This window comes from Salmo salar, chromosome 18 (assembly GCF_965601325.2).
Source record: "Salmo salar chromosome 18, fSalSal1, whole genome shotgun sequence".
Taxonomy (NCBI): Eukaryota; Metazoa; Chordata; class Actinopteri; order Salmoniformes; family Salmonidae; genus Salmo; species Salmo salar.
The window spans coordinates 80,005,563-80,076,759 of NC_138308.1; positions in this window are offsets into that span (position 1 = coordinate 80,005,563).

Consider the following 71,197-nt stretch of genomic DNA (forward strand, 5'->3'; position numbering starts at 1 on the left):
AGAAAACGATCACAACACACTGGCTACACATACACCACTCATTGTCAGGGTCTACAACAAAAAGACAGAGTGAAAGAGAGCGAGAGAGTGACAGAGAGAGTGACAGGGAAATAGTATGGAGAGAAGGTAAGGAGAGCGTGTCATTGTTGACAGAGAAAGAGCAGGTAGAGAAAGAAAATAGTGTGGCTTGGGGAGGAGAGTGAGAGAGAGAGAGAGAGAGAAGGTTGAAACTGCTTATTTCCGTTGACATTTCCCCCTACAGAAAATGGCTGCCTTCATTAAAACATCAACGATCCCTGAACTGTGATGTTACTGAGGGTGAGAGGAGAGGGGAAGGATGGAGCAGGACAAAGAGGGAGTGACAGAGAGAGGGGGGGACTAGAATGCTATTTGGCCCTAAACAGAGAGTACACAGTGGCAGAATACCTGACCACTGTGACTGACCCAAACGTAAGGAAAGCTTTGACTATGTACAGACTCAGTGAGCATAGCCTTGCTATTGAGAAAGGCCACCGAAGGCAGACATGACTCTCAGGAGAAGACAGGCTATGTGCACACTGCCCACAAAATGAGGTGGACACTGAGCTGCACTTCCTAACCTCCTGCCAAATGTATGACCATATCAGAGACACATATTTCCTTCAGATTACACAGATCCACAAAGAATTTGAAAACAAACTCAATTTTGATAAATTCACATATCTATTGGGTGAAATACCACAGTGTGCCATCACGGCAGCATGGTTTGTGACCTGTTGCCACAAGAAAAGGGCAACCAGTGAAGAACAAACACCATTGTAAATACAACCCATATTTATGTTTATTTATTTTCCCTTTTGTACTTTAACTATTTGCACATCGTTACAACACTGTATATAATCATAATGACATTTGAAATGTATTTATTATTTTGGAACTTCTGTGAGCATAATCTTTACTGTTAATTTGTATTGTTTATTTCACTTTTGTTTATTATCTACTTCACTTGCATTGGCAATGTTAACAGATGTTTCCCATGCCAATAAAGCCCTTAAATTGAATCGAGAGAGAAAGAGAGAGAGAGAGAGAGAGAGAGAGAGAGAGAGAGAGAGAGAGAGAGAGAAAGAGAAAGAGAGAGAGAGAGAGAGAGAGAGAGAGAGAGAGAGAGAGAGGGTGAGAAGTTGAATGTCGCATGTGTATTACATATGGCATGTATATGTCTCCTCGATTCTCCTTATGCACTCCTTGTACTGTACAGAGACTTAAACATAATGCCGACATATCACACAGATAACATCCATGGTGCATCCTGTAAATGGCCATGCTGAACACAGATAGTTCTCTACAGACTGTATTGGATTCTATGTGACCAGAAAGGAGAGCTTGTAGCTTGAATGAGTCTTTGAATGGGCCATTACACTTATTTATTAGCTGTTACCAAGGCAGCAGCTACTCTTCCTGGGGTCCAAACACATTAAGGCACTTACACTACATATTAAACAAAAGATAAAACAGTAAATCATGTAACATTATTACACCACTACATATCTACAATACAAAATGTATAATACCACCATGTAACAATATTACAATGTACGTGTGTGTAGAGTGAGTGTGCTAGCGCTTCTGTGCGTATGTGTGTGTCTGTTCCTGTGTGTGTGTGTGTGTGTATCTCTGCACAGTCCCCGCTGTTCCATAAGGTGTATTTATCTGTTTTTTAAAATCTGATTAATCTGCTTGCATCAGTTACCAGATGTGGAGTAGAGTTTCATGTAGTAATGGTTCTATGCAGTACTGTGCACCTCCCATAGTCTGTTCTGGACTTGGGGACTCTGAAGAGACCTCTGGTGGCATGTGTTGTGGGGAATGCATGGGTGTCTGAGCTCTGTACAAGTAATTTACACAGACACCTCGGTACATTCAGCTTGTCAACACTTCTTACAAAAAAAATAGTGATGAAGTCAATCCCTCCTCCACTTTGAGCCATGAGAGGTTTACATACATATGTGACTCGTTTCAGGAAACTAGGTGTATGTTGCGCGTTACTACTTTACAGGAGAGACATTTGAACGTAATTCTTTTTTTTTAAATCAAAATGTGTTTGTTGGCAGAAATACCTTTTGGAACATGTGAACTTTCATGTGTCTTAATAAGAAACTTGTATGCCATCTGTAAATACGAATAAAACTGTTCAATTACGAGCCTAGTTGGTTTAGCCACAGAAAAAGACAGCAACCTTCCCGCTAGCCATGATTGGCTGAGATAATGAGTGGGCTGGACATGCCAAGAGATAAGTTGAAATTGGTCTGCCATGTAGCTCGCTTCTGTCTATTTGAGCTGGTCAGTATGTGTAGGTAATCCTGTCTAACGCGGCTTTAAAAAAAATGTATCGCGTAGTAGAACTGCATAAGTGATGCTCTCGACTTTCTGGAGGACTGAGTTTTGAAATCAGTGGAATTAGAGTATGATAGCTAAGGAGATGGAGGAAACACCGGTCTCCGGATTACATCTTCAAACTTAGGGCAACCATGGCATCCGTGAGATAGAGGGAGAAGCGTCCATCCATGTAAATGGGCAAGATAGTCTAGCTAGCTAGCTACATTTTCAGATATTACGCATTTCTAATTTTGTCAGAAAGTCGTTTTCATTTCAAATTAAAGTGTACTGTTAGCTAGCTGGCTAATGTTAGTTGGCTGGCTCGCTAGCTAACACTACATGTATGATCTGTGTAGTAACATTATTCGTATCTCAGAGTCATTTGCTTTGCTAATTATAGGCTAATGTTAGGTAGCTAACATTGAACCTGGTTGGTTAGCTACCTGCAGATTCATGCAGGGTAGTAACGTCATGAGTTGGGATTATGGTTCATTGTTTAGTTAGCTAGCTAGCTAGCTAGTAACCATTTCAATAGAATGTTAATGCGACAACTGTTGATAGACGTAGCTGGTAAATTTGCTTTGCCTATCTACTCCGATTTCAGAATACTCTCGTCTGAGTGTGCCAGAGCGCAGAATAACAGACGAATAACTTACGAACGATCAACACCCGTTGAATATGGCCGGTGTCAGTAAACCTTAGCAAAAAAGCGTAAATTGTTGCCAACAGTTACAGTCACCAACGATCTAGATAACATGAAAACAGCCTAACCAGCTCTACTAGGGGGAGTAAAATGGTCAGAGTGAGGTGTTCTCTCTTTTGTGTCTCGAAGTAGCTAGCAAGCTAGCGATCGTTAGCCAGTTAGCTTGGGTGCTTGACTGCTGTTGTTAGGAGAGAACGCTCGGCTCAACCCTTAAAGAGATGGGTGGGGCTAAAGCTTAGGAGGGTGTGAACGATGCTGAATTGGTGTAGACAAAGAAGAGCTCTCCAGTAGGTGTACCAAAATATTCAAAGGCCATTTTCTCAAAAGTAAGGTTACAAGTTTATCAACTTTCAAAGCAGAATTACTTTCCAATTGTTCCGCAACTGTAGTGTATGATATACAATTTTCTATCTCTGAGTCGCTACTTTTATCCAATGTAAAAAACACAATATCAAATGTTGCTACATAAGACCGAACCGAGCCGGTCAGTCACATATTATTAAAGTTAGTTCTCCGTGTACATTTAAGGGCCAGCCATGCTGCCCTGTTCTGAACCAATTGTAATTTTCCGAGGTCCTTCTTTGTGGCACCTGACCACATGACTGAACTGCAGTCCAGGTGTGACAAAACTAGAGCCTGTAGGACCTGCCTTGTTGATAGTGTTGTTAAGAAGGCAGAGTAACGCTTTATTATGGACAGACTTCTCCCCATCTTAGCTACTGTTGTATCAATATGTTTTGACCATTACAGTTTACAATCCAGGGTTTCCACATTATTTATTACGATATTCAGTTAAGGTTAAAGACGTAGTGATTGATTTGTCACAAATAGAATGCTTTTCATTTAAAAAATATTTAGGACTAACTTATTCCTTGCCACCCGTTCTGAAGCTAACTGCAGCTAAGTGTTACAGTCATTTCACTCGCTACAGTAGCCGTATTGAAGCAGCTCCTACAATCTGTTTATTGTTAAAGTTCAGTTTACTCGACCGAAATGATCAAATGAAAGTTAAAACCCATTGGTTTTACACAAGCAAAATATGAAAAGTAATGACTTGGATTTATAAAGTACTCTTCCAAGTGCTTAACGTGAAGTAGGGGGAGGGGGAAGTTAGCTGATCCACTACCAATGTGTATCACCAATCTGGGTGACAGTAGGCCTATCATGGGAGATGTATGAGATTCATTCTCTGTCTACTGATCCACAGTATTGTCATTTCCCAGGTGGTGTGTGTGTGTGTGTGTGTGTGTGTGTGTGTGTGTGTGTGTGTGTGTGTGTGTGTGTGTGTGTGTGTGTGTGTGTGTGTGTGTGTGTGTGTGCGTGCGTGCGTGCGTGCGTGTGTGTAAGAGTGTAAGAGTGTATGTTAAGACTCCAAGTTTACATTAATTTGCATACTCTACACCTCAATGAACACGACCATAATCACATGACCCACTGTCATCAACCAATCAGGGCCCTTCAAACAAGTAACTGCATGTTGAAGCGCTGTGGTTAAATGTCACGACTAGTGTTTGATTTGAATTTGAATTTTTAAACATCTCTCTCATTACATTTCCCATTATTTAATCAATTATTCATGGCATTCCACAAACAAGCCGGTAGTGGCGGTGATGCAGAGAAACAGCATTTCTCATAGACCTTAAACTTAAAGTGCTCTTTTCCCCTTATCATAACCTCCAAATAATCACTCCACCTCTTCTTCCTCTCCTCCCCTTTCTCTCTGCACAAATCTACTGAGAGAGAGGAAGAGAAGCGGAGGATGAGAGCGAGAGGAGAGGATGAGAGAGAGGGAAGAGAATGAGAGGAAATGGGGGATAAGAGAGCGAAAGGGAGAAAGGCGATAGAGATAGGAAGGAAGAGAGAGAGGATGAGTGGAAATGGGGCTTGAGAGACAAAGAGAGAGGGATGACAGGAGAGCAGAAGGAGACAGCGAGTGGAGGCAGATGGAAGAGAGATGAGGGCTAGGGGTCTCGGGAGAGACAGAAAGAGAGAACGAAAGAGTGAGAGAAAGAGAGAGATGGAAAACACATTGAAACCAAGGCAACGGGCAGCGTCTCTGATCAATAACGTGTCTCCCGTGTGATGGAGGAAGGAAACGTTGGTCACACACAGAGAGGAGAGGATGACAGGGGAATGAAACGTTGGTCACACACAGAGAGGAGGAGAGGATGACAGGGGAAGGAAACGTTGGTCACACACAGAGAGGAGGAGAGGATGACAGGGGAATGAAACGTTGGTCACACACAGAGAGGAGGAGAGGATGACAGGGGAATGAAACGTTGGTCACACACAGAGAGGAGAGGATGACAGGGGAATGAAACGTTGGTCACACACAGAGAGGAGGAGAGGATGACAGGGGAAGGAAACGTTGGTCACACACAGAGAGGAGGAGAGGATGACAGGGGAATGAAACGTTGGTCACACACAGAGAGGAGGAGAGGATGACAGGGGAATGAAACGTTGGTCACACACACAGAGAGGAGGATGAGATTGGTCTGAATGTGGGATTATCTCAGGTTTTAACATTCAATGCCTCGGCTCTAACAGAGGAAATTGCTTTAAATAAGACCTCTTTTATCTCTCTCTCTCTCTCTCTCTCTTACTGGTCAGGTAAACAAGGGAACTTGTAATTAGAACTTGCAACCCTGAAAAATAACGCAATTGTGTTCCTTATATTACCCTATGTTAGTCGCAAATTGTGAAGATTAAAAGCTCCTCAGCTCTCTCTCTCTCTCAGACACACACACACACACACACACACACACACACACACACACACACACACACACACACACACACACACACACACACACACACACACACACACACACACACACACACACACACACACACACACACACACACACACACACACACACACACACACACACACACACCAGTCGACCTATGTCTGAGTAAAGACAGACAGTGTAAAAAAAGGTGAGGATATTGAAAAAGAAACATGACCTTTTATTTTCATTTATTTCCTGCCTTCCTCTCGCTCGCTCTCGTTCTCTCTCTCACCCTCTCGCTAATGGTTATTTGCTTGGTGGAAAGGGCTTTGCTTTCTCACAGAAGAGATAGAGAGACAAAGGGAGAGAGAGACAGAATGTGGTGGGAAGAATCGAGGAGGAGGAGGAGGAAAGAACAAGAAAGATATTTCATTTTCATTCCCCGGTGACACTGCTCCTCATGCTCCTCCTCTTCTGTAATAAAAGAGAGCGGTCCAGGCAGCCAGGAGAGAGAGATGGAAAGAGAAAGAAAGAGAGAAAAAGAGAATTACACGTCAATATTTGTTCCCTTTGGCTCGTCTGATAGAAACTGATACATTAGAGCCTGGTCTCCCCTGTAAGCCTATTCCAATAATTCTGCTGTCTTTTGTTTGGCATTCTGTCTGTCTGGTCTCCAGGGAGAGATAGAGAGATGGCAAAGAAAAGAAAAGAGCGGAAAATAAATAGAAAGAGGACTGGTTAGGGGTGACGGAGGAGGAGAGAGAGAGAGAGGGAGGCAGATGGGGAGGGATAGAGAGAGAGAGAGAGAGAGAATCAGTGAATGACAAACACAGACAAACAATGAATGTAGGAAACTAGAATGAAAAGTCATGAGTAGACAGTTCCCATGCATACAGAGCTGAATAGGACAGGACATCAAGTCAATCATTGTCTATCTACTCTCTATCTATCCACATAGTTTCATTGTCACTATAACTACATGGTGGCATAAAAATTACTTTGCGTACTATTGTGAATTATTACCGGTCGAGCAGTAGTATTATATTGCTAAGTTGGAAGCAGATCATCAAAAGATCAAGGAAATATTGAATCATCTTCTATCACCCAATATTACAATGTGGTTTCGCTACCACAACAACTGCTTTTGTAGGTTAGTACCATATTGACCAATAATAACTCTAAACTCATAGCTACATGATACATTGCTCTTGGGTTAGTGTGTAGCGTTGGTCATGGTAGCCTATAGTGTTTTCTAGTATTATAGTATTGAGTGGTCATATTGCTCAGGTCCCAGTGATATCCCCAGTTAATAAAAGAGATGCCCGTAAGGGCATACAATTGCTCATCAGTCACCATGCCACTGGGGGGTCCGAGGTGAGGGGTGAGCCTGGCACTCCATCTGGTTCAGAGTGCCGGCTCCAGCCACACCTACCCCTCACTCCTCATCTCAGCTACTGAGACTTCCCTCCCAAGGAGTGCAGGGGTGAGGGGATTGGGGGGGAGTGGTAATCTGCCACGCAATGCACCTCTAGTGTGACAGATGGGAACAGGACACACACACAAGCAGGCCACGGGCACACACACACAGGCCATGTGCACGCACGCACACACACACACACACGTCCTTCAATTTCCTATACGCTTGGTGTCCTGTGGAAGCTGGCAAGGTCGTGACCCCAGTACCCTGACCCCCAGACTGGGCAGCATATGGAGTTGAAGCCCTGGGGGGTTAGAGAGAGACAGAGACAGGACAAAGAAAGGCCTGGTTGATCCTGCCCTGCTTATACCTGGCTTAAAACACACATGCCACATTTAGGATGCATCCCAAATGACACCCCATTCTTTATATAGTGCACTACTTTTGCCAGAGCGGGGTAGTGCACTAGCTAGGGGTTTAAACAAACAACTAGTCACATTTACTCAACTCCACCGTTGCAAACCATATTCAACCCCCCCATCCATGTAACCATATTCAACCCCCTCATCCATGTAACCATATTCAAACCCCCATCCATGTAACCATATTCAACCCCCCCATCCATGTAACCATATTCAACCCCCCCATCCATGTAACCATATTCAAACCCCCCATCCATGTAACCATATTCAACCCCCTCATCCATGTAACCATATTCAACCCCCTCATCCATGTAACCATATTCAACCCCCCATCCATGTAACCATATTCAACCCCCCCCATCCATGTAACCATATTCAACCCCCCCCATCCATGTAACCATATTCAACCCCCCATCCATGTAACCATATTCAACCCCCCCATCCATGTAACCATATTCAAACCCCCATCCATGTAACCATATTCAACCCCCTCATCCATGTAACCATATTCAACCCCCTCATCCATGTAACCATATTCAACCCCCATCCATGTAACCATATTCAACCCCCCCATCCATGTAACCATATTCAAACCCCTCATCCATGTAACCATATTCAACCCCCTCATCCATGTAACCATATTCAACCCCCCATCCATGTAACCATATTCAACCCCCCCATCCATGTAACCATATTCAACCCCCTCATCCATGTAGCCATATTCAAACCCTCATCCATGTAACCATATTCAACCCCCCCATCCATGTAACCATATTCAACCGCCCATCCATGTAACCATATTCAACCCCCCATTCATGTAACCATATTCAAACCAACCATCCATGTAACCATATTCAACCCCCCATCCATGTAACCATATTCAACCCCCCCATCCATGTAACCATATTCAACCCCCCCATCCATGTAACCATATTCAAACCCCCCATCCATGTAACCATATTCAACCCCCTCATCCATGTAACCATATTCAACCCCCTCATCCATGTAACCATATTCAAACCCCTCATCCATGTAACCATATTCAAACCCCTCATCCATGTCACCATATTCAAACCCCCATCCACGTAACCATATTCAACCCCCTCATCTATGTAACCATATTCAACCCCCTCATCCATGTAACCATATTCAACCCCCCCATCCATGTAACCATATTCAACCCCCCCATCCATGTAACCATATTCAAACCCCCATCCATGTAACCATATTCAACCCCCCATCCATGTAACCATATTCAACCCCCTCATCCATGTAACCAAATTCAAACCCCCTCATCCATGTAACCATATTCAACCCCCCATCCATGTAACCATATTCAACCCCCTCATCCATGTAACCATATTCAACCCCCTCATCCATGTAACCATATTCAAACCCCTCATCCATGTAAACATATTCAACCCCCTCATCCATGTAGCCATATTCAAACCCCTCATCCATGTAACCATATTCAACCCCCATCCATGTAACCATATTCAACCCCCCATCCATGTAACCATATTCAATTCCCCATCCATGTAACCATATTCAAACCCCCCATCCATGTAACCATATTCAACCCCCCCATCCATGTAACCATATTCAACCCCCCATCCATGTAACCATATTCAAACCCCCCATCCATGTAACCATATTCAACCCCCAATCCATGTAACCATATTCAAACCCCCATCCATGTAACCATATTCACCCCCCTCATCCATGTAACCATATTCAAACCCCCATCCATGTAACCATATTCAAACCCCCATCCATGTAACCATATTCAAACCCCCCATCCATGTAACCATATTCAAACCCCCCATCCATGTAACCATATTCAACCCCCCATCCATGTAACCATATTCAACCCCCCATCCATGTAACCATATTCAAACCCCCCATCCATGTAACCATATTCAACCCCCCATCCATGTAACCATATTCAACCCCCCATCCATGTAACCATATTCAACCCCCTCATCCATGTAACCATATTCAAACCCCCCATCCATGTAACCATATTCAACCCCCCCATCCATGTAACCATATTCAACCCCCCATCCATGTAACCATATTCAAACCCCCCATCCATGTAACCATATTCAACCCCCAATCCATGTAACCATATTCAAACCCCCATCCATGTAACCATATTCCCCCCCCTCATCCATGTAACCATATTAAACCCCCATCCATGTAACCATATTCAACCCCCCCATCCATGTAACCATATTCAACCCCCATCCATGTAACCATATTCAAACCCCCATCCATGTAACCATATTCAAACCCCCATCCATGTAACCATATTCAAACCCCCCATCCATGTAACCATATTCAACCCCCCCATCCATGTAACCATATTCAACCCCCCATCCATGTAACCATATTCAACCCCCCATCCATGTAACCATATTCAAACACCCCATCCATGTAACCATATTCAACCCCCCCATCCATGTAACCATATTCAACCCCCCATCCATGTAACCATATTCAACCCCCCATCCATGTAACCATATTCAACCCCCTCATCCATGTAACCATATTCAACCCCCCATCCATGTAACCATATTCAACCCCCTCATCCATGTAACCATATTCAACCCCCTCATCCATGTAACCATATTCCACCCCCTCATCCATGTAACCATATTCAACCCCCCATCCATGTAACCATACTCAAACCCCCCATCCTGTAACCATATTCAACCCCCCCATCCATGTAACCATATTCAAACCCCCATCCATGTAACCATATTCAAACCCCCATCCATGTAACCATATTCAACCCCCTCATCCATGTAACCATATTCAACCCCCCATCCATGTAACCATATTCAACCCCCCATCCATGTAACCATATTCAACCCCCCATCCATGTAACCATATTCAACCCCCCATCCATGTAACCATATTAAACCCCCTCATCCATGTAACCATATTCAAACCCCCATCCATGTAACCATATTCAACCCCCTCATCCATGTAACCATATTCAAACCCCCATCCATGTAACCATATTCAAACCCCCATCCATGTAAACATATTCAACCCCCTCATCCATGTAACCATATTAAACCCCCTCATCCATGTAATCATATTCAACCCCCCATCCATGTAACCATATTCAACCCCCTCATCCATGTAACCATATTCAAACCCCCATCCATGTAACCATATTCAACCCCCTCATCCATGTAACCATATTCAACCCCCTCATCCATGTAACCATATTCAACCCCCCATCCATGTAACCATATTCAACCCCCCATCCATGTAACCATATTCAACCCCCTCATCCATGTAACCATATTCAGTATGAACGAAAAGGCACAACTGATCCTAGATCAGAACTCCTACACTGAGATGCTTTATAAAGTAAGTGTTTAGGTTTTTATTAGGAACTCCATTATTTGCTGGGGTGCCACACTCACACACAGCCCCAGACATTCACATTCCCCCTACCAGAAGCACAGCTGAGTTAAATCTCTAACTAGATTGTTCGAGAAACAGTTTCACTTGAGACGCATTGAATCGATCCAGGTAGATCCAGCCTTCATCTACAATCCTCTGTTATCAATGAAAATCAATCCAACCCCTCACGTCGTCTACATCCATGCTCCATCAGTGTAGTGAAAGCCTGTCCTTCACCACCCATTTACTCTTAACAACCTAGTCCGACTGAGACGTGTGTGTGTGTGTACGTGCAAAAGTGTGTGTGTGTGTGTGTGTACGTGCATATGTGTGCGCACGTGTGTGTCTCTCACCTGTGTGAATTGTCTGTGGGAGAACAAATCACCAGCTGCCAGGGGGAAGTAGAGATAGAAACACTCCTGACTGCTATATAGCGTCAACACAGACACTTAATACTGCCATGGAAACTCATTTAGATGGCCACTTTGGATAGAGGGAGACGTACGCACACACACTGATGCAGACGTATACACACGCACACTCACCCATACACACAAACACACAAACACACAGTGACACACACACCCTGTCACATCACCAGAAATCCCCTTAACTGCAGTGTAGATCAGGAGCCCTGCCACTCTTTCTAATACCACTGTTCTGTATTCAGATCCAATCTGCTCCCCCCCTCTCTCCCTCTGTCTCTCCCCCCGCCTCTCTCTCTCTCTCCCCCCTCTGTCTCTCCCTCTCCCTATCTCTCTCTCTCTCTCTCTCTCTCTCTCTCTCTCCCCCTCTGTCTCTCCCTCTCCCTATCTCTCCCTCTGTCTCTCCCCCCGCCTCTCTCTCTCTCTCCCCCTCTGTCTCTCCCTCTCCCTATCTCTCCCTCTCTCTCTCTCCCCCTCTGTCTCTCCCTCTCCCTATCTCTCCCTCTCTCTCTCTCCCCCTCTGTCTCTCCCTCTCCCTATCTCTCCCTCTCTCTCCCCCTCTGTCTCTCCCTCTCCCTATCTCTCCCTCTCTCTCTCTCTCCCCCTCTGTCTCTCCCTCTCCCTATCTCTCCCTCTCTCTCCCCCTCTGTCTCGCCCTCTCCCTATCTCTCCCTCTCTCTCTCTCCCCCTCTGTTTCTCCCTCTCCCTCTCTCTCCCTCTGTCTCTCCCCCCGCCTCTCTCTCTCTCTCCCCCCTCTGTCTCTCCCTCTCCCTATCTCTCCCTCTCTCTCTCTCTCTCCCCCTGTCTCTCCCTTTCCCTATCTCTCCCTCTCTCTCTCTCCCCCTCTGTCTCTCCCTCTCCCTATCTCTCCCTCTCTCTCCCCCTCTGTCTCTCCCTCTCCCTATCTCTCCCTCTCTCTCTCTCCCCCTCTGTCTCTCCCTCTCTCTCCCTCTGTCTCTCCCCCCGCCTCTCTCTCTCTCCCCCCCTCTGTCTCTCCCTCTCCCTATCTCTCCCTCTCTCTCTCTCTCTCTCCCCCTCTGTCTCTCCCTCTCCCTATCTCTCTCTCTCTCTCTCTCTCTCTCTCTCTCTCTCTCCCCCTCTGTTTCTCCTTCTCCCTATCTCTCCCTCTCTCTCCCCCTCTGTCTCTCCCTATCTCTCCCTCTCTCTCCCCCTCTGTCTCTCCCTCTCCCTATCTCTCCCTCTCTCTCCCCCTCTGTCTCTCCCTCTCCCTATCTCTCTCTCTCTCTCCCCCTCTGTCTCTCCCTCTCCCTATCTCTCCCTCTCTCTCCCCCTCTGTCTCTCCCTCTCCCTATCTCTCTCTCTCTCTCTCTCTCTCTCTCTCCCCCTCTGTCTCTCCCTCTCCCTATCTCTCTCTCTCCCCCTCTGTCTCTCCCTCTCTCCCTATCTCTCCCTCTGTCTCTCTCTGTCTCTGCCAGGAGGGAAAATAAACTGACTGCTCTACCTGAGACATCATGTACGTGTCCCAAATGGCACCCTATTCCCTATATAGTGCACCCTATGGGCCCTGGTCAACAGTAGTGCACTATAAAGGTTAATATGGTGCCATTTGGGACGCAGATGATGGCACTCTCATTAGGATTCATCAAGACAACTGGGCACGCTGTCTGTCTCTCTCTCTCCCTTTTTCTCCCACCATCTCTCTCTCTCTTTGTCTCTTCCCTCACGCACACCTATCTCCCCCACTCGCTCCTCCTATCTTTTCCTTTCTTCTTCTCTACCTTTCCTCTGTCTGTTACAGCGTCCGTGGCGACACAAAGGAATGGTTGGCGAGCAAAGCGGAGATAGGTAAGCAGGTACACACACACAAGCGAGCACACAAACAAACACAAACCCGGATAGGTAATGACAGACACTTTGTAATTAGCCAGAGTAAACAATTAAAGCGGGAGGAGAAACATTCACATGCAAATCAATTCAGGACCAGACACACACACACACACATACACACATGAAAATTACAGCACCAGACAGATGATAACATGGCAACACAATGCTGCTACTGCCGCTGAATACATTTGTATCACTAATTAGGAATACCTTGCTTCCAGGTTCTCTCTCTCTCTCTCTCTCTCTCTCTCTCTCTCTCTCTCTCTCTGTTTGTATCTCTCTCTCTCGCTCTCTCTCTCTCTCTCTCTGTCTGTATCTCTCTCTCTCTCGCTCTCTCTCTCTCTCTCTCTGTCTGTATCTCTCTCTCTCTCTCGCTCTCTGTATCTCTCTCTCTCTGTGTCTGTATCTCTCTCTCTCTCTCTCTCTCTCTGTATCTCTCTCTGTCTGTGTATCTCGCTCTCTTTCTCTGTGTATCATTCTCTCTCTGTATCTGCGTGTCTCTCTCTCTCTCTCTCTCTCTCTCTCTCTCTCTCTCTCTCTCTCTCTGTCTGTATCTCTCTCTCTCTCGCTCTCTGTATCTCTCTCTCTCTGTGTCTGTATCTCTCTCTCTCTCTCTCTCTCTGTATCTCTCTCTGTCCGTGTATCTCTCTCTCTTTGTGTATCATTCTCTCTCTGTATCTGCGTGTCTCTCTCTCTCTCTCTCTCTCTCTGAATCACTCCCTCTCTCTCTCTCGCTCTCTCTCTCAATTCAATTCAATTCAATTCAATTCAAGGGGCTTTATTGGCATGGGAAACATCTGTTAACATTACCAAAGCAAGTGAAGTAGACAATATACAAAAGTGAAATAAACAATAAAAATGTACAGTAACCATTACACTCACAGAAGTTCCAAAAGAATAAAGACATTTCAAATGTCATATTATGTCTATAAACAGTGTTGTAATGATGTGCAAATGGTTAAAGTACAAAAGGGAAAATAAATAAACATAAATATGGGTTGTATTTACAATGACGTTTGTTCTTCACAACAGGTCACAAATCTAGCTTCTGTGATGGCACACTGTGGAATTTCACCCAGTATATATGGGAGTTTATCAGAATTGGGCTGGTTTTCGAATTCTTTCTGGGTCTGTGTAATCTGAGGGAAATATGTTTCTCTAGCATGGTCATACATTTGGCAGGAGGTTAGGAAGTGCAGTTCAGTTTCCACCTCATTTTGTGGGCAGTGTGCACATAGCCTGTCTTCTCTAGAGAGCCAGGTCTGCCTTTCTCAATAGCAAGGCTATGGTCACTGAGTCTGTACATAGTCAAAGCTTTTCTTAAGTTTGGGTCAGTCACAGTGGTCAGGTATTCTGCCCCTTACTCTCTGTTTAGGGCCAAATAGCATTCTAGTTTGCTCTGTTTTTTTGTTAATACTTTCCAATGTGTCAAGTAATTATCTTTTTGGTTTCTCATGATTTGGTTGGGTCTAATTGTGCTGCTGTCCTGGGACTCTGTGGGGTCTGTTTGTGTTTGTGAACAGAGCCCCAGGACCAGCTTGCTTAGGGGACTCTTCTCCAGGTTCATCTCTGTAGGTGATGGCATTCTTATGGAAGGTTTGGGAATCGCTTCCTTTTAGGTGGTTGTAGAATTAAGCAGCTCTATTTTCGGATTTTGATAATTATCAGGTATCTCTCTCTCTCTCTCTGTCTCTCTCTGTCTCGCTCTGTCTCTCTCTCTGTTCATATTTCTCTCTCTCTGTGTCTCTCTCTGTTTATATTTCTCTCTCTGTCTCTCTCTCTGTTTATATTTCTCTCTCTCTGTCTCTCTCTGTTTATATTTCTCTCTCTGTCTCTCTCTCTGTTTATATTTCCCTCTCTCTGTCTCTCTCTGTTTATATTTCTCTCTCTGTCTCTCTCTCTGTTTATATTTCTCTCTCTCTGTCTCTCTCTCTGTTTATATTTCTCTCTCTGTCTCTCTCTCTGTTTATATTTCTCTCTCTGTCTCTGTCTATATTTCTCTCTCTCTGTTAATATTTCTCTCTCTCTCTCTCTCTCTGTTTATATTTCTCTCTCTGTCTCTCTCTCTGTTTATATTTATCTCTCTGTCTCTCTCTCTGTTTATATGTCTCTCTCTCTGTCTCTCTCTCTGTTTATATTTCTCTCTATCTGTCTCTCTCTGTTTATATTTCTCTCTCTCTGTCTCTCTCTCTGTTTATATTTCTCTCTGTCTCTCTCTGTTTATATTTCTCTCTCTCTGTCTCTCTCGGTTTATATTTCTCTCTCTCTGTCTCTCTCTCTGTTTATATTTCTCTCTGTCTCTCTCTCAGTTTATATTTCTCTCTCTGTCTCTCTCTCTGTTTATATTTCTCTCTCTGTCTCTCTCTCTGTTTATATTTCTCTCTCTGTCTCTGTCTATATTTCTCTCTCTCTGTTAATATTTCTCTCTCTCTCTCTCTCTCTCTGTTTATATTTCTCTCTCTGTCTCTCTCTCTGTTTATATTTATCTCTCTGTCTCTCTCTCTGTTTATATGTCTCTCTCTCTGTCTCTCTCTCTGTTTATATTTCTCTCTCTCTGTCTCTCTCTCTCTTTATATTTCTCTCTCTCTGTCTCTCTCTCTGTTTATATTTCTCTCTCTCTGTCTCTCTCTCTCTTTATATTTCTCTCTCTCTGTCTCTCTCTCTGTTTATATTTCTCTCTCTCTGTCTCTCTCTCTGTTTATATTTCTCTCTCTGTCTCTCTGTCTGTTTATATTTCTTTCTCTCTGTTTATATTTCTCTCTGTCTCTCTCTCTGTTTATATTTCTCTCTCTCTGTATCTCTCTCTCTGTTTATATGTCTCTCTCTCTGTCTCTCTCTCTGTTTATATTTCTCTCTCTCTGTCTCTCTCTCTGTCTCTCTCTGTTTATATTTCTCTCTCTCTCTCTCTCTCTGTTTATATTTCTCTCTCTCTCTGTTTATATTTCTCTCTTTCTGTTTATATTTCTCTCTTTCTGTTTATATTTCTCTCTCTGTCTCTCTCTGTTTATATTTCTCTCTCTCTGTATCTCTCTCTCTGTTTATATTTCTCTCTCTGTCTCTCTCTCTGTTTATATGTCTGTCTCTCTGTCTCTCTCTCTGTTTATATTTCTCTCTCTCTGTCTCTCTCTCTGTTTATATTTCTCTCTCTCTGTCTCTCTGTCTGTTTATATTTCTCTCTCTCTGTCTCTCTCTCTGTTTATATTTCTCTCTCTCTGTCTCTCTCTCTGTTTATATTTCTCTCTCTCTGTCTCTCTCTCTGTTTATATTTCTCTCTCTCTGTCTCTCTCTCTGTTTATATTTCTCTCTATCTGTCTCTCTCTCTGTTTATATTTCTCTCTCTCTGTCTCTCTCTCTGTTTATATTTCTCTCTCTCTGTCTCTCTCTCTGTTTATATTTCTCTCTCTCTGTCTCTCTCTCTGTTTATATTTCTCTCTCTCTCTGTTTATATTTCTCTCTCTGTCTCTCTCTCTGTTTATATTTCTCTCTCTCTGTCTCTCTCTCTGTTTATATTTCTCTCTCTCTCTGTTTATATTTCTCTCTCTGTCTCTCTCTCTGTCTCTCTCTGTTTATATTTCTCTCTCTCTGTCTCTCTCTCTATTTATATTTCTCTCTCTCTGTCTCTCTCTCTGTTTATATTTCTCTCTCTCTGTCTCTCTCTCTATTTATATTTCTCTCTCTCTGTCTCTCTCTCTGTTTATGTTTCTCTCTCTCTGTCTCGCTCTCCGTTTATATTTCTCTCTCTCTGTCTCTCTCTCTGTTTATATTTCTCTCTCTCTGTCTCTCTCTCTGTTTATATTTCTCTCTCTCTGTCTCTCTCTGTTTATATTTCTCTCTCTGTTTCTCTCTCTGTTTATATTTCTCTCTCTCTGTCTCTCTCTCTGTTTATATTTCTCTCTATCTCTCTCTGTTTATATTTCTCTCTCTCTGTCTCTCTCTCTGTTTATATTTCTCTCTCTGTCTCTCTCTGTTTATATTTCTCTCTCTCTGTCTCTCTCTCTGTTTATATTTCTCTCTCTCTGTCTCTCTCTCTGTTTATATTTCTCTCTGTCTCTCTCTCAGTTTATATTTCTCTCTCTGTCTCTCTCTCTGTTTATTTCTCTCTCTCTGTCTCTCTCTCTGTTTATATTTCTCTCTCTGTCTCTCTCTCTGTTTATATTTCTCTCTATCTGTCTCTCTCTCTGTTTATATTTCTCTCTCTCTGTCTCTCTCTCTGTTTATATTTCTCTCTCTCTGTCTCTCTCTGTTTATATTTCTCTCTCTGTTTCTCTCTCTGTTTATATTTCTCTCTCTCTGTCTCTCTCTCTGTTTATATTTCTCTCTATCTGTCTCTCTCTCTGTTTATATTTCTCTCTCTCTGTCTCTCTCTCTGTTTATATTTCTCTCTCTCTGTCTCTCTCTCTGTTTATATTTCTCTCTCTCTGTCTCTCTCTCTGTTTATATTTCTCTCTCTCTGTCTCTCTCTCTGTTTATATTTCTCTCTCTCTGTCTCTCTCTCTGTTTATATTTCTCTCTCTCTGTCTCTCTCTCTGTTTATATTTCTCTCTATCTGTCTCTCTCTCTGTTTATATTTCTCTCTCTGTCTCTCTCTCTGTTTATATTTCTCTCTCTCTGTCTCTCTCTCTGTTTATATTTCTCTCTCTCTGTCTCTCTCTCTGTTTATATTTCTCTCTCTCTCTGTTTATATTTCTCTCTCTGTCTCTCTCTCTGTTTATATTTCTCTCTCTCTGTCTCTCTCTCTGTTTATATTTCTCTCTCTCTCTGTTTATATTTCTCTCTCTGTCTCTCTCTCTGTCTCTCTCTGTTTATATTTCTCTCTCTCTGTCTCTCTCTCTATTTATATTTCTCTCTCTCTGTCTCTCTCTCTGTTTATATTTCTCTCTCTCTGTCTCTCTCTCTATTTATATTTCTCTCTCTCTGTCTCTCTCTCTGTTTATGTTTCTCTCTCTCTGTCTCGCTCTCCGTTTATATTTCTCTCTCTCTGTCTCTCTCTCTGTTTATATTTCTCTCTCTCTGTCTCTCTCTCTGTTTATATTTCTCTCTCTCTGTCTCTCTCTGTTTATATTTCTCTCTCTGTTTCTCTCTCTGTTTATATTTCTCTCTCTCTGTCTCTCTCTCTGTTTATATTTCTCTCTATCTCTCTCTGTTTATATTTCTCTCTCTCTGTCTCTCTCTCTGTTTATATTTCTCTCTCTGTCTCTCTCTGTTTATATTTCTCTCTCTCTGTCTCTCTCTCTGTTTATATTTCTCTCTCTCTGTCTCTCTCTCTGTTTATATTTCTCTCTGTCTCTCTCTCAGTTTATATTTCTCTCTCTGTCTCTCTCTCTGTTTATTTCTCTCTCTCTGTCTCTCTCTCTGTTTATATTTCTCTCTCTGTCTCTCTCTCTGTTTATATTTCTCTCTATCTGTCTCTCTCTCTGTTTATATTTCTCTCTCTCTGTCTCTCTCTCTGTTTATATTTCTCTCTCTCTGTCTCTCTCTGTTTATATTTCTCTCTCTGTTTCTCTCTCTGTTTATATTTCTCTCTCTCTGTCTCTCTCTCTGTTTATATTTCTCTCTATCTGTCTCTCTCTCTGTTTATATTTCTCTCTCTCTGTCTCTCTCTCTGTTTATATTTCTCTCTCTCTGTCTCTCTCTCTGTTTATATTTCTCTCTCTCTGTCTCTCTCTCTGTTTATATTTCTCTCTCTCTCTGTTTATATTTCTCTCTCTGTCTCTCTCTCTGTTTATATTTCTCTCTCTCTGTCTCTCTCTCTGTTTATATTTCTCTCTCTCTCTGTTTATATTTCTCTCTCTGTCTCTCTCTCTGTCTCTCTCTGTTTATATTTCTCTCTCTCTGTCTCTCTCTCTATTTATATTTCTCTCTCTCTGTCTCTCTCTCTGTTTATATTTCTCTCTCTGTCTCTCACTCTATTTATATTTCTCTCTCTCTGTCTCTCTCTGTTTATATTTCTCTCTCTGTCTCTCACTCTATTTATATTTCTCTCTCTCTGTCTCTCTCTGTTTATATTTCTCTCTCTCTGTCTCTCTCTGTTTATATTTCTCTCTCTGTTTCTCTCTCTGTTTATATTTCTCTCTCTCTGTCTCTCTCTCTGTTTATATTTCTCTCTATCTCTCTCTGTTTATATTTCTCTCTCTCTGTCTCTCTCTCTGTTTATATTTCTCTCTCTCTGTCTCTCTCTGTTTATATTTCTCTCTCTGTTTCTCTCTCTGTTTATATTTCTCTCTCTCTGTCTCTCTCTCTGTTTATATTTCTCTCTATCTCTCTCTGTTTATATTTCTCTCTCTCTGTCTCTCTCTCTGTTTATATTTCTCTCTCTGTCTCTCTCTGTTTATATTTCTCTCTCTCTGTCTCTCTCTCTGTTTATATTTCTCTCTCTCTGTCTCTCTCTCTGTTTATATTTCTCTCTGTCTCTCTCTCAGTTTATATTTCTCTCTCTGTCTCTCTCTCTGTTTATTTCTCTCTCTCTGTCTCTCTCTCTGTTTATATTTCTCTCTCTGTCTCTCTCTCTGTTTATATTTCTCTCTATCTGTCTCTCTCTCTGTTTATATTTCTCTCTCTCTGTCTCTCTCTCTGTTTATATTTCTCTCTCTCTGTCTCTCTCTGTTTATATTTCTCTCTCTGTCTCTCTCTCTGTTTATTTCTCTCTCTCTGTCTCTCTCTCTGTTTATATTTCTCTCTCTGTCTCTCTCTCTGTTTATATTTCTCTCTATCTGTCTCTCTCTCTGTTTATATTTCTCTCTCTCTGTCTCTCTCTCTGTTTATATTTCTCTCTCTCTGTCTCTCTCTGTTTATATTTCTCTCTCTGTTTCTCTCTCTGTTTATATTTCTCTCTCTCTGTCTCTCTCTCTGTTTATATTTCTCTCTATCTCTCTCTGTTTATATTTCTCTCTCTCTGTCTCTCTCTCTGTTTATATTTATCTCTCTCTGTCTCTCTCTGTTTATATTTCTCTCTCTCTGTCTCTCTCTCTGTTTATATTTCTCTCTGTCTCTCTCTCAGTTTATATTTCTCTCTCTGTCTCTCTCTCTGTTTATTTCTCTCTCTCTGTCTCTCTCTCTGTTTATATTTCTCTCTGTCTCTCTCTGTTAATATTTCTCTCTCTGTCTCTCTCTCTGTTTATATTTCTCTCTCTGTCTCTCTCTCTGTTTATATTTATCTCTCTGTCTCTCTCTCTCTGTTTATATGTCTCTCTCTCTGTCTCTCTCTCTGTTTATATTTCTCTCCCTCTGTCTCTCTCTCTCTTTATATTTCTCTCTCTCTGTCTCTCTCTGTTTATATTTCTCTCTCTGTGTCTCTCTCTGTTTATATTTCTCTCCCTCTGTCTCTCTCTCTGTTTATATTTCTCTCTCTGTCTCTCTCTCTGTTTATGTCTCTCTCTCTGTCTCTCTCTCTCTGTTTATATTTCTCTCTCTCTGTTTATATTTCTCTCTGTCTCTCTCTCTGTTTATATTTCTCTCTCTCTGTATCTCTCTCTCTGTTTATATGTCTCTCTCTCTGTCTCTCTCTCTGTTTATATTTCTCTCTCTCTGTCTCTCTCTCTGTCTATATTTCTCTCTCTCAGTTTATATTTCTCTCTCTCTGTATCTCTCTCTCTGTTTGTATTTCTCTCTCTGTCTCTCTCTGTTTATATTTCTCTCTCTCTGTCTCGCTCTCCGTTTATATTTCTCTCTCTCTGTTTCTCTCTGTTTATATTTCTCTCTCTCTGTCTCTCTCTGTTTATATTTCTCTCTCTCTGTCTCGCTCTGTTTATATTTCTCTCTCTCTGTCTCGCTCTCCGTTTATATTTCTCTCTCTCTCTCTCTCTCTGTTTATATTTCTCTCTCTGTCTCTCTCTCTGTTTATATTTCTCTCTCTCTGTCTCTCTCTCTGTTTATATTTCTCTCTCTCTCTGTTTATATTTCTCTCTCTCTGTTTATATTTCTCTCTCTCTGTCTCTCTCTCTATTTATATTTCTCTCTCTCTGTCTCTCTCTCTGTTTATATTTTTCTCTCTGTCTCTCACTCTGTTTATATTTCTCTCTCTCTGTCTCTCTCTGTTTATATTTCTCTCTCTGTCTCTCTCTCTGTTTATATTTCTCTCTCTCTGTCTCTCTCTCTGTTTATATTTCTCTCTCTCTCTGTTTATATTTCTCTCTCTCTGTTTATATTTCTCTCTCTCTGTCTCTCTCTCTATTTATATTTCTCTCTCTCTGTCTCTCTCTCTGTTTATATTTTTCTCTCTGTCTCTCACTCTGTTTATATTTCTCTCTCTCTGTCTCTCTCTCTGTTTATATTTCTCTCCCTCTGTCTCTCTCTCTCTTTATATTTCTCTCTCTCTGTCTCTCTCTGTTTATATTTCTCTCTCTCTCTCTCTCTCTGTTTATATTTCTCTCTCTCTGTCTCTCTCTCTGTTTATATTTCTCTCTCTCTGTCTCTCTCTCTGTTTATATTTCTCTCTCTCTCTGTTTATATTTCTCTCTTTCTGTTTATATTTCTCTCTCTGTCTCTCTCTCTCTGTTTATATTTCTCTCTCTCTGTCTCTCTCTGTTTATATTTCTCTCTCTCTGTCTCTCTCTCTCTGTTTATATGTCTGTCTCTCTGTCTCTCTCTCTGTTTATATTTCTCTCTATCTGTCTCTCTCTCTGTTTATATTTCTCTCTCTCTGTCTCTCTCTCTGTTTATATTTCTCTCTCTCTGTCTCTCTCTGTTTATATTTCTCTCTCTGTCTCTCTCTCTGTTTATATTTCTCTTTCTCTGTCTCTCTCTCTGTTTATATTTCTCTCTCTCTCTGTTTATATTTCTCTCTCTCTGTTTATATTTCTCTCTCTCTGTCTCTCTCTCTATTTATATTTCTCTCTCTCAGTTTATATTTCTCTCTCTGTCTCTCTCTGTTTATATTTCTCTCTCTGTGTCTCTCTCTGTTTATATTTCTCTCTCTCTGTCTCTCTCTCTGTTTATATTTCTCTCTCTGTCTCTCTCTCTGTTTATATGTCTCTCTCTCTGTCTCTCTCTCTCTGTTTATATTTCTCTCTCTCTGTTTATATCTCTCTCTCTCTGTCTCTCTCTCTGTTTATATTTCTCTCTCGGTCTCTCTCTCTGTCTCTCTCTGTTTATATTTCTCTCTCTCTGTATCTCTCTCTCTGTTTATATTTCTCTCTCGGTCTCTCTCTCTGTCTCTCTCTGTTTATATTTCTCTCTCTCTGTCTCTCTCTCTGTTTATATTTCTCTCTCTCTCTGTTTATATTTCTCTCTTTCTGTTTATATTTCTCTCTCTGTCTCTCTCTGTTTATATTTCTCTCTCTGTCTCTCTCTCTGTTTATATGTCTGTCTCTCTGTCTCTCTCTCTGTTTATATTTCTCTCTCTCTGTCTCTCTCTGTTTATATTTCTCTCTCTCTGTCTCTCTCTCTGTTTATATTTCTCTCTCTCTGTCTCTCTCTCTGTTTATATTTCTCTCTCTCTGTCTCTCTCTGTTTATATTTCTCTCTCTGTCTCTCTCTCTGTTTATATTTCTCTCTCTCTGTCTCTCTCTCTGTTTATATTTCTCTATCTCTGTCTCTCTCTCTGTTTATATTTCTCTCTCTCTCTGTTTATATTTCTCTCTTTCTGTTTATATTTCTCTCTCTGTCTCTCTCTGTTTATATTTCTCTCTCTGTCTCTCTCTCTGTTTATATGTCTGTCTCTCTGTCTCTCTCTCTGTTTATATTTCTCTCTCTCTGTCTCTCTCTGTTTATATTTCTCTCTCTCTGTCTCTCTCTCTGTTTATATTTCTCTCTCTCTGTCTCTCTCTGTTTATATTTCTCTCTCTCTGTCTCTCTCTCTGTTTATATTTCTCTCTCTCTGTCTCTCTCTCTGTTTATATTTCTCTCTCTCTGTCTCTCTCTGTTTATATTTCTCTCTCTGTCTCTCTCTCTGTTTATATTTCTCTCTCTCTGTCTCTCTCTCTGTTTATATTTCTCTCTCTGTCTCTCTCTCTGTTTATATTTCTCTCTCTCTGTCTCTCTCTCTGTTTATATTTCTCTCTCTCTCTCTGTTTATGTTTCTCTCTCTCTGTCTCTCTCTGTTTATATTTCTCTCTCTGTCTCTCTCTCTGTTTATATTTCTCTCTCTCTGTCTCTCTCTCTGTTTATATTTCTCTCTCTCTCTCTGTTTATATTTCTCTCTCTCTGTCTCTCTCTCTATTTATATTTCTCTCTCTCTGTCTCTCTCTCTATTTATGTTTCTCTCTCTCTGTCTCTCTCTCTCTATTTATATTTCTCTCTCTCTGTGTCTCTCTCCGTTTATATTTCTCTCTCTCTGTCTCTCTCTCTGTTTATATTTCTCTCTCTCTCTGTTTATATTTCTCTCTTTCTGTTTATATTTCTCTCTCTCTGTCTCTCTCTCTGTTTATATTTCTCTCTCTCTGTCTCTCTCTGTTTATATTTCTCTCTCTCTGTCTCTCTCTCTGTTTATATTTCTCTATCTCTGTCTCTCTCTGTTTATATTTCTCTCTCTCTGTCTCTCTCTCTGTTTATATTTCTCTCTCTCTGTCTCTCTCTGTTTATATTTCTCTCTCTGTCTCTCTCTCTGTTTATATTTCTCTCTCTCTGTCTCTCTCTCTGTTTATATTTCTCTCTCTCTCTGTTTATATTTCTCTCTCTCTGTTTATATTTCTCTCTCTCTGTCTCTCTCTCTATTTATATTTCTCTCTCTCTGTTTATATTTCTTTCTATCTGTCTCTCTCTCTGTTTATATTTCTCTCTCTCTGTCTCTCTCTCTGTTTATATTTCTCTCTCTCTGTCTCTCTCTGTTTATATTTCTCTCTCTCTGTCTCTCTCTGTTTATATTTCTCTCTCTCTGTTTATATTTCTCTCTGTCTCTCTCTCTGTTTATATTTCTCTCTCTGTCTCTCTCTCTGTTTATATTTCTCTCTCTGTCTCTCTCTCTGTTTATATTTCTCTCTCTCTCTGTTTATATTTCTCTCTCTGTCTCTCTCTCTGTTTATATTTCTCTCTCTCTGTATCTCTCTCTGTTTATATTTCTCTCTCTCTCTGTTTATATTTCTCTCTCTCTGTTTATATTTCTCTCTCTCTGTCTCTCTCTCTGTTTATATTTCTCTCTCTGTCTCTCTCTCTGTTTATATTTCTCTCTCTCTGTTTATATTTCTCTCTCTCTGTCTCTCTCTCTGTTTATATTTCTCTCTCTGTCTCTCTCTCTGTTTATATTTCTCTCTCTCTGTTTATGTTTCTCTCTCTCTGTTTCGCTCTCCGTTTATATTTCTCTCTCTCTGTCTCTCTCTCTGTTTATATTTCTCTCTCTCTCTGTTTATATTTCTCTCTTTCTGTTTATATTTCTCTCTCTGTCGCTCTCTGTTTATATTTCTCTCTCTCTGTATCTCTCTCTCTGTTTATATTTCTCTCTCTGTCTCTCTCTCTGTTTATATGTCTGTCTCTCTGTCTCTCTCTCTTTTTATATTTCTCTCTATCTGTCTCTCTCTCTGTTTATATTTCTCTCTCTCTGTCTCTCTCTGTTTATATTTCTCTCTCTCTGTCTCTCTCTGTTTATATTTCTCTCTCTGTCTCTCTCTCTGTTTATATTTCTCTCTCTCTGTCTCTCTCTCTGTTTATATTTCTCTCTATCTGTCTCTCTCTCTGTTTATATTTCTCTCTCTCTGTCTCTCTCTGTTTATATTTCTCTCTCTCTGTCTCTCTCTGTTTATATTTCTCTCTCTGTCTCTCTCTCTGTTTATATTTCTCTCTGTCTGTCTCTCTCTCTGTTTATATTTATCTCTCTCTGTCTCTCTCTGTTTATATTTCTCTCTCTCTGTCTCTCTCTCTGTTTATATTTCTCTCTGTCTCTCTCTCAGTTTATATTTCTCTCTCTGTCTCTCTCTCTGTTTATTTCTCTCTCTCTGTCTCTCTCTCTGTTTATATTTCTCTCTGTCTCTCTCTGTTAATATTTCTCTCTCTGTCTCTCTCTCTGTTTATATTTCTCTCTCTGTCTCTCTCTCTGTTTATATTTATCTCTCTGTCTCTCTCTCTCTGTTTATATGTCTCTCTCTCTGTCTCTCTCTCTGTTTATATTTCTCTCTCTCTGTCTCTCTCTCTCTTTATATTTCTCTCTCTCTGTCTCTCTCTCTGTTTATATTTCTCTCTCTCTGTCTCTCTGTTTATATTTCTCTCTCTGTGTCTCTCTCTGTTTATATTTCTCTCCCTCTGTCTCTCTCTCTGTTTATATTTCTCTCTCTGTCTCTCTCTCTGTTTATATGTCTCTCTCTCTGTCTCTCTCTCTCTGTTTATATTTCTCTCTCTCTGTTTATATTTCTCTCTGTCTCTCTCTCTGTTTATATTTCTCTCTCTCTGTATCTCTCTCTCTGTTTATATGTCTCTCTCTCTGTCTCTCTCTCTGTTTATATTTCTCTCTCTCTGTCTCTCTCTCTGTCTATATTTCTCTCTCTCAGTTTATATTTCTCTCTCTCTGTATCTCTCTCTCTGTTTATATTTCTCTCTCTGTCTCTCTCTCTGTCTCTCTCTGTTTATATTTCTCTCTCTCTGTCTCGCTCTCCGTTTATATTTCTCTCTTTCTCTCTCTCTCTGTTTATATTTCTCTCTCTGTCTCTCTCTCTGTTTATATTTCTCTCTCTCTGTCTCTCTCTCTGTTTATATTTCTCTCTCTCTCTGTTTATATTTCTCTCTCTCTGTTTATATTTCTCTCTCTCTGTCTCTCTCTCTATTTATATTTCTCACTCTCTGTCTCTCTCTCTGTTTATATTTTTCTCTCTGTCTCTCTCTCTGTTTATATTTCTCTCCCTCTGTCTCTCTCTCTGTTTATATTTCTCTCTCTGTCTCTCTCTCTGTTTATATTTCTCTCTCTCTGTTTATATTTCTCTCTGTCTCTCTCTCTGTTTATATTTCTCTCTCTCTGTATCTCTCTCTCTGTTTATATGTCTCTCTCTCTGTCTCTCTCTCTGTTTATATTTCTCTCTCTCTGTCTCTCTCTCTGTCTATATTTCTCTCTCTCAGTTTATATTTCTCTCTCTCTGTATCTCTCTCTCTGTTTATATTTCTCTCTCTGTCTCTCTCTCTGTCTCTCTCTGTTTATATTTCTCTCTCTCTGTCTCGCTCTCCGTTTATATTTCTCTCTCTCTCTCTCTCTCTGTTTATATTTCTCTCTCTGTCTCTCTCTCTGTTTATATTTCTCTCTCTCTGTCTCTCTCTCTGTTTATATTTCTCTCTCTCTCTGTTTATATTTCTCTCTCTCTGTTTATATTTCTCTCTCTCTGTCTCTCTCTCTGTTTATATTTCTCTCTATCTCTCTCTGTTTATATTTCTCTCTGTCTGTCTCTCTCTCTGTTTATATTTATCTCTCTCTGTCTCTCTCTGTTTATATTTCTCTCTCTCTGTCTCTCTCTCTGTTTATATTTCTCTCTGTCTCTCTCTCAGTTTATATTTCTCTCTCTGTCTCTCTCTCTGTTTATTTCTCTCTCTCTGTCTCTCTCTCTGTTTATATTTCTCTCTGTCTCTCTCTGTTAATATTTCTCTCTCTGTCTCTCTCTCTGTTTATATTTCTCTCTCTGTCTCTATCTCTGTTTATATTTATCTCTCTGTCTCTCTCTCTCTGTTTATATGTCTCTCTCTCTGTCTCTCTCTCTGTTTATATTTCTCTCTCTCTGTCTCTCTCTCTCTTTATATTTCTCTCTCTCTGTCTCTCTCTCTGTTTATATTTCTCTCTCTCTGTCTCTCTGTTTATATTTCTCTCTCTGTGTCTCTCTCTGTTTATATTTCTCTCCCTCTGTCTCTCTCTTTGTTTATATTTCTCTCTCTGTCTCTCTCTCTGTTTATATCTCTCTCTCTGTCTATCTCTCTCTGTTTATATTTCTCTCTCTCTGTTTATATTTCTCTCTGTCTCTCTCTCTGTTTATATTTCTCTCTCTCTGTATCTCTCTCTCTGTTTATATGTCTCTCTCTCTGTCTCTCTCTCTGTTTATATTTCTCTCTCTCTGTCTCTCTCTCTGTCTATATTTCTCTCTCTCAGTTTATATTTCTCTCTCTCTGTATCTCTCTCTCTGTTTATATTTCTCTCTCTGTCTCTCTCTGTTTATATTTCTCTCTCTCTGTCTCGCTCTCCGTTTATATTTCTCTCTTTCTCTCTCTCTCTGTTTATATTTCTCTCTCTGTCTCTCTCTCTGTTTATATTTCTCTCTCTCTGTCTCTCTCTCTGTTTATATTTCTCTCTCTCTCTGTTTATATTTCTCTCTCTCTGTTTATATTTCTCTCTCTCTGTCTCTCTCTCTATTTATATTTCTCACTCTCTGTCTCTCTCTCTGTTTATATTTTTCTCTCTGTCTCTCTCTCTGTTTATATTTCTCTCCCTCTGTCTCTCTCTCTGTTTATATTTCTCTCTCTGTCTCTCTCTCTGTTTATATGTCTCTCTCTCTGTCTCTCTCTCTCTGTTTATATTTCTCTCTCTCTGTTTATATTTCTCTCTGTCTCTCTCTCTGTTTATATTTCTCTCTCTCTGTCTCTCTCTGTTTATATTTCTCTCTCTGTCTCTCCTCTCTGTTTATATTTCTCTTTCTCTGTCTCTCTCTCTGTTTATATTTCTCTCTCTCTCTGTTTATATTTCTCTCTCTCTGTTTGTATTTCTCTCTCTCTGTCTCTCTCTGTTTATATTTCTCTCTCTCTGTTTATATTTCTCTCTCTGTCTCTCTCTCTGTTTATATTTCTCTCTCTCTCTGTTTATATTTCTCTCTCTCTGTTTGTATTTCTCTATCTCTGTCTCTCTCTGTTTATATTTCTCTCTCTCTGTCTCTCTCTCTGTTTATATTTCTCTCTCTCTGTCTCTCTCTGTTTATATTTCTCTCTCTGTCTCTCTCTCTGTTTATATTTCTCTCTCTCTGTCTCTCTCTCTGTTTATATTTCTCTCTCTCTCTGTTTATATTTCTCTCTCTCTGTTTATATTTCTCTCTCTCTGTCTCTCTCTCTATTTATATTTCTCTCTCTCTGTTTATATTTCTTTCTATCTGTCTCTCTCTCTGTTTATATTTCTCTCTCTCTGTCTCTCTCTCTGTTTATATTTCTCTCTCTCTGTCTCTCTCTGTTTATATTTCTCTCTCTCTGTCTCTCTCTGTTTATATTTCTCTCTCTCTGTTTATATTTCTCTCTGTCTCTCTCTCTGTTTATATTTCTCTCTCTGTCTCTCTCTCTGTTTATATTTCTCTCTCTGTCTCTCTCTCTGTTTATATTTCTCTCTCTCTCTGTTTATATTTCTCTCTCTGTCTCTCTCTCTGTTTATATTTCTCTCTCTCTGTATCTCTCTCTGTTTATATTTCTCTCTCTCTCTGTTTATATTTCTCTCTCTCTGTTTATATTTCTCTCTCTCTGTCTCTCTCTCTATTTATATTTCTCTCTCTCTGTCTCTCTCTCTGTTTATATTTCTCTCTCTGTCTCTCTCTCTGTTTATATTTCTCTCTCTCTGTTTATGTTTCTCTCTCTCTGTTTCGCTCTCCGTTTATATTTCTCTCTCTCTGTCTCTCTCTCTGTTTATATTTCTCTCTCTCTCTGTTTATATTTCTCTCTTTCTGTTTATATTTCTCTCTCTCTCTCTCTGTTTATATTTCTCTCTCTGTCTCTCTCTCTGTTTATATTTATCTCTCTGTCTCTCTCTCTCTGTTTATATGTCTCTCTCTCTGTCTCTCTCTCTGTTTATATTTCTCTCTCTCTGTCTCTCTCTCTCTTTATATTTCTCTCTCTCTGTCTCTCTCTCTGTTTATATTTCTCTCTCTCTGTCTCTCTGTTTATATTTCTCTCTCTGTGTCTCTCTCTGTTTATATTTCTCTCCCTCTGTCTCTCTCTCTGTTTATATTTCTCTCTCTGTCTCTCTCTCTGTTTATATGTCTCTCTCTCTGTCTCTCTCTCTCTGTTTATATTTCTCTCTCTCTGTTTATATTTCTCTCTGTCTCTCTCTCTGTTTATATTTCTCTCTCTCTGTATCTCTCTCTCTGTTTATATGTCTCTCTCTCTGTCTCTCTCTCTGTTTATATTTCTCTCTCTCTGTCTCTCTCTCTGTCTATATTTCTCTCTCTCAGTTTATATTTCTCTCTCTCTGTATCTCTCTCTCTGTTTATATTTCTCTCTCTGTCTCTCTCTCTGTCTCTCTCTGTTTATATTTCTCTCTCTCTGTCTCGCTCTCCGTTTATATTTCTCTCTTTCTCTCTCTCTCTGTTTATATTTCTCTCTCTGTCTCTCTCTCTGTTTATATTTCTCTCTCTCTGTCTCTCTCTCTGTTTATATTTCTCTCTCTCTCTGTTTATATTTCTCTCTCTCTGTTTATATTTCTCTCTCTCTGTCTCTCTCTCTATTTATATTTCTCACTCTCTGTCTCTCTCTCTGTTTATATTTTTCTCTCTGTCTCTCTCTCTGTTTATATTTCTCTCCCTCTGTCTCTCTCTCTGTTTATATTTCTCTCTCTGTCTCTCTCTCTGTTTATATTTCTCTCTCTCTGTTTATATTTCTCTCTGTCTCTCTCTCTGTTTATATTTCTCTCTCTCTGTATCTCTCTCTCTGTTTATATGTCTCTCTCTCTGTCTCTCTCTCTGTTTATATTTCTCTCTCTCTGTCTCTCTCTCTGTCTATATTTCTCTCTCTCAGTTTATATTTCTCTCTCTCTGTATCTCTCTCTCTGTTTATATTTCTCTCTCTGTCTCTCTCTCTGTCTCTCTCTGTTTATATTTCTCTCTCTCTGTCTCGCTCTCCGTTTATATTTCTCTCTCTCTCTCTCTCTCTGTTTATATTTCTCTCTCTGTCTCTCTCTCTGTTTATATTTCTCTCTCTCTGTCTCTCTCTCTGTTTATATTTCTCTCTCTCTCTGTTTATATTTCTCTCTCTCTGTTTATATTTCTCTCTCTCTGTCTCTCTCTCTGTTTATATTTCTCTCTATCTCTCTCTGTTTATATTTCTCTCTGTCTGTCTCTCTCTCTGTTTATATTTCTCTCTCTGTCTCTATCTCTGTTTATATTTATCTCTCTGTCTCTCTCTCTCTGTTTATATGTCTCTCTCTCTGTCTCTCTCTCTGTTTATATTTCTCTCTCTCTGTCTCTCTCTCTCTTTATATTTCTCTCTCTCTGTCTCTCTCTCTGTTTATATTTCTCTCTCTCTGTCTCTCTGTTTATATTTCTCTCTCTGTGTCTCTCTCTGTTTATATTTCTCTCCCTCTGTCTCTCTCTTTGTTTATATTTCTCTCTCTGTCTCTCTCTCTGTTTATATCTCTCTCTCTGTCTATCTCTCTCTGTTTATATTTCTCTCTCTCTGTTTATATTTCTCTCTGTCTCTCTCTCTGTTTATATTTCTCTCTCTCTGTATCTCTCTCTCTGTTTATATGTCTCTCTCTCTGTCTCTCTCTCTGTTTATATTTCTCTCTCTCTGTCTCTCTCTCTGTCTATATTTCTCTCTCTCAGTTTATATTTCTCTCTCTCTGTATCTCTCTCTCTGTTTATATTTCTCTCTCTGTCTCTCTCTGTTTATATTTCTCTCTCTCTGTCTCGCTCTCCGTTTATATTTCTCTCTTTCTCTCTCTCTCTGTTTATATTTCTCTCTCTGTCTCTCTCTCTGTTTATATTTCTCTCTCTCTGTCTCTCTCTCTGTTTATATTTCTCTCTCTCTCTGTTTATATTTCTCTCTCTCTGTTTATATTTCTCTCTCTCTGTCTCTCTCTCTATTTATATTTCTCACTCTCTGTCTCTCTCTCTGTTTATATTTTTCTCTCTGTCTCTCTCTCTGTTTATATTTCTCTCCCTCTGTCTCTCTCTCTGTTTATATTTCTCTCTCTGTCTCTCTCTCTGTTTATATGTCTCTCTCTCTGTCTCTCTCTCTCTGTTTATATTTCTCTCTCTCTGTTTATATTTCTCTCTGTCTCTCTCTCTGTTTATATTTCTCTCTCTCTGTCTCTCTCTGTTTATATTTCTCTCTCTGTCTCTCCTCTCTGTTTATATTTCTCTTTCTCTGTCTCTCTCTCTGTTTATATTTCTCTCTCTCTCTGTTTATATTTCTCTCTCTCTGTTTGTATTTCTCTCTCTCTGTCTCTCTCTGTTTATATTTCTCTCTCTCTGTTTATATTTCTCTCTCTGTCTCTCTCTCTCTGTTTATATTTCTCTCTCTCTGTCTCTCTCTGTTTATATTTCTCTCTCTCTGTTTATATTTCTCTCTGTCTCTCTCTGTTTATATTTCTCTCTCTGTGTCTCTCTCTGTTTATATTTCTCTCTCTCTGTCTCTCTCTCTGTTTATATTTCTCTCTCTGTCTCTCTCTCTGTTTATATGTCTCTCTCTCTGTCTCTCTCTCTCTGTTTATATTTCTCTCTCTCTGTTTATATTTCTCTCTCTCTGTCTCTCTCTGTTTATATTTCTCTCTGTCTCTCTCTCTGATTATATTTCTCTCTCTGTCTCTCTCTCTGTTTATATTTCTCTCTCTGTCTCTCTCTCTGTTTATATTTCTCTCTCTGTATCTCTCTCTCTGTTTATATTTCTCTCTCTCTGTCTCTCTCTCTGTTTATATTTCTCTCTCTCTGTCTCTCTCTCTGTTTATAGTTCTCTCTCTCTGTCTCTCTCTCTGTTTATATTTCTCTCTGTTTATATTTCTCTCTCTCTGTCTCTCTCTGTTTATATTTCTCTCTCTGTCTCTCTCTCTGTTTATATTTCTCTCTCTCTGTATCTCTCTCTGTTTATATTTCTCTCTCTCTCTGTTTATATTTCTCTCTCTCTGTTTATATTTCTCTCTCTCTGTCTCTCTCTCTATTTATATTTCTCTCTCTCTGTCTCTCTCTCTGTTTATATTTCTCTCTCTGTCTCTCTCTCCGTTTATATTTCTCTCTCTCTGTCTCTCTCTCTGTTTATATTTCTCTCTCTCTGTCTCTCTCTCCGTTTATATTTCTCTCTCTCTGTCTCTCTTTCTGTTTATATTTCTCTCTCTGTCTCTCTCTGTTTATATTTCTCTCTCTCTGTATCTCTCTCTCTGTTTATATTTCTCTCTCTGTCTCTCTCTCTGTTTATATGTCTGTCTCTCTGTCTCTCTCTCTGTTTATATTTCTCTCTATCTGTCTCTCTCTCTGTTTATATTTCTCTCTCTCTGTCTCTCTCTGTTTATATTTCTCTCTCTCTGTCTCTCTCTGTTTATATTTCTCTCTCTCTGTCTCTCTCTCTGTTTATATTTGTCTCTGTCTCTCTCTCTGTTTATATTTCTCTCTCTGTCTCTCTCTGTTTATATTTCTCTCTCTGTCTCTCTCTCTGTTTATATTTCTCTCTCTCCGTCTCTCTCTCTCTGTTTATATTTCTCTCTCTGTGTCTCTCTCTCTCTGTTTATATTTCTCTCTCTCTGTCTCTCTCTCTCTGTTTATATTTCTCTCTCTCTGTCTCTCTCTCTCTCTGTTTATTTGTCTCTCTCTCTGTCTCTCTCTGTTTATATGTCTCTCTGTCTCTCTCTGTTTATATTTCTCTCTCTCTGTCTGTCTCTCTGTTTATATTTCTCTCTCTCTGTCTCTCTCTCTGTTTATATTTCTCTCTCTCTGTCTCTCTTTCTCTGTTTATATTTCTCTCTCTCTGTCTCTCTCTCTCTGTTTATATTTCTCTCTGTCTCTCTCTCTCTGTTTATATTTCTCTCTCTGTCTCTCTCTCTGTTTATATTGCTCTCTCTCTGTCTCTCTCTCTGTTTATATTTCTCTCTCTCTGTCTCTCTCTCTGTTTATATTTCTCTCTCTCTGTCTCTCTCTGTTTATATTTCTCTCTCTGTGTCTCTCTCTCTGTTTATATTTCTCTCTCTCTCTCTCTCTGTTTATATTTCTCTCTCTCTGTCTCTCTCTCTCTGTTTATATTTCTCTCTCTCTGTCTCTCTCTCTGTTTATATTTCTCTCTCTCTGTCTCTCTCTGTTTATATTTCTGTCTCTGTCTCGCTCTCCGTTTATATTTCTCTCTCTCTGTCTCTCTCTCTGTTTATATTTCTCTCTCTCTGTCTCTCTCTGTTTATATTTCTGTCTCTGTCTCGCTCTCCGTTTATATTTCTCTCTCTCTGTCTCTCTCTCTGTTTTTATTTCTCTCTCTCTGTCTCTCTCTCTGTTTTTATTTCTCTCTCTCTGTCTCTCTCTGTTTATATTTCTCTCTCTGTGTCTCTCTCTCTGTTTATATTTCTCTCTCTCTCTCTCTGTTTATATTTCTCTCTCTCTGTCTCTCTCTCTCTGTTTATATTTCTCTCTCTCTGTCTCTCTCTGTTTATATTTCTGTCTCTGTCTCGCTCTCCGTTTATATTTCTCTCTCTCTGTCTCTCTCTCTGTTTATATTTCTCTCTCTCTGTCTCTCTCTGTTTATATTTCTCTCTCTCTGTCTCTCTCTCTGTTTATATTTCTCTCTCTCTGTTTATATTTCTCTCTCTGTCTCTCTCTGTTTATATTTCTCTCTCTCTGTCTCTGTCTCTCTGTTTATGTTTCTCTCTCTCTGTCTCGCTCTCCGTTTATATTTCTCTCTCTCTGTCTCTCTCTCTGTTTATATTTCTCTCTCTCTTTCTCTCTGTTTATGTTTCTCTCTCTCTGTCTCGCTCTCCGTTTATATTTCTCTCTCTCTGTCTCTCTCTCTGTTTATATTTCTCTCTCTCTCTGTTTATATTTCTCTCTTTCTGTTTATATTTCTCTCTCTGTCTCTCTCTGTTTATATTTCTCTCTCTCTGTCTCTCTCTCTCTGTTTATATTTCTCTCTCTCTGTCTCTCTCTCTGTTTATATTTCTCTCTCTCTGTCTCTCTCTGTTTATATTTCTCTCTCTGTCTCTCTCTCTCTGTTTATATTTCTCTCTCTCTGTCTCTCTCTCTGTTTATATTTCTCTCTCTCTGTTTATATTTCTCTCTCTCTGTCTCTCTCTGTTTATATTTCTCTCTCTGTCTCTCTCTCTGTTTATATTTCTCTCTGTTTATATTTCTCTCTCTGTCTCTCTCTCTGTTTATATTTCTCTCTCTGTCTCTCTCTGTTTATATTTCTCTCTCTCTGTTTATATTTCTCTCTCTCTGTTTATATTTCTCTCTCTGTCTCTCTCTCTGTTTATATTTCTCCCTCTCTCTCTTTACATTTCTCTCTCTCTGTTTATATTTCTCTCTCTCTGTTTATATTTCTCTGTCTCTGTTTATATTTCTCTGTCTCTCTCTCTGTTTATATTTCTCTCTCTGTGTCTCTCTCTCTCTCTTTATATTTCTCTCTCTCTGTCTCTCTCTCTCTGTTTATATTTCTCTCTCTCTGTCTCTCTCTCTCTCTGTTTATTTGTCTCTCTCTCTGTCTCTCTCTGTTTATATTTCTCTCTCTCTGTTTATATGTCTCTCTGTCTCTCTCTGTTTATATTTCTCTCTCTCTGTCTCTCTCTCTGTTTATATTTCTCTCTCTGTCTCTCTCTCTGTTTATATTTCTCTCTCTCTGTCTCTCTTTCTCTGTTTATATTTCTCTCTCTGTCTCTCTCTAACTGTTTATATTTCTCTCTCTCTGTCTCTCTCTCTCTCTCTCTGTTTATTTGTCTCTCTCTCTGTCTCTCTCTGTTTATATTTCTCTCTCTCTGTCTCTCTCTCTGTTTATATTTCTCTCTCTGTCTCTCTCTCTGTTTATATTTCTCTCTCTCTGTCTCTCTTTCTCTGTTTATATTTCTCTCTCTCTGTCTCTCTCTCTGTTTATATTTCTCTCTCTCTGTCTCTCTCTGTTTATATGTCTCTCTGTCTCTCTCTGTTTATATTTCTCTCTCTCTGTCTCTCTCTCTGTTTATATTTCTCTCTCTGTCTCTCTCTCTGTTTATATTTCTCTCTCTCTGTCTCTCTTTCTCTGTTTATATTTCTCTCTCTCTGTCTCTCTCTCTCTGTTTATATTTCTCTCTGTCTCTCTCTCTCTGTTTATATTTCTCTCTCTGTCTCTCTCTCTGTTTATATTGCTCTCTCTCTGTCTCTCTCTCTGTTTATATTTCTCTCTCTCTGTCTCTCTTTCTCTGTTTATATTTCTCTCTCTCTGTCTCTCTCTGTTTATATTTCTCTCTCTCTGTCTCTCTCTCTCTGTTTATATTTCTCTCTCTCTCTGTTTATATTTCTCTCTCTCTGTCTCTGTTTATATTTCTCTCTCTCTGTCTCTCTCTGTTTATATTTCTCTCTCTCTGTTTATATTTCTCTCTCTGTCTCTCTCTCTGTTTTTATTTCTCTCTCTCTGTCTCTCTCTCTGTTTATATTTCTCTCTCTGTCTCTCTCTCTGTTTATATTTCTCTCTCTCTGTCTCTGTCTGTTTATATTTCTCTCTCTCTCTTTCTCTCTGTTTATGTTTCTCTCTCTCTGTCTCGCTCTCCGTTTATATTTCTCTCTGTCTCTCTCTCTCTGTTTATATTTCTCTCTCTCTGTGTCGCTCTCCGTTTATATTTCTCTCTCTCTGTCTCTCTCTCTGTTTATATTTCTCTCTCTCTCTGTTTATATTTCTCTCTTTCTGTTTATATTTCTCTCTCTGTCTCTCTCTGTTTATATTTCTCTCTCTCTGTCTCTCTCTCTGTTTATATGTCTCTCTGTCTCTCTCTGTTTATATTTCTCTCTGTCTCTCTCTCTGTCTCTCTCTCTCTGTTTATATTTCTCTCTCTCTGTCTCTCTCTGTTTATATTTCTCTCTCTCTGTCTCTCTCTCTGTTTATATTTCTCTCTCTCTGTCTCTCTCTCTGTTTATATTTCTCTCTCTCTGTCTCTCTCTCTGTTTATATTTCTCTCTCTCTGTCTCTCTCTGTTTATATTTCTCTCTGTCTCTCTCTCTGTCTCTCTCTCTCTGTTTATATTTCTCTCTCTCTGTCTCTCTCTGTTTATATTTCTCTCTCTCTGTCTCTCTCTCTGTTTATATTTCTCTCTCTGTCTCTCTCTGTTTATATTTCTCTCTCTCTGTCTCTCTCTCTGTTTATATTTCTCTCTCTCTGTTTATATTTCTCTCTCTCTCTGTTTATATTTCTCTCTCTCTGTTTATATTTCACTCTCTCTGTCTCTCTGTTTATATTTCTCTCTATCTATCGCTCTCTCTGTTTATATGTCTCTCTCTCTCTCTGTTTATATTTCTCTCTCTCTGTCTCTCTCTGTTTATATTTCTCTCTCTGTCTCTCTCTCTGTTTATATTTCTCTCTGTTTATATTTCTCTCTCTGTCTCTCTCTCTGTTTATATTTCTCTGTCTCTCTCTCTGTTTATATTTCTCTGTCTCTCTCTCTGTTTATATTTCTCTCTGTTTATATTTCTCTCTCTGTCTCTCTCTCTGTTTATTTCTCAATCTCTCTGTTTATATTTCTCTCCCTGTCTCTCTCTCTGTTTATATTTCTCTGTCTCTCTCTCTGTTTATATTTCTCTCTCTCTGTCTCTCTCTGTTTATATTTCTCTCTTACTCTGTCTCGCTCTCCGTTTATATTTCTCTCTCTCTCTCTCTCTGTTTATATTTCTCTCTCTGTGTTTATATTTCTCTCTCTGTCTCTCTGTTTATATTTCTCTCTCTCTGTCTCTCTCTCTGTTTATATTTCTCTCTCTCTGTCTCTCTCTCTGTTTATATTTCTCTCTGTTTATATTTCTCTCTCTGTCTCTCTCTCTATTTATATTTCTCTCTCTGTCTCTCTATGTTTATATTTCTCTCTCTGTCTCTCTCTGTTTATATTTCTCTCTCTCTGTTTATATTTCTCTCTCTCTGTTTATATTTCTCTCTCTCTGTTTATATTTCTCTCTCTCTGTCTCTCTCTCTGTTTATATTTCTCTCTCTGTCTCTCTCTGTTTATATTTCTCTCTCTGTCTCTCTCTCTGTTTATTTGTCTCTCTCTCTGTCTCTCTCTGTTTATATTTAACTCTCTCTGTCTCTCTCTCTCTGTTTATATTTCTCTCTCTCTGTCTCTCTCTCTGTTTATATTTCTCTCTCTGTCTCTGTTTATATTTCTCTCTCTCTGTTTGTATTTCTCTCTCTGTTTATATTTCTCTCTCTCTGTTTATATTTCTCTCTCTCTCTCTCTGTTTATATTTCTCTCTGTCTCTCTCTGTTTATTATTTCTGTCTCTCTGTCTCTCTTTCTCTGTTTATATTTCTCTCAGTCTCTCTCTGTTTATTATTTCTCTCTCTGTCTCTGTTTATATTTCTCTCTCTCTCTCTGTTTATATTTCTCTCTCTGTCTCTCTCTCTGTTTATATTTCTCTCTCTCTCTCTCTCTGTTTATATTTCTCTCTCTCTGTCTCTCTCTCTGTTTATATTTCTCTCTCTCTGTCTCTCTCTCTGTTTATATTTCTCTCTGTCTCTCTCTGTTTATTATTTCTGTCTCTCTGTCTCTCTCTCTGTTTATATTTCTCTCTCTCTGTCTCTCTCTGTTTATATTTCTCTCTGTCTCTCTCTGTTTATATTTCTCTCTCTGTCTCTCTCTCTGTTTATATTTCTCTGTCTCTCTCTCTGTTTATATTTCTCTCTCTCTCTCTGTGTTTATATTTGTCTCTCTCTGTCTCTCTCTCTGTTTATATTTCTCTATCTCTCTCTGTTTATATTTCTCTCTCTCTGTCTCTCTCTGTTTATATTTCTCTCTCTCTGTCTCTCTCTCTCTCTGTTTATATTTCTCTCTCTGTCTCTCTCTGTTTATATTTCTCTCTCTGTCTCTCTCTCTGTTTATATTTCTGTCTCTCTGTCTCTGTTTATATTTCTCTCTCTGTCTCTCTCTCTGTTTATATTTCTCTCTGTCTCTCTCTGTTTATATTTCTCTCTCTGTCTCTCTCTCTGTTTATATTTCTCTCTGTCTGTCTCTCTCTCTGTTTATATTGCTCTCTCTCTGTCTCTCTCTCTGTTTATATTTCTCTGTCTCTCTCTCTGTTTATATTTCTCTCTCTTTGTCTCTCTCTCTGTTTATATTTCTCTCTCTGTGTCTCTCTCTCTGTTTATATTTCTCTCTCTCTCTGTTTATATTTCTCTCTCTCTCTCTCTCTGTTTATTTCTCTCTCTCTGTCTCTCTCTGTTTTTTTCTCTCTCTCTTTCTCTCTCTGTTTATTTCTCTCTCTCTCTGTCTCTCTCTGTTTATTTCTCTCTCTCTGTTTGTATTTCTCGCTCTCTCTGTTTATATTTCTCTCTCTCTGTTTATATTTCTCTCTTACTCTGTCTCGCTCTCCGTTTATATTTCTCTCTCTCTCTCTCTCTGTTTATATTTCTCTCTCTGTGTTTATATTTCTCTCTCCCTGTCTCTCTCTCTGTTTATATTTCTCTCTCTGTGTCTCTCTCTCTGTTTATATTTCTCTCTCTCTCTGTTTATATTTCTCTCTCTCTCTCTCTCTCTCTGTTTATATGTCTCTCTCTCTGTTTCTCTCTGTTTATATTTCTCTCTCTCTGTCTCTCTCTCTGTTTATATTTCTCTCTCTCTCTCTCTCTCTCTGTTTATATTTCTTTCTCTCTGTTTCTCTCTGTTTATATTTCTCTCTCTCTGTCTCTCTCTCTGTTTATATTTCTCTCTCTGTCTCTCTCTCTGTTTATATTTCTCTCTCTCTCTCTGTTTACATTTCTCTCTCTCTGTTTATATTTCTCTCTCTCTGTTTATATTTCTCTCTCTGTCTCTCTCTCTGTTTATTTGTCTCTCTCTCTGTCTCTCTCTGTTTATATTTCTCTCTCTCTGTCTCTCTCTCTGTTTATATTTCTCTCTCTCTGTCTCTCTCTCTGTTTATATTTCTCTCTCTGTCTCTCTCTCTGTTTATATTTCTCTCTCTGTCTCTCTCTCTCTGTTTATATTTCTCTCTCTGTCTCTCTCTCTGTTTATATTTCTCTGTCTCTCTCTCTGTTTATATTTCTCTCTCTCTCTCTCTGTTTATATTTCTCTCTGTCTCTCTCTGTTTATATTTCTCTCTCTGTCTCTCTCTCTGTTTATATTTCTCTCTCTCTGTCTCTCTTTCTCTGTTTATATTTCTCTCTGTCTCTCTCTGTTTATATTTCTCTCTCTGTCTCTCTCTCTGTTTATATTTCTCACTGTCTCTCTCTGTTTATATTTCTGTCTCTCTGTCTCTCTCTCTGTTTATATTTCTCTCTCTCTGTCTCTCTTTCTCTGTTTATATTTCTCTCTGTCTCTCTCTGTTTATATTTCTCTCTCTGTCTCTCTCTCTGTTTATATTTCTCTCTGTCTCTCTCTGTTTATATTTCTGTCTCTCTGTCTCTATCTCTGTTTATATTTCTCTCTCTCTGTCTCTCTTTCTCTGTTTATATTTCTCTCTGTCTCTCTCTGTTTATATTTCTCTCTCTGTCTCTCTCTCTGTTTATATTTCTCTCTGTCTCTCTCTGATTATATTTCACTCTCTCTGTTTATATTTCTCTCTATCTGTCGCTCTCTCTGTTTATATTTCTCTCTCTCTGTCTCTCTCTGTTTATATTTGTCTCTCTCTGTCTCTCTCTGTTTATATTTGTCTCTCTCTGTCTCTCTCTCTGTTTATATTTCTCTCTATCTGTCTCTCTCTCTGTTTATATTTCTCTCTCTCTGTATCTCTCTGTTTATATTTCTCTCTCTCTGTCTCTCTGTTTATATTTCTCTCTGTTTATATTTCTCTCTCTGTCTCTCTCTCTATTTATATTTCTCTCTCTGTCTCTCTCTCTGTTTATATTTCTCTCTCTGTCTCTCTCTGTTTATATTTCTCTCTCTCTGTTTATATTTCTCTCTCTCTGTTTATATTTCTCTCTCTCTGTTTATATTTCTCTCTCTCTGTCTCTCTCTCTGTTTATATTTCTCTCTCTGTCTCTCTCTGTTTATATTTCTCTCTCTGTCTCTCTCTCTGTTTATTTGTCTCTCTCTCTGTCTCTCTCTGTTTATATTTGTCTCTCTCTGTCTCTCTCTCTCTGTTTATATTTCTCTCTCTCTGTCTCTCTCTCTGTTTATATTTCTCTCTCTCTGTCTCTCTCTGTTTATATTTCTCTCTCTCTGTCTCTGTTTATATTTCTCTCTCTCTGTTTGTATTTCTCTCTCTGTTTATATTTCTCTCTCTCTGTTTATATTTCTCTCTCTCTGTTTATATTTCTCTCTCTCTCTCTCTGTTTATATTTCTCTCTGTCTCTCTCTGTTTATTATTTCTGTCTCTCTCTGTTTATATTTCTCTCTGTCTCTCTCTGTTTATATTTCTCTCTCTGTCTCTCTCTGTTTATATTTCTCTCTCTCCCTCTCTGTTTATATTTCTCTCTCTGTCTCTCTCTCTGTTTATATTTCTCTCTCTCTGTTTATATTTCTCTCTCTCTGTTTATATTTCTCTCTGTCTCTCTCTGTTTATATTTCTCTCTCTGTCTCTCTCTCTGTTTATATTTCTCTCTCTCTCTCTCTGTTTATATTTGTCTCTCTCTGTCTCTCTCTCTGTTTATATTTGTCTCTCTCTGTCTATCTCTCTGTTTATATTTCTCTCTCTCTGTCTCTCTCTCTGTTTATATTTCTCTCTCTCTCTCTTTACATTTCTCTCTCTCTGTTTATATTTCTCTCTCTCTGTTTATATTTCTCTGTCTCTCTCTGTTTATATTTCTCTCTCTGTCTCTCTGTTTATATTTGTCTCTCTCTCTCTCTCTCTCTGTTTATATTTGTCTCTCTCTGTCTCTCTCTCTGTTTATATTTGTCTCTCTCTGTCTCTCTCTCTGTTTATATTTCTCTCTCTCTGTCTCTCTCTGTTTATATTTCTCTCTCTCTGTCTCTCTCTGTTTATATTTCTCTCTCTCTGTCTTTCTCTCTGTTTATATTTCTCTCTCTCTGTCTCTCTCTGTTTATATTTCTCTCTCTCTGTCTCTCTCTCTCTCTGTTTATATTTCTCTCTCTGTCTCTCTCTGTTTATATTTCTCTCTGTCTCTCTCTGTTTATATTTCTCTCTCTGTCTCTCTCTCTGTTTATATTTCTCTCTGTCTGTCTCTCTCTCTGTTTATATTGCTCTCTCTCTGTCTCTCTCTCTGTTTATATTTCTCTGTCTCTCTCTCTGTTTATATTTCTCTCTCTTTGTCTCTCTCTCTGTTTATATTTCTCTCTCTGTGTCTCTCTCTCTGTTTATATTTCTCTCTCTCTCTGTTTATATTTCTCTCTCTCTCTCTCTGTTTATTTCTCTCTCTCTTTCTCTCTCTGTTTATTTCTCTCTCTCTCTGTCTCTCTCTGTTTATTTCTCTCTCTCTGTTTGTATTTCTCGCTCTCTCTGTTTATATTTCTCTCTCTCTGTTTATATTTCTCTCTTACTCTGTCTCGCTCTCCGTTTATATTTCTCTCTCTCTCTCTCTCTCTGTTTATATTTCTCTCTCTGTGTTTATATTTCTCTCTCCCTGTCTCTCTCTCTGTTTATATTTCTCTCTCTGTGTCTCTCTCTCTGTTTATATTTCTCTCTCTCTCTGTTTATATTTCTCTCTCTCTCTCTCTCTCTGTTTATATGTCTCTCTCTCTGTTTCTCTCTGTTTATATGTCTTTCTCTCTGTTTCTCTCTGTTTATATTTCTCTCTCTGTGTCTCTCTCTCTGTTTATATTTCTCTCTCTGTCTCTCTCTCTGTTTATATTTCTCTCTCTCTCTCTGTTTACATTTTTCTCTCTCTGTTTATATTTCTCTCTCTCTGTTTATATTTCTCTCTCTCTCTCTGTTTACATTTTTCTCTCTCTGTTTATATTTCTCTCTCTCTGTTTATATTTCTCTCTGTCTCTCTCCCTGTTTATATTTCTCTATCTGTCTCTCTCTGTTTATATTTCTCTCTCTCTGTCTCTCTCTGTTTATATTTCTCCCTCTCTGTCTCTCTCTCTCTGTTTATATTTCTCTCTCTGTCTCTCTCTCTCTGTTTATATTTCTCTCTCTCTCTCTGTTTATATTTCTCTCTCTGTCTCTCTCTCTGTTTATTTGTCTCTCTCTCTGTCTCTCTCTGTTTATATTTCTCTCTCTCTGTCTCTCTCTCTGTTTATATTTCTCTCTCTCTGTCTCTCTCTCTGTTTATATTTCTCTCTCTGTCTCTCTCTTTGTTTATATTTCTCTCTCTGTCTCTCTCTCTCTGTTTATATTTCTCTCTCTGTCTCTCTCTCTGTTTATATTTCTCTGTCTCTCTCTCTGTTTATATTTCTCTCTCTCTCTCTGTTTATATTTCTCTCTGTCTCTCTCTGTTTATATTTCTGTCTCTCTGTCTCTCTCTCTGTTTATATTTCTCTCTCTCTGTCTCTCTCTCTGTTTATATTTCTCTCTCTCTGTCTCTCTCTGTTTATATTTCTCTCTCTGTCTCTCTCTCTGTTTATATTTCTCACTGTCTCTCTCTGTTTATATTTCACTCTCTGTCTCTCTCTCTGTTTATATTTCTCTCTCTCTCTCTCTGTTTATATTTCTCTCTGTCTCTCTCTGTTTATATTTCTGTCTCTCTGTCTCTCTCTCTGTTTATATTTCTCTCTCTCTGTCTCTCTTTCTCTGTTTATATTTCTGTCTCTCTGTCTCTCTCTCTGTTTATATTTCTCTCTCTCTGTCTCTCTCTCTCTGTTTATATTTGTCTCTCTCTGTCTCTCTCTCTGTTTATATTTGTCTCTCTCTGTCTCTCTCTCTGTTTATATTTCTCTCTCTCTCTGTCTCTCTCTCTGTTTATATTTCTCTCTGTTTATATTTCTCTCTGTTTATATTTCTCTCTCTCTGTCTCTCTCTCTGTTTATATTTCTCTCTCTCTCTCTTTACATTTCTCTCTCTCTGTTTATATTTCTCTCTCTCTGTCTCTCTCTCTGTTTATATTTCTCTCTCTCTGTCTCTCTCTGTTTATATTTCTCTCTCTCTGTCTCTCTCTGTTTATATTTCTCTCTCTCTGTCTCTCTCTCTCTCTGTTTATATTTCTCTCTCTGTCTCTCTCTGTTTATATTTCTCTCTCTGTCTCTCTCTCTGTTTATATTTCTGTCTCTCTGTCTCTGTTTATATTTCTCTCTCTGTCTCTCTCTCTGTTTATATTTCTCTCTGTCTCTCTCTGTTTATATTTCTCTCTCTGTCTCTCTCTCTGTTTATATTTCTCTCTGTCTGTCTCTCTCTCTGTTTATATTGCTCTCTCTCTGTCTCTCTCTGTTTATATTTCTCTCTGTCTCTCTCTGTTTATATTTCTCTCTCTCTGTCTCTCTCTCTGTTTATATTTCTCTGTCTCTCTCTCTGTTTATATTTCTCTCTCTCTCTCTCTGTTTATATTTGTCTCTCTCTGTCTCTCTCTCTGTTTATATTTGTCTCTCTCTGTCTATCTCTCTGTTTATATTTCTCTCTCTCTGTCTCTCTCTCTGTTTATATTTCTCTCTCTCTCTCTTTACATTTCTCTCTCTCTGTTTATATTTCTCTCTCTCTGTTTATATTTCTCTGTCTCTCTCTGTTTATATTTCTCTCTCTCTGTCTCTCTCTGTTTATATTTCTCTCTCTCTCTCTCTGTTTATATTTCTCTCTCTCTGTCTCTCTCTGTTTATATTTCTCTCTCTGTCTCTCTCTCTGTTTATATTTGTCTCTGTCTCTCTCTGTTTATATTTCTCTCTCTGTCTCTCTCTCTGTTTATATTTCTCTCTGTCTGTCTCTCTCTCTGTTTATATTGCTCTCTCTCTGTCTCTCTCTCTGTTTATATTTCTCTGTCTCTCTCTCTGTTTATATTTCTCTCTCTTTGTCTCTCTCTCTGTTTATATTTCTCTCTCTGTGTCTCTCTCTCTGTTTATATTTCTCTCTCTCTCTGTTTATATTTCTCTCTCTCTCTCTGTTTATTTCTCTCTCTCTGTCTCTCTCTGTTTTTTTCTCTCTCTCTTTCTCTCTCTGTTTATTTCTCTCTCTCTCTGTCTCTCTCTGTTTATTTCTCTCTCTCTGTTTGTATTTCTCGCTCTCTCTGTTTATATTTCTCTCTCTCTGTTTATATTTCTCTCTTACTCTGTCTCGCTCTCCGTTTATATTTCTCTCTCTCTCTCTCTCTGTTTATATTTCTCTCTCTGTGTTTATATTTCTCTCTCCCTGTCTCTCTCTCTGTTTATATTTCTCTCTCTGTGTCTCTCTCTCTGTTTATATTTCTCTCTCTCTCTGTTTATATTTCTCTCTCTCTCTGTTTATATTTCTCTCTCTCTCTCTCTCTCTGTTTATATGTCTCTCTCTCTGTTTCTCTCTGTTTATATTTCTCTCTCTGTGTCTCTCTCTCTGTTTATATTTCTCTCTCTGTCTCTCTCTCTGTTTATATTTCTCTCTCTCTCTCTGTTTACATTTTTCTCTCTCTGTTTATATTTCTCTCTCTCTGTTTATATTTCTCTCTGTCTCTCTCTGTTTATATTTCTCTCTCTCTGTCTCTCTCTGTTTATATTTCTCTCTCTCTGTTTATATTTCTCTGTCTCTCTCTGTTTATATTTCTCTCTCTGTCTCTCTCTGTTTATATTTCTCTCTCTCTGTTTATATTTCTCTGTCTCTCTCTGTTTATATTTCTCTCTCTGTCTCTCTCTGTTTATATTTCTCCCTCTCTGTCTCTCTCTCTCTGTTTATATTTCTCTCTCTGTCTCTCTCTCTCTGTTTATATTTCTCTCTCTCTCTCTGTTTATATTTCTCTCTCTGTCTCTCTCTCTGTTTATTTGTCTCTCTCTCTGTCTCTCTCTGTTTATATTTCTCTCTCTCTGTCTCTCTCTCTGTTTATATTTCTCTCTCTCTGTCTCTCTCTCTGTTTATATTTCTCTCTCTGTCTCTCTCTCTGTTTATATATCTCTCTCTGTCTCTCTCTCTCTGTTTATATTTCTCTCTCTGTCTCTCTCTCTGTTTATATTTCTCTGTCTCTCTCTCTGTTTATATTTCTCTCTCTCTCTCTCTGTTTATATTTCTCTCTGTCTCTCTCTGTTTATATTTCTGTCTCTCTGTCTCTCTCTCTGTTTATATTTCTCTCTCTCTGTCTCTCTCTCTGTTTATATTTCTCACTGTCTCTCTCTGTTTATATTTCACTCTCTCTGTCTCTCTCTCTGTTTATATTTCTCTCTCTCTGTCTCTCTCTCTGTTTATATTTGTCTCTCTCTGTCTCTCTCTCTGTTTATATTTGTCTCTCTCTGTCTCTCTCTCTGTTTATATTTCTCTCTCTCTCTGTCTCTCTCTCTGTTTATATTTCTCTCTGTTTATATTTCTCTCTGTTAATATTTCTCTCTCTCTGTCTCTCTCTATTTATATTTCTCTCTCTGTCTCTCTCTCTATTTATATTTCTCTCTCTGTCTCTCTCTCTATTTATATTTCTCTCTCTGTCTCTCTCTCTGTTTATATTTCTCTCTCTCTGTTTATATTTCTCTTTATGTCTCTCTCTCTGTTTATATTTCTCTCTCTCTGTCTCTCTCTCTGTTTATATTTCTCTCTCTGTCTCTCTCTCTGTTTATTTGTCTCTCTCTCTGTCTCTCTCTGTTTATATTTCTCTCTCTCTGTCTCTCTCTCTCTGTTTATATTTCTCTCTCTCTGTCTCTCTCTCTGTTTATATTTCTCTCTCTCTGTCTCTCTCTCTGTTTATATTTCTCTCTCTCTGTCTCTCTCTGTTTATATTTCTCTCTGTCTCTCTCTGTTTATATTTCTCTCTCTGTCTCTCTCTCTGTTTATATTTCTCTGTCTGTCTCTCTCTCTGTTTATATATCTCTCTCTGTCTCTCTCTCTCTGTTTATATTTCTCTCTCTGTCTCTCTCTCTGTTTATATTTCTCTGTCTCTCTCTCTGTTTATATTTCTCTCTCTCTCTCTCTGTTTATATTTCTCTCTGTCTCTCTCTGTTTATATTTCTGTCTCTCTGTCTCTCTCTCTGTTTATATTTCTCTCTCTCTGTCTCTCTCTCTGTTTATATTTCTCACTGTCTCTCTCTGTTTATATTTCACTCTCTCTGTCTCTCTCTCTGTTTATATTTCTCTCTCTCTGTCTCTCTCTCTGTTTATATTTGTCTCTCTCTGTCTCTCTCTCTGTTTATATTTGTCTCTCTCTGTCTCTCTCTCTGTTTATATTTCTCTCTCTCTCTGTCTCTCTCTCTGTTTATATTTCTCTCTGTTTATATTTCTCTCTGTTAATATTTCTCTCTCTCTGTCTCTCTCTATTTATATTTCTCTCTCTGTCTCTCTCTCTATTTATATTTCTCTCTCTGTCTCTCTCTCTATTTATATTTCTCTCTCTGTCTCTCTCTCTGTTTATATTTCTCTCTCTCTGTTTATATTTCTCTTTATGTCTCTCTCTCTGTTTATATTTCTCTCTCTCTGTCTCTCTCTCTGTTTATATTTCTCTCTCTGTCTCTCTCTCTGTTTATTTGTCTCTCTCTCTGTCTCTCTCTGTTTATATTTCTCTCTCTCTGTCTCTCTCTCTCTGTTTATATTTCTCTCTCTCTGTCTCTCTCTCTGTTTATATTTCTCTCTCTCTGTCTCTCTCTCTGTTTATATTTCTCTCTCTCTGTCTCTCTCTGTTTATATTTCTCTCTGTCTCTCTCTGTTTATATTTCTCTCTCTGTCTCTCTCTCTGTTTATATTTCTCTGTCTCTCTCTCTGTTTATATTTCTCTCTCTCTCTCTCTGTTTATATTTGTCTCTCTCTGTCTCTCTCTCTGTTTATATTTGTCTCTCTCTGTCTATCTCTCTGTTTATATTTCTCTCTCTCTGTCTCTCTCTCTGTTTATATTTCTCTCTCTCTCTCTTTACATTTCTCTCTCTCTGTTTATATTTCTCTCTCTCTGTTTATATTTCTCTGTCTCTCTCTGTTTATATTTCTCTCTCTCTGTCTCTCTCTGTTTATATTTCTCTCTCTCTCTCTCTGTTTATATTTCTCTCTCTCTGTCTCTCTCTGTTTATATTTCTCTCTCTGTCTCTCTGTTTATATTTCTCTCTCTCTGTCTCTCTCTCTGTTTATATTTCTCTCTCTCTCTGTTTATATTTCTCTCTCTTTGTCTCTCTCTCTGTTTATATTTCTCTCTCTGTGTCTCTCTCTCTGTTTATATTTCTCTCTCTCTCTGTTTATATTTCTCTCTCTCTCTCTCTCTCTGTTTATATTTCTCTCTCTCTCTCTCTCTGTTTATTTCTCTCTCTCTGTCTCTCTCTGTTTTTTTCTCTCTCTCTTTCTCTCTCTGTTTATTTCTCTCTCTCTCTGTCTCTCTCTGTTTATTTCTCTCTCTCTGTTTGTATTTCTCGCTCTCTCTGTTTATATTTCTCTCTCTCTGTTTATATTTCTCTCTTACTCTGTCTCGCTCTCCGTTTATATTTCTCTCTCTCTCTCTCTCTGTTTATATTTCTCTCTCTGTGTTTATATTTCTCTCTCCCTGTCTCTCTCTCTGTTTATATTTCTCTCTCTGTGTCTCTCTCTCTGTTTATATTTCTCTCTCTCTCTGTTTATATTTCTCTCTCTCTCTGTTTATATTTCTCTCTCTCTCTCTCTCTCTGTTTATATGTCTCTCTCTGTTTCTCTCTGTTTATATTTCTCTCTCTGTGTCTCTCTCTCTGTTTATATTTCTCTCTCTGTCTCTCTCTCTGTTTATATTTCTCTCTCTCTCTCTGTTTACATTTTTCTCTCTCTGTTTATATTTCTCTCTCTCTGTTTATATTTCTCTCTGTCTCTCTCTGTTTATATTTCTCTCTCTCTGTCTCTCTCTGTTTATATTTCTCTCTCTCTGTTTATATTTCTCTGTCTCTCTCTGTTTATATTTCTCTCTCTGTCTCTCTCTGTTTATATTTCTCTCTCTCTCTCTCTCTCTGTTTATATTTCTCTCTCTCTGTCTCTCTCTGTTTATATTTCTCTCTCTGTCTCTCTCTCTCTGTTTATATTTCTCTCTCTCTCTCTGTTTATATTTCTCTCTCTGTCTCTCTCTCTGTTTATTTGTCTCTCTCTCTGTCTCTCTCTGTTTATATTTCTCTCTCTCTGTCTCTCTCTCTGTTTATATTTCTCTCTCTCTGTCTCTATCTCTGTTTATATTTCTCTCTCTGTCTCTCTCTCTGTTTATATATCTCTCTCTGTCTCTCTCTCTCTGTTTATATTTCTCTCTCTGTCTCTCTCTCTGTTTATATTTCTCTGTCTCTCTCTCTGTTTATATTTCTCTCTCTCTCTCTCTGTTTATATTTCTCTCTGTCTCTCTCTGTTTATATTTCTGTCTCTCTGTCTCTCTCTCTGTTTATATTTCTCTCTCTCTGTCTCTCTTTCTCTGTTTATATTTCTCTCTGTCTCTCTCTGTTTATATTTCTCTCTCTGTCTCTCTCTCTGTTTATATTTCTCACTGTCTCTCTCTGTTTATATTTCACTCTCTCTGTCTCTCTCTCTGTTTATATTTCTCTCTCTCTGTCTCTCTCTCTGTTTATATTTGTCTCTCTCTGTCTCTCTCTCTGTTTATATTTGTCTCTCTCTGTCTCTCTCTCTGTTTATATTTCTCTCTCTCTCTGTCTCTCTCTCTGTTTATATTTCTCTCTGTTTATATTTCTCTCTGTTAATATTTCTCTCTCTCTGTCTCTCTCTATTTATATTTCTCTCTCTGTCTCTCTCTCTATTTATATTTCTCTCTCTGTCTCTCTCTCTATTTATATTTCTCTCTCTGTCTCTCTCTCTGTTTATATTTCTCTCTCTCTGTTTATATTTCTCTTTATGTCTCTCTCTCTGTTTATATTTCTCTCTCTCTGTCTCTCTCTCTGTTTATATTTCTCTCTCTGTCTCTCTCTCTGTTTATTTGTCTCTCTCTCTGTCTCTCTCTGTTTATATTTCTCTCTCTCTGTCTCTCTCTCTCTGTTTATATTTCTCTCTCTCTGTCTCTCTCTCTGTTTATATTTCTCTCTCTCTGTCTCTCTCTCTGTTTATATTTCTCTCTCTCTGTCTCTCTCTGTTTATATTTCTCTCTCTCTGTCTCTCTCTGTTTATATTTCTCTCTCTCTCTGTTTATATTTCTCTCTCTCTGTCTCTGTTTATATTTCTCTCTCTCTGTCTCTCTCTGTTTATATTTCTCTCTTACTCTGTCTCGCTCTCCGTTTATATTTCTCTCTCTGTCTCTCTCTGTTTATATTTCTCTCTCTCTCTCTCTGTTTATATTTCTCTCTCTGTCTCTCTCTCTGTTTATATTTCTCTCTCTCTGTCTCTCTCTCTGTTTATATTTCTCTCTCTCTGTCTCTCTCTCTGTTTATATTTCTCTCTCTCTCGCTCTGTTTATATTTCTCTCTGTCTCTCTCTGTTTATTATTTCTGTCTCTCTGTCTCTCTCTCTGTTTATATTTCTCTCTCTCTGTTTATATTTCTCTCTCTCTGTCTCTCTCTGTTTATATTTCTCTCTGTCTCTCTCTGTTTATATTTCTCTCTCTCTGTCTCTCTCTCTGTTTATATTTCTCTGTCTCTCTCTCTGTTTATATTTCTCTCTCTCTCTCTCTGTTTATATTTGTCTCTCTCTGTCTCTCTCTCTGTTTATATTTGTCTCTCTCTGTCTATCTCTCTGTTTATATTTCTCTCTCTCTGTCTCTCTCTCTGTTTATATTTCTCTCTCTCTCTCTTTACATTTCTCTCTCTCTGTTTATATTTCTCTCTCTCTGTTTATATTTCTCTGTCTCTCTCTGTTTATATTTCTCTCTCTCTGTCTCTCTCTGTTTATATTTCTCTCTCTCTCTCTCTGTTTATATTTCTCTCTCTCTGTCTCTCTCTGTTTATATTTCTCTCTCTGTCTCTCTCTCTGTTTATATTTGTCTCTGTCTCTCTCTGTTTATATTTCTCTCTCTGTCTCTCTCTCTGTTTATATTTCTCTCTGTCTGTCTCTCTCTCTGTTTATATTGCTCTCTCTCTGTCTCTCTCTCTGTTTATATTTCTCTGTCTCTCTCTCTGTTTATATTTCTCTCTCTTTGTCTCTCTCTCTGTTTATATTTCTCTCTCTGTGTCTCTCTCTCTGTTTATATTTCTCTCTCTCTCTGTTTATATTTCTCTCTCTCTCTCTGTTTATTTCTCTCTCTCTGTCTCTCTCTGTTTTTTTCTCTCTCTCTTTCTCTCTCTGTTTATTTCTCTCTCTCTCTGTCTCTCTCTGTTTATTTCTCTCTCTCTGTTTGTATTTCTCGCTCTCTCTGTTTATATTTCTCTCTCTCTGTTTATATTTCTCTCTTACTCTGTCTCGCTCTCCGTTTATATTTCTCTCTCTCTCTCTCTCTGTTTATATTTCTCTCTCTGTGTTTATATTTCTCTCTCCCTGTCTCTCTCTCTGTTTATATTTCTCTCTCTGTGTCTCTCTCTCTGTTTATATTTCTCTCTCTCTCTGTTTATATTTCTCTCTCTCTCTGTTTATATTTCTCTCTCTCTCTCTCTCTCTGTTTATATGTCTCTCTCTCTGTTTCTCTCTGTTTATATTTCTCTCTCTGTGTCTCTCTCTCTGTTTATATTTCTCTCTCTGTCTCTCTCTCTGTTTATATTTCTCTCTCTCTCTCTGTTTACATTTTTCTCTCTCTGTTTATATTTCTCTCTCTCTGTTTATATTTCTCTCTGTCTCTCTCTGTTTATATTTCTCTCTCTCTGTCTCTCTCTGTTTATATTTCTCTCTCTCTGTTTATATTTCTCTGTCTCTCTCTGTTTATATTTCTCTCTCTGTCTCTCTCTGTTTATATTTCTCTCTCTCTGTTTATATTTCTCTGTCTCTCTCTGTTTATATTTCTCTCTCTGTCTCTCTCTGTTTATATTTCTCCCTCTCTGTCTCTCTCTCTCTGTTTATATTTCTCTCTCTGTCTCTCTCTCTCTGTTTATATTTCTCTCTCTCTCTCTGTTTATATTTCTCTCTCTGTCTCTCTCTCTGTTTATTTGTCTCTCTCTCTGTCTCTCTCTGTTTATATTTCTCTCTCTCTGTCTCTCTCTCTGTTTATATTTCTCTCTCTCTGTCTCTCTCTCTGTTTATATTTCTCTCTCTGTCTCTCTCTCTGTTTATATATCTCTCTCTGTCTCTCTCTCTCTGTTTATATTTCTCTCTCTGTCTCTCTCTCTGTTTATATTTCTCTGTCTCTCTCTCTGTTTATATTTCTCTCTCTCTCTCTCTGTTTATATTTCTCTCTGTCTCTCTCTGTTTATATTTCTGTCTCTCTGTCTCTCTCTCTGTTTATATTTCTCTCTCTCTGTCTCTCTCTCTGTTTATATTTCTCACTGTCTCTCTCTGTTTATATTTCACTCTCTCTGTCTCTCTCTCTGTTTATATTTCTCTCTCTCTGTCTCTCTCTCTGTTTATATTTGTCTCTCTCTGTCTCTCTCTCTGTTTATATTTGTCTCTCTCTGTCTCTCTCTCTGTTTATATTTCTCTCTCTCTCTGTCTCTCTCTCTGTTTATATTTCTCTCTGTTTATATTTCTCTCTGTTAATATTTCTCTCTCTCTGTCTCTCTCTATTTATATTTCTCTCTCTGTCTCTCTCTCTATTTATATTTCTCTCTCTGTCTCTCTCTCTATTTATATTTCTCTCTCTGTCTCTCTCTCTGTTTATATTCTCTCTCTCTGTTTATATTTCTCTTTATGTCTCTCTCTCTGTTTATATTTCTCTCTCTCTGTCTCTCTCTCTGTTTATATTTCTCTCTCTGTCTCTCTCTCTGTTTATTTGTCTCTCTCTCTGTCTCTCTCTGTTTATATTTCTCTCTCTCTGTCTCTCTCTCTCTGTTTATATTTCTCTCTCTCTGTCTCTCTCTCTGTTTATATTTCTCTCTCTCTGTCTCTCTCTCTGTTTATATTTCTCTCTCTCTGTCTCTCTCTGTTTATATTTCTCTCTGTCTCTCTCTGTTTATATTTCTCTCTCTGTCTCTCTCTCTGTTTATATTTCTCTGTCTGTCTCTCTCTCTGTTTATATATCTCTCTCTGTCTCTCTCTCTCTGTTTATATTTCTCTCTCTGTCTCTCTCTCTGTTTATATTTCTCTGTCTCTCTCTCTGTTTATATTTCTCTCTCTCTCTCTCTGTTTATATTTCTCTCTGTCTCTCTCTGTTTATATTTCTGTCTCTCTGTCTCTCTCTCTGTTTATATTTCTCTCTCTCTGTCTCTCTCTCTGTTTATATTTCTCACTGTCTCTCTCTGTTTATATTTCACTCTCTCTGTCTCTCTCTCTGTTTATATTTCTCTCTCTCTGTCTCTCTCTCTGTTTATATTTGTCTCTCTCTGTCTCTCTCTCTGTTTATATTTGTCTCTCTCTGTCTCTCTCTCTGTTTATATTTCTCTCTCTCTCTGTCTCTCTCTCTGTTTATATTTCTCTCTGTTTATATTTCTCTCTGTTAATATTTCTCTCTCTCTGTCTCTCTCTATTTATATTTCTCTCTCTGTCTCTCTCTCTATTTATATTTCTCTCTCTGTCTCTCTCTCTATTTATATTTCTCTCTCTGTCTCTCTCTCTGTTTATATTTCTCTCTCTCTGTTTATATTTCTCTTTATGTCTCTCTCTCTGTTTATATTTCTCTCTCTCTGTCTCTCTCTCTGTTTATATTTCTCTCTCTGTCTCTCTCTCTGTTTATTTGTCTCTCTCTCTGTCTCTCTCTGTTTATATTTCTCTCTCTCTGTCTCTCTCTCTCTGTTTATATTTCTCTCTCTCTGTCTCTCTCTCTGTTTATATTTCTCTCTCTCTGTCTCTCTCTCTGTTTATATTTCTCTCTCTCTGTCTCTCTCTGTTTATATTTCTCTCTGTCTCTCTCTGTTTATATTTCTCTCTCTGTCTCTCTCTCTGTTTATATTTCTCTGTCTCTCTCTCTGTTTATATTTCTCTCTCTCTCTCTCTGTTTATATTTGTCTCTCTCTGTCTCTCTCTCTGTTTATATTTGTCTCTCTCTGTCTATCTCTCTGTTTATATTTCTCTCTCTCTGTCTCTCTCTCTGTTTATATTTCTCTCTCTCTCTCTTTACATTTCTCTCTCTCTGTTTATATTTCTCTCTCTCTGTTTATATTTCTCTGTCTCTCTCTGTTTATATTTCTCTCTCTCTGTCTCTCTCTGTTTATATTTCTCTCTCTCTCTCTCTGTTTATATTTCTCTCTCTCTGTCTCTCTCTGTTTATATTTCTCTCTCTGTCTCTCTGTTTATATTTCTCTCTCTCTGTCTCTCTCTCTGTTTATATTTCTCTGTCTCTCTCTCTGTTTATATTTCTCTCTCTTTGTCTCTCTCTCTGTTTATATTTCTCTCTCTGTGTCTCTCTCTCTGTTTATATTTCTCTCTCTCTCTGTTTATATTTCTCTCTCTCTCTCTGTTTATTTCTCTCTCTCTGTCTCTCTCTGTTTTTTTCTCTCTCTCTTTCTCTCTCTGTTTATTTCTCTCTCTCTCTGTCTCTCTCTGTTTATTTCTCTCTCTCTGTTTGTATTTCTCGCTCTCTCTGTTTATATTTCTCTCTCTCTGTTTATATTTCTCTCTTACTCTGTCTCGCTCTCCGTTTATATTTCTCTCTCTCTCTCTCTCTGTTTATATTTCTCTCTCTGTGTTTATATTTCTCTCTCCCTGTCTCTCTCTCTGTTTATATTTCTCTCTCTGTGTCTCTCTCTCTGTTTATATTTCTCTCTCTCTCTGTTTATATTTCTCTCTCTCTCTGTTTATATTTCTCTCTCTCTCTCTCTCTCTGTTTATATGTCTCTCTCTGTTTCTCTCTGTTTATATTTCTCTCTCTGTGTCTCTCTCTCTGTTTATATTTCTCTCTCTGTCTCTCTCTCTGTTTATATTTCTCTCTCTCTCTCTGTTTACATTTTTCTCTCTCTGTTTATATTTCTCTCTCTCTGTTTATATTTCTCTCTGTCTCTCTCTGTTTATATTTCTCTCTCTCTGTCTCTCTCTGTTTATATTTCTCTCTCTCTGTTTATATTTCTCTGTCTCTCTCTGTTTATATTTCTCTCTCTGTCTCTCTCTGTTTATATTTCTCTCTCTCTGTTTATATTTCTCTGTCTCTCTCTGTTTATATTTCTCTCTCTGTCTCTCTCTGTTTATATTTCTCTCTCTCTCTCTCTCTCTGTTTATATTTCTCTCTCTCTGTCTCTCTCTGTTTATATTTCTCTCTCTGTCTCTCTCTCTCTGTTTATATTTCTCTCTCTCTCTCTGTTTATATTTCTCTCTCTGTCTCTCTCTCTGTTTATTTGTCTCTCTCTCTGTCTCTCTCTGTTTATATTTCTCTCTCTCTGTCTCTCTCTCTGTTTATATTTCTCTCTCTCTGTCTCTCTCTCTGTTTATATTTCTCTCTCTGTCTCTCTCTCTGTTTATATATCTCTCTCTGTCTCTCTCTCTCTGTTTATATTTCTCTCTCTGTCTCTCTCTCTGTTTATATTTCTCTGTCTCTCTCTCTGTTTATATTTCTCTCTCTCTCTCTCTGTTTATATTTCTCTCTGTCTCTCTCTGTTTATATTTCTGTCTCTCTGTCTCTCTCTCTGTTTATATTTCTCTCTCTCTGTCTCTCTTTCTCTGTTTATATTTCTCTCTGTCTCTCTCTGTTTATATTTCTCTCTCTGTCTCTCTCTCTGTTTATATTTCTCACTGTCTCTCTCTGTTTATATTTCACTCTCTCTGTCTCTCTCTCTGTTTATATTTCTCTCTCTCTGTCTCTCTCTCTGTTTATATTTGTCTCTCTCTGTCTCTCTCTCTGTTTATATTTGTCTCTCTCTGTCTCTCTCTCTGTTTATATTTCTCTCTCTCTCTGTCTCTCTCTCTGTTTATATTTCTCTCTGTTTATATTTCTCTCTGTTAATATTTCTCTCTCTCTGTCTCTCTCTATTTATATTTCTCTCTCTGTCTCTCTCTCTATTTATATTTCTCTCTCTGTCTCTCTCTCTATTTATATTTCTCTCTCTGTCTCTCTCTCTGTTTATATTTCTCTCTCTCTGTTTATATTTCTCTTTATGTCTCTCTCTCTGTTTATATTTCTCTCTCTCTGTCTCTCTCTCTGTTTATATTTCTCTCTCTGTCTCTCTCTCTGTTTATTTGTCTCTCTCTCTGTCTCTCTCTGTTTATATTTCTCTCTCTCTGTCTCTCTCTCTCTGTTTATATTTCTCTCTCTCTGTCTCTCTCTCTGTTTATATTTCTCTCTCTCTGTCTCTCTCTCTGTTTATATTTCTCTCTCTCTGTCTCTCTCTGTTTATATTTCTCTCTCTCTGTCTCTCTCTGTTTATATTTCTCTCTCTCTCTGTTTATATTTCTCTCTCTCTGTCTCTGTTTATATTTCTCTCTCTCTGTCTCTCTCTGTTTATATTTCTCTCTTACTCTGTCTCGCTCTCCGTTTATATTTCTCTCTCTCTGTCTCTCTCTCTGTTTGTATTTCTCTCTCTGTTTATATTTCTCTCTCTCTGTTTATATTTCTCTCTCTCTGTTTATATTTCTCTCTCTCTGTTTATATTTCTCTCTCTCTGTTTATATTTCTCTCTCTCTGTTTATATTTCTCTCTCTCTGTCTCTCTCTCTGTTTATATTTCTCTCTCTCTCTCTCTCTGTTTATATTTCTCTCTGTCTCTCTCTGTTTATTATTTCTGTCTCTCTGTCCCTCTCTCTGTTTATATTTCTCTCTCTCTGTCTCTCTTTCTCTGTTTATATTTCTCTGTCTCTCTCTGTTTATATTTCTCTCTCTGTCTCTCTCTCTGTTTATATTTCTCTCTCTCTGTCTCTCTCTCTGTTTATATTTCTCTCTGTCTCTCTCTGTTTATATTTCACTCTCTCTGTCTCTCTCTCTGTTTATATTTCTCTCTCTCTGTCTCTCTCTCTGTTTATATTTCTCTCTCTCTGTCTCTCTCTGTTTATATTTCTCTCTCTCTGTCTCTCTCTCTGTTTATATTTCTCTCTGTTTATATTTCTCTCTCTGTCTCTCTCTCTGTTTATATTTCTCTCTCTGTCTCTCTCTGTTTATATTTCTCTCTCTCTGTTTATATTTCTCTCTCTCAGTTTATATTTCTCTCTCCGTCTCTCTCTCTGTTTATATTTCTCTCTCTCTCTCTTTACATTTCTCTCTCTCTGTTTATATTTCTCTCTCTGTGTTTATATTTCTCTCTCTCTGTCTCTCTCTGTTCATATTTCTCTCTCTCTGTCTCTCTCTCTCTGTTTATATGTCTCTCTCTCTGTCTCTCTCTCTCTGTTTATATTTATCTCTCTCTGTCTCTCTCTCTCTGTTTATATTTCTCTCTCTCTGTCTCTCTCTCTCTGTTTATATTTCTCTCTCTCTGTCTCTCTCTCTCTGTTTATATTTATCTCTCTCTGTCTCTCTCTCTCTGTTTATATTTCTCTCTCTCTGTCTCTCTCTGTTTATATTTCTCTCTCTATTTATATTTCTCTCTCTGTCTCTCTCTCTATTTATATTTCTCTCTCTGTCTCTCTATTTATATTTCTCTCTCTGTCTCTCTCTCTGTTTATATTTCTCTCTCTCTGTTTATATTTCTCTCTCTCTGTTTATATTTCTCTTTATGTCTCTCTCTCTGTTTATATTTCTCTCTCTCTGTCTCTCTCTCTGTTTATATTTCTCTCTCTGTCTCTCTCTCTGTTTATTTGTCTCTCTCTCTGTCTCTCTCTGTTTATATTTCTCTCTCTCTGCCTCTCTCTCTGTTTATATTTCTCTCTCTCTGTCTCTCTCTCTGTTTATATTTCTCTCTCTCTGTCTCTCTCTCTGTTTATATTTCTCTCTCTCTGTCTCTCTCTGTTTATATTTCTCTCTCTCTGTTTATATTTCTCTCTCTCTGTCTCTGTTTATATTTCTCTCTCTCTGTCTCTCTCTGTTTATATTTCTCTCTTACTCTGTCTCGCTCTCCGTTTATATTTCTCTCTCTCTGTCTCTCTCTCTGTTTGTATTTCTCTCTCTGTTTATATTTCTCTCTCTCTGTTTATATTTCTCTCTCTCTGTTTATATTTCTCTCTCTCTGTTTATATTTCTCTCTCTCTGTTTATATTTCTCTCTCTCTGTTTATATTTCTCTCTCTCTGTCTCTCTCTCTGTTTATATTTCTCTCTCTCTCTCTCTCTGTTTATATTTCTCTCTGTCTCTCTCTGTTTATTATTTCTGTCTCTCTGTCTCTCTCTCTGTTTATATTTCTCTCTCTCTGTCTCTCTTTCTCTGTTTATATTTCTCTGTCTCTCTCTGTTTATATTTCTCTCTCTGTCTCTCTCTCTGTTTATATTTCTCTCTGTCTCTCTCTGTTTATATTTCACTCTCTCTGTCTCTCTCTCTGTTTATATTTCTCTCTATCTGTCGCTCTCTCTGTTTATATGTCTCTCTCTCTCTCTCTGTTTATATTTCTCTCTCTCTCTCTCTCTCTGTTTATATTTGTCTCTCTCTGTCTCTCTCTCTGTTTATATTTCTCTCTCTCTGTCTCTCTCTCTGTTTATATTTCTCTCTGTTTATATTTCTCTCTCTCTCTCTCTCTCTGTTTATATTTGTCTCTCTCTGTCTCTCTCTCTGTTTATATTTCTCTCTCTCTGTCTCTCTCTGTTTATATTTCTCTCTCTGTCTCTCTCTGTTTATATTTCTCTCTCTCTGTTTATATTTCTCTCTCTCTGTTTATATTTCTCTCTCTGTCTCTCTCTCTGTTTATATTTCTCTCTCTCTCTCTTTACATTTCTCTCTCTCTGTTTATATTTCTCTCTCTCTGTTTATATTTCTCTCTCTCTGTCTCTCTCTGTTTATATTTCTCTCTCTGTCTCTCTCTGTTCATATTTCTCTCTCTCTGTCTCTCTCTCTCTGTTTATATTTATCTCTCTCTGTCTCTCTCTCTCTGTTTATATTTCTCTCTCTCTGTCTCTCTCTCTCTGTTTATATTTCCCTCTCTCTGTCTCTCTCTCTCTGTTTATATTTATCTCTCTCTGTCTCTCTCTCTCTGTTTATATTTCTCTCTCTCTGTCTCTCTCTCTCTGTTTATATTTCTCTCTCTCTGTCTCTCTCTCTCTGTTTATATTTATCTCTCTCTGTCTCTCTCTCTCTGTTTATATTTCTCTCTCTCTGTCTCTCTCTGTTTATATTTCTCTCTCTGTTTATATTTCTCTCTCTGTCTCTCTCTCTGTTTATTTGTCTCTCTCTGTCTCTCTCTCTGTTTATATTTCTCTCTCTCTCTCTCTGTTTATATTTCTCTCTCTGTCTCTCTCTCTGTTTATTTGTCTCTCTCTCTGTCTCTCTCTCTGTTTATATTTCTCTCTCTCTCTCTCTGTTTATATTTCTCTCTCTGTTTATATTTCTCTTTCTCTGTTTATATTTCTCTCTCTCTGTCTCTCTCTGTTTATATTTCTCTCTTACTCTGTCTCGCTCTCCGTTTATATTTCTCTCTCTCTGTCTCTCTCTCTGTTTGTATTTCTCTCTCTGTTTATATTTCTCTCTCTCTGTTTATATTTCTCTCTCTCTTTCTCTCTCTCTGTTTATATTTCTCTCTCTCTCTGTTTATATTTCTCTCTCTCTGTTTATATTTCTCTCTCTCTGTCTCTCTCTCTGTTTATATGTCTCTCTCTGTTTCTCTCTGTTTATATTTCTCTCTCTCTCTGTTTATATTTCTCTCTCTGTCTCTCTCTCTGTTTATATTTCTCTCTCTGTCTCTCTCTCTGTTTATATTTCTCTCTCTCTCTGTCTCTCTCTCTGTTTATATTTCTCTCTGTTTATATTTCTCTCTGTTAATATTTCTCTCTCTCTGTCTCTCTCTATTTATATTTCTCTCTCTGTCTCTCTCTCTATTTATATTTCTCTCTCTGTCTCTCTCTCTATTTATATTTCTCTCTCTGTCTCTCTCTCTGTTTATATTTCTCTCTCTCTGTTTATATTTCTCTTTATGTCTCTCTCTCTGTTTATATTTCTCTCTCTCTGTCTCTCTCTCTGTTTATATTTCTCTCTCTGTCTCTCTCTCTGTTTATTTGTCTCTCTCTCTGTCTCTCTCTGTTTATATTTCTCTCTCTCTGTCTCTCTCTCTCTGTTTATATTTCTCTCTCTCTGTCTCTCTCTCTGTTTATATTTCTCTCTCTCTGTCTCTCTCTCTGTTTATATTTCTCTCTCTCTGTCTCTCTCTCTGTTTATATTTCTCTCTCTCTGTCTCTCTCTCTGTTTATATTTCTCTCTCTCTGTCTCTCTCTGTTTATATTTCTCTCTCTCTCTGTTTATATTTCTCTCTCTCTGTCTCTGTTTATATTTCTCTCTCTCTGTCTCTCTCTGTTTATATTTCTCTCTTACTCTGTCTCGCTCTCCGTTTATATTTCTCTCTCTCTGTCTCTCTCTCTGTTTGTATTTCTCTCTCTGTTTATATTTCTCTCTCTCTGTTTATATTTCTCTCTCTCTATTTATATTTCTCTCTCTGTCTCTCTCTCTGTTTATATTTCTCTCTCTCTGTTTATATTTCTCTTTATGTCTCTCTCTCTGTTTATATTTCTCTCTCTCTGTCTCTCTCTCTGTTTATATTTCTCTCTCTGTCTCTCTCTCTGTTTATTTGTCTCTCTCTCTGTCTCTCTCTGTTTATATTTCTCTCTCTCTGTCTCTCTCTCTCTGTTTATATTTCTCTCTCTCTGTCTCTCTCTCTGTTTATATTTCTCTCTCTCTGTCTCTCTCTCTGTTTATATTTCTCTCTCTCTGTCTCTCTCTGTTTATATTTCTCTCTCTCTCTGTTTATATTTCTCTCTCTCTGTCTCTGTTTATATTTCTCTCTCTCTGTCTCTCTCTGTTTATATTTCTCTCTTACTCTGTCTCGCTCTCCGTTTATATTTCTCTCTCTCTGTCTCTCTCTCTGTTTGTATTTCTCTCTCTGTTTATATTTCTCTCTCTCTGTTTATATTTCTCTCTCTCTGTTTATATTTCTCTCTCTCTGTTTATATTTCTCTCTCTCTGTTTATATTTCTCTCTCTCTGTTTATATTTCTCTCTCTCTGTCTCTCTCTCTGTTTATATTTCTCTCTCTTTCTCTCTCTGTTTATATTTCTCTCTGTCTCTCTCTGTTTATTATTTCTGTCTCTCTGTCCCTCTCTCTGTTTATATTTCTCTCTCTCTGTCTCTCTTTCTCTGTTTATATTTCTCTGTCTCTCTCTGTTTATATTTCTCTCTCTGTCTCTCTCTCTGTTTATATTTCTCTCTCTCTGTCTCTCTCTCTGTTTATATTTCTCTCTGTCTCTCTCTGTTTATATTTCACTCTCTCTGTCTCTCTCTCTGTTTATATTTCTCTCTATCTGTCGCTCTCTCTGTTTATATGTCTCTCTCTCTCTCTCTGTTTATATTTCTCTCTCTCTTTCTCTCTCTCTGTTTATATTTGTCTCTCTCTGTCTCTCTCTCTGTTTATATTTCTCTCTCTCTGTCTCTCTCTCTGTTTATATTTCTCTCTCTCTGTCTCTCTCTGTTTATATTTCTCTCTCTCTGTCTCTCTCTCTGTTTATATTTCTCTCTGTTTATATTTCTCTCTCTGTCTCTCTCTCTGTTTATATTTCTCTCTCTGTCTCTCTCTGTTTATATTTCTCTCTCTCTGTTTATATTTCTCTCTCTCTGTTTATATTTCTCTCTCTGTCTCTCTCTCTGTTTATATTTCTCTCTCTCTCTCTTTACATTTCTCTCTCTCTGTTTATATTTCTCTCTCTGTATTTATATTTCTCTCTCTCTGTCTCTCTCTGTTCATATTTCTCTCTCTCTGTCTCTCTCTCTCTGTTTATATGTCTCTCTCTCTGTCTCTCTCTCTCTGTTTATATTTATCTCTCTCTGTCTCTCTCTCTCTGTTTATATTTCTCTCTCTCTGTCTCTCTCTCTCTGTTTATATTTCTCTCTCTCTGTCTCTCTCTCTCTGTTTATATTTATCTCTCTCTGTCTCTCTCTCTCTGTTTATATTTCTCTCTCTCTGTCTCTCTCTGTTTATATTTCTCTCTCTATTTATATTTCTCTCTCTGTCTCTCTCTCTATTTATATTTCTCTCTCTGTCTCTCTATTTATATTTCTCTCTCTGTCTCTCTCTCTGTTTATATTTCTCTCTCTCTGTTTATATTTCTCTCTCTCTGTTTATATTTCTCTTTATGTCTCTCTCTCTGTTTATATTTCTCTCTCTCTGTCTCTCTCTCTGTTTATATTTCTCTCTCTGTCTCTCTCTCTGTTTATTTGTCTCTCTCTCTGTCTCTCTCTGTTTATATTTCTCTCTCTCTGTCTCTCTCTCTGTTTATATTTCTCTCTCTCTGTCTCTCTCTCTGTTTATATTTCTCTCTCTCTGTCTCTCTCTCTGTTTATATTTCTCTCTCTCTGTCTCTCTCTGTTTATATTTCTCTCTCTCTGTTTATATTTCTCTCTCTCTGTCTCTGTTTATATTTCTCTCTCTCTGTCTCTCTCTGTTTATATTTCTCTCTTACTCTGTCTCGCTCTCCGTTTATATTTCTCTCTCTCTGTCTCTCTCTCTGTTTGTATTTCTCTCTCTGTTTATATTTCTCTCTCTCTGTTTATATTTCTCTCTCTCTGTTTATATTTCTCTCTCTCTCTCTCTCTGTTTATATTTCTCTCTGTCTCTCTCTGTTTATTATTTCTGTCTCTGTCTCTCTCTCTGTTTATATTTCTCTCTCTCTGTCTCTCTTTCTCTGTTTATATTTCTCTGTCTCTCTCTGTTTATATTTCTCTCTCTGTCTCTCTCTCTGTTTATATTTCTCTCTGTCTCTCTCTGTTTATATTTCACTCTCTCTGTCTCTCTCTCTGTTTATATTTCTCTCTATCTGTCGCTCTCTCTGTTTATATGTCTCTCTCTCTCTCTCTGTTTATATTTCTCTCTCTCTCTCTCTCTCTGTTTATATTTGTCTCTCTCTGTCTCTCTCTCTGTTTATATTTCTCTCTCTCTGTCTCTCTCTCTGTTTATATTTCTCTCTGTTTATATTTCTCTCTCTCTCTCTCTCTCTGTTTATATTTGTCTCTCTCTGTCTCTCTCTCTGTTTATATTTCTCTCTCTCTGTCTCTCTCTGTTTATATTTCTCTCTCTGTCTCTCTCTCTGTTTATATTTCTCTCTCTCTCTCTTTACATTTCTCTCTCTCTGTTTATATTTCTCTCTCTCTGTTTATATTTCTCTCTCTCTGTCTCTCTCTGTTTATATTTCTCTCTCTGTCTCTCTCTGTTCATATTTCTCTCTCTCTGTCTCTCTCTCTCTGTTTATATTTATCTCTCTCTGTCTCTCTCTCTCTGTTTATATTTCTCTCTCTCTGTCTCTCTCTCTCTGTTTATATTTCTCTCTCTCTGTCTCTCTCTCTCTGTTTATATTTATCTCTCTCTGTCTCTCTGTTTATATTTCTCTCTCTCTGTCTCTCTCTCTCTGTTTATATTTCTCTCTCTCTGTCTCTCTCTCTCTGTTTATATTTATCTCTCTCTCTCTCTCTCTCTCTGTTTATATTTCTCTCTCTCTGTCTCTCTCTGTTTATATTTCTCTCTCTGTTTATATTTCTCTCTCTGTCTCTCTCTCTGTTTATTTGTCTCTCTCTCTGTCTCTCTCTCTGTTTATATTTCTCTCTCTCTCTCTCTGTTTATATTTCTCTCTCTGTCTCTCTCTCTGTTTATTTGTCTCTCTCTCTGTCTCTCTCTCTGTTTATATTTCTCTCTCTCTCTCTCTGTTTATATTTCTCTCTCTGTTTATATTTCTCTTTCTCTGTTTATATTTCTCTCTCTCTGTCTCTCTCTGTTTATATTTCTCTCTTACTCTGTCTCTCTCTCTGTTTGTATTTCTCTCTCTGTTTATATTTCTCTCTCTCTGTTTATATTTCTCTCTCTCTTTCTCTCTCTCTGTTTATATTTCTCTCTCTCTTTCTCTCTCTCCGTTTATATTTCTCTCTCTCTGTCTCTCTCTCTGTTTGTATTTCTCTCTCTGTTTATATTTCTCTCTCTCTGTTTATATTTCTCTCTCTCTTTCTCTCTCTCTGTTTATATTTCTCTCTCTCTCTGTTTATATTTCTCTCTCTCTGTTTATATTTCTCTCTCTCTGTCTCTCTCTCTGTTTATATGTCTCTCTCTGTTTCTCTCTGTTTATATTTCTCTCTCTCTCTGTTTATATTTCTCTCTCTGTCTCTCTCTCTGTTTATATTTCTCTCTCTGTCTCTCTCTCTGTTTATATTTCTCAGTCTCTCTCGCTGTTTATATTTCTCTCTCTCTGTCTCTCTCTCTGTTTATATTTCTCTCTCTGTTTATATTTATAACTCTCTCTGTGTCTCTCTCTCTGGGTGTATCTCTCTCTCTCTGTGTTTATATTTCTCTCTCTCTGTGTCTCTCTCTCTGGGTGTATCTCTCTCTCTGTTTATATTTCTCTCTCTCTGTCTGTATCTCTGTTTGTATTTCTCTCTCTCTGTCTCTCTCCAGCCAACTACCTTTTTTACTTAAATTAGAATAAAAAATGTTGGTCGTTATTCTTTTGTCGACCTTTCTCATTAAATCTTATGGAATTATTTTTGTGTGTGCGTGCGTGCATGTGTAGAAAATGCAATCAAATTTAGGTTGAATGGCATGGAAGGGAACTAGGAATGAACCGTGCCCACATTAGAAACCAGTGAATTATAATTTTATGCCTCTTTGCCTCTTAATTGTTTAAATGGTGACTTAAATGATTGTCAACTGCATCACCAATAAACATGTTTTTTTTTAACCGTATGTTACATTAGTAATTTGCATGGTAAACAATGAGTTATTGTTCATCTTCTGCCATAACATAGCACATACATAGTACACTACATACACAATGAGAGAGAGTATTAGTTGGTTGTTTATGCGTTGTATTTAATGAATATTTCACCTGGTGACGAAGAGCTTCTTTTTTTCCTCTCACGTTTTCTGTTTTCCCGTTTTGAAATACTTCTGCTGTGCCAACCTATTCACGGAGTGCTGTCTTCAATAATTGAAGTGTGAAATCTCATGTGTGCTACCAATAACGCATGTGCTAAATTCTCACCAGTGCTATCCATTAAGCAGGTTCGCCAATGATCCGCTAACCCAAATTCAGAGGCGACATTCCTGCGCGCCTCTCTTTCCACTCTTGATTGTGCACAGGTGAAGAAAATGAACAGGACTCCCTAAAAGACAGAAGTGCACAGCAGTGTGTCCGTCTCTCCCAGCATCCGACAGTGCGGACACACAGCTCTCCAGTGGCCACCTGCAGTACCCAATTGTCATACTTAAGTAAAAGTAAAGATACCTTAACAAAAAATGACTCAAGTAAAAGTGAAAGTCACCCAGTAAAATACTACTTGAGTAAAAGTCTGAAAGTATACTTAAGTATCAAAAGTAAATGTAATCGCTAAAATATACCCAAGTATCAATTCCTTATGTTAAGCAAATCAGACGGAACCGTTTTCTTTCTTGTACTTTTTCTTTCTGGATAGCCAGGGGCACATTTCAACACTCAGACATCATTCACAAACAAAGCATGTGTGTTTAGTGAGTCTGCCAGATCAGCCGCAGTAGAGCTCACCAGGGATGTTCTTATGATGTGCGTGAATTGGACCATTTTCCTGTCCTGCTAAGCATTCCAGAAACAGCACGGGTTCACACTGTAGAACCCAGTTTCTACATTTGAATTAAAAAAATTATTTGATCAAACAAAACTATGCTACATTTTATCTCTGGGACCCTCAGGATGACAAATCAGAGCAAGATTACTGAATGTAAGTACATTATTTACCTTCAGAGGTGAATGTATCAAACCAGTTGCCGTAATAAAAGGTTTTTGATGTTGTGCACTATCCTCAAACAATATCATGGTATTCTTAATAGCTACTGTAAATTGGACAGAGCAGTTAGACTAACAATAATTTAAGCTTTCTGGACGCACAGAGCCCAGAACTAAAGTTAAGTACTCTTTTCCTCTCGCCCTGGAAGTTATCATCTACGGATCAATGTATCTTCTGTAATGTGTGCACATGGATACGTTATGATTATGCAGTATATGAGCTAACATTGGGCTGAAGATATACTGTAGTAGCAATAGGGAAGTAATATGGGGAAACTGATACCTACCTAACTCCGATACCTACACTACCTTCTTCTTCCCAAGGGCGGACCTGAACCCTCCCTTCACAGGAACTGGAACCTGGGGAGGGAAAGAGAATCAATAGAGAGTTAAGGAGAAAAGGCCTAACTAAAAGTGAAGGAACTGACGCCACAGGCGGACTCGACTACAGAGGCCGGCTACATGTGGATGACTATTGACTGCTGGAAATGAAGATAAATGTTGATTGATTTTTTAGCAAACAGAGGAGACCTTTTTTTAAAGAGACATTTCCTAGCTTTTCAAATAAAGTTACAATGGGGCACAAAAGAACCTGAGTTTTCCATATCTGACGCATAAACAATTATAATCACTATGATTTTTCATCTTTGTTTTGTGCCACAGCCTTTGCTTCTTGCTTTAGTCTACTAAGGGATTGGAGTAGTCTATTTCAAATTGCTCTTGTATGATAAAACAAATCACACCATTCAATTCCATTTTCCCCATTATGGAGACTCTCTTTAAGGTTGTAAATCTCTCTCCATCCCTTAGTTTTCATTTTGGCCTGATTCTCTGGTTTTCTGCTTCTCTGAAGTAATTGCAGTAATAGTGAACACTGCTGCTAATTAATTATGCAGAAGCTGAAAATTGAGGTGAGAGAGAGAGGGAAAGAGAGGGTGGAGAGATAGAGACGAGGCCTGTGCCAAATGGACTACTGTACAGAAACCATGGAGAGAAAAAGAGAGGACAGGAGAAGAGGGGGGGGGGGGGGGGGGGGGGTTGTAATGTGGAACAGGAAAGAAAGGAAAAGAGAGACAATGAGCATTGGTGGAACAAGACATGGAGATGAGAGGAGTATAAAATAAAGGGAAGATAATGTTTGACACAAGGATCTATGGAAAGCTTGGAGACCCAGAAAGAGAGAGGAATGAAGGCTCATAATCGGAAATCGCACAAGGTATGATACTGTACACCAGGAGAAACAGGAAGAAAAACCATACCTTTTCCCTACTGTTCCAGAGGTGACAACTGATTGGCATGCACACTCTCAGCTCCTCTTTCCTCTCACCTTCTCCCGTTTACTCTCCACTAACTCCCCTCCCATCCCCCTCCCCTCTGTCGCCCTCTGAAAATGGTCTGCTCGGTTGCCTAATTAAAACCTTTAGTCAAACTCATAATTAGGCCTAATCAGTGCCATGTTAATAATTTCCTCCTTTCTCTCCCCCACCTACACTGAAGGCCAAGATGCTTATGAAATCATTTAGGCAACTTAACATGTCCAAATGTGAGAGAGAAGGGGGTAGGACGCTAGGGAGAGAGAGACTGAGAAACAGAGGGAGGGAGGGAGAGAGAGAGAGAGTGATAAAAAGGCTGAGAAAAGAGAGATCGAGAATAAAGGGAGAGAGAGGAAAATCTAAGAAAGGGAGAGAGAGAGAGAAACAAAAGGGAGCTAGAGAGTAGTGAAAGAGATGAGAGGAAAATATGATTGGGGACCAGCCTACAGTACTTATTACTGTCCTCTCTTCAGTCTCCGCTGCTCTGATTATTATTATTATTATGAGGCCCTAATAAAACAGACTGCCTCACAGATTATACACACAATTACTCTCTATCCATCCACCCTTACCTTTTAGCCTGCAACTAAGGTTGCACAATTCTGGTAACTTTCCCAAATGTCCAGGTTTTACAGAAATCCCGATCAGGAGGGAATAAACAGGGAATCCGAAATCCTCCAACCAGGACTTTGGAAAATATGGAAATATGAGGAAAGTTATATATTTTTTCTAAGCTATACTGAACAGTAATATAAATGCAACATGCAACAATTTCAACGATTTTACTGAGTTACAATTCATATAAGGATTTCAGTCAATTGAAATAAATTCATTAGGCCCTAATCTATGGATTTAACATGACTGGGCAGGGGCGTAGCCGTGGGTGGGCCTGCGTTGGCATAGGCCCACCCACTGGGCAGCCAGGCCTACCCACTGGGGAGCCAGGCCCACCCACTGGGGAGCCAGGCCCAGCCAATTATAATTTGTTTTTCCCACAAAAGGGCTTTATTACAGAGAGAAATACTCTTCAGTTTCATCAGCTGTCCGGGTGGCTGGTCTCAGATGATTCCGCAGGTGAAGAAGCCGGATGTGGAGGTCCTGGTCTTGCGTGGTTACACGTGGTTGTGAGTTCGGTTGGATGTACTGCCAAATTCTCTAAAACAACATTGAAGGCAGCTTATGGTAGAGAAATGAACATTCAATTCTCTGGCAACAGCTCTGGTCGACATTCCTGCAGTCAGCATGACAATTGCACACTCCCTCAAAACTTGAATAACTTAAATAAAGGTTAAATAAAATAAAAAAAATAAACTGCACATTTTAGAGTGGCCTTTTATTGTCCCCCCAGCACAAGGTGCACCTGTGTAATGATCACGCTGTTAAATCAGATTGTTGATATGCCACACCTGTCAGGTGGCTGGATTATCTTGGCAAAGGAGAAATGCTCACTGACAGGGATGTAAACAAATTTGTGCACAGAATTTGAGAGAAATAAGCTTTTTGCGCATATGGAAAAGTTATGGGATCTTTTATGTCAGCTCATGAAACATGGGACAGACACTTTACATGTTGCGTTTATATTTGTGTCGGTGTCAAAGCAAACTTAGATGTTCTCTTCGGGTCTGACCTTTTCAACTGAGTACACAGACTATACCGTTATTGCTTAAAGTTACTGAATCTGCCAAAGTCATATAATGTGCTGTACAGTTTAGGTGATTCTATATAAAGCCTTTCATGACAATATTTTGATCATAGTATGTTATAGAAGCCATTTTATCACAGAGGCTGTAGTACCATCATCTTGTGTTGCATTGTGTGATAGATATGATGGTCCAGAGACCTCCCGGCAACACATGATCACATCCCATATCATATTCCACACATAATGACTTCCTCTAAGCAGTCATTTCCTGCTGAATTAGATCCACTAAACACCACAGCATTAACAGAGCCAGAATAATAAGAGCATCAGTTAAGTTGACCTCTTGACATGTGGAACAGCTTAAATCTATTCTACTAATAACACTGCATATAACACTATTATATATTACATATACAGTACATAACACTGCACTGGAAATGAAGTGAGTCTGATAGGGATTCAATTCTCCATCTTAAGCCGCGACGAAGCAAATAGCAGAGCAGCTTAGGGAGGTGATGGAGGGATGGAGAGGTTGAGAGGAGAGCGGGAGGGAGGGAGAGATAATGGAAAGAGAGAGCTGGTTTCCCTCTCCTTTATGAGGGGAGCTAATGCCCTGAAAACACGTTTGGGACCTCCATCTTTACAGTTGCTGATGTCATTATTTGGGTAAATGACATCACCTGTTGACTCTCCTCCGGATTCTCTCCAGCTCTCTCTCATTCCTTTTTGATTTCTAAGTATTTATTTCTTTACTTCCCTCTCTCACTTTCACACTCTCTCCCACATGTCTGCGTTTGAGGCCTGCAGGCCTGCATTAGCCCATTTCCATTTTACATTGAAAGGGACTAGCGGCCTATCTGTCTAACCCAGGGTGTGTACCAAATGACACCCTAATAAAAAATGGTATCATGTGGGATGCAGGCCCAATGTCTAGCTACCTCCCCTCCTTGGCATCATAATGTCCAAGTGATGCTACTTCCTCCTCTCTTCTGAACACCCAGGAATGACCGGCCCACCTGCCCCCCAGTCATCAGCTACTGATTCAGTCAATCTTTGCTTTTCGGAAACACAAACACTGAATCTCTCTGTGTGGGAGACGTACAGTAAATGCTGTGAAGGACCGTCTGCAATGCAATGACAACTCCAGCCCCCAGGGAACCTGTAGTGTGTGTGTGTGTGTGTGTGTGTGCGTATGTGTGTGCGTATGTATGTGCGTATGTGTAATACATGTCTGTTCGTATGAGTGTGAATAGGGTATTGTGTATGTGGTATCTGGGTGATACATATTTGTTATAAGTGTTTGTGTATGTATATATGTGTGTGTGTGTGTGTGTGTGTGTGTGTGTGTGTGTGTGTGTGTGTGTGTGTGTGTGTGTGTGTGTGTGTGTGTGTGTGTGTGTGTGTGTGTGTGTGTGCACGCATGCATTTTTGTGACTGCACCATATATTTATTCTAAAGTCATTTCAGGACAAGCTTGAAAATAGACCCCTGTCATTCCATAGCTCCAGCTACAAACCAACCAGCCGGAGAGGATACAGTACATTTAGGCCTGGTGGCTGTGTGATATTCCACTGCACACTTTAACACACATCCAAACACAGCAGCAACACTACCTAATGCATTCTGCTGTAGCCATTTTACCTTCCGGGCCATTCCACCTCAAAAAGCACAAGAAAGAGGATTTCGACAACCACCATCTCAAATTGTTATGAAATTGTTACTGTAATTAGTAACAGATAAGATGAAATAGAATTTGATCTATGAGTAATAAAAGGTATTTGATTGCACTCAAATTGGCAATTTAAATTTTGTGCCAGAATAACAACCTATCCCTCAACGTAACCAAGACTAAGGAGATGATTGTGGACTACAGGAAAAGGAGGACCGAGCACGCCCCCATTCTCATCAACGGGGCTGTAGTGGAGCAGGTTGAGAGCTTCAAGTTCCTTGGTGTCCACATCACCAACAAACTAGAATGGTCCAAACACATCAAGACAGTCGTGAAGAGGGCACGACAATGCCTATTCACCCCCAGGAGACTGAAAAGATTTGGCATGGGTCCTCAGATCCTCAAAAGGTTTTACAGCTGCAACATCGAGAACATCCTGACTGGTTGCATCACTGCCTGGTATGGCAATTGCTCGGCCTCCGACCGCAAGGCACTACAGAGGGTAGTGCGTACGGCCCAGTACATCACTGGGGCTAAGCTGCCTGCCATCCAGGACCTCTACACCAGGCGGTGTCAGAGGAAGGCCCTAAAAATTGGCAAAGACCCCAGCCACCCCAGTCATAGACTGTTCTCTCTACTACTTCATGGCAAGCGGTACCGGAATGCCAAATCTAAGACAAAAAGGCTTCTCAACAGTTTTTACCCCCAAGCCATAAGACTCCTGAACAGGTAATCAAATGGGTTCCTGGATCCTTTCACAGCATAATAAGGCTCCGTTGAGACAATTACTTAACAATGACCCAAGCACAGTTTACTTAATCCCTACCATTGTGTCGCTGAGTTGTCATAATGCTTCAGCAAAAATACTGTCACGTCCTGACCAGCAGATGGAGCTGTTGTTGTAGTTTTGGGGTCAGGACGTGGCAGTCTTGTGTGTGTGATTGTTCTGTGTTGGTCTTGTGACTCCTGATCAGGAACAGCTGGGGATCGTTGTTCCTGATTGGGAGTCATATATGTAGGAGTATGTTTGTCACTTGGTTTTGTGGGTAGTTGTTTTTGCACTGCGTGTTGTGTGCCTGCAAAACTGTTCCTGTCTTATATATTGTTTGAATTATTAAGTGGATGCTCTACTCCTTTATTTTAATTAAAGATGAGTATTCACATACCTGCTGCGCCTTGGTCCATTTTTACAGAAGACAGCCGTTACAGAACTACCCACCACCAAAGGACCAAGCAGCGGAGAAGAGGACAGAGGCAAGTGAGGGAGGAATGTTGGAGGCAGCCCCAATAATTTTTTAGGGGGGGGCACAAGGGCTATTTGGCGGGGCGAGATTACAGCCCCAGGCCAGCTCCCCGTACCCTTGTAGGGCAGACTGGACAGGTCCCGTGCTTTGGGGTTGGGGCTGTGGTGAGGCCTGGGATTTTCAGGCCGGTAGGCAAGGTACCAGCGACCCGCATGTGCCAGGGCGAAGTAAGCATCGAGCCGGAAGGGGTGATGCCAACCCTGCGCTCAAGACCGCCAGTGCGCCCTTTCGGTCCGGTGTTTCCCGCCAGACGCACTAGCATGGAGGTGCGTGTCTCCAGGCTGGTACGTCCAATACCTGCCCCACGCATCAGGAGTCTAGTGTGTCAACCCAGCCTCGCCAGTCAACAGTCGTCAGAGCTGCCCGCCAGTCAACAGTCGTCAGAGCTGCCCGCCAGTCAACAGTCACCAGAGCTGCCCGCCAGTCAACAGTCATCATCAGATCTGCCCGCCAGTCAACAGTCATCGTCAGAGCTGCCCGCCAGTCAACAGTCATCGTCAGAGCTGCT